Source organism: Nicotiana tomentosiformis, chromosome 5 (assembly GCF_000390325.3).
Source record: "Nicotiana tomentosiformis chromosome 5, ASM39032v3, whole genome shotgun sequence".
NCBI classification, from domain to species: Eukaryota; Viridiplantae; Streptophyta; class Magnoliopsida; order Solanales; family Solanaceae; genus Nicotiana; species Nicotiana tomentosiformis.
In genome coordinates, this window is record NC_090816.1 from 56,200,247 (window position 1) to 56,272,335 (window position 72,089).

A 72,089-nucleotide genomic window follows, 5' to 3' on the forward strand; every position below is an offset into this window, starting at 1 on the left:
GGCCGCATAATTTGGATTGCGGCCGCGGAACTTGGAAGTGTGGACCACACAAAAACTGTGCGGTCAGCACTTTGGGAGATCCGATGTGGTACTATATAAACACGGGTTTCATCTCATTTTTCATTTGTGGACCTAGAGAGCTCGGTTTGTGGCGATTATTCGTGGATATTTCAAGGAATTGATTGGGGTTAGTGATTCTAACTCAGATTTGGTTAAATTACATGAATATATCCTTGATTTCATCATTTAATTAGTGATTTGGGTTAAAAATTTGGGGAAAATGGGGAAAACTTCTTAGGCCGAATTTTTGGGACATGAGCGAGATTTTGGTATTGAATTTGAGTAATTTTGGTATAGTTGGACTCGTGGTTGAATGGGTGTTCGGATTTTGTACCTTTCATCGGATTGTGAGACGTGCACCCGGGGTGACCTTTTGGGTCAATTTTTCAATTCTTTGTAAAGATCGTAATTTCATTGTTTAAATTAGTTTCCTATAGTTATATTTATAGTATGAAATTGTTTTGGCTAGATTCAAACCATTTGAAGTTGGAAAATCGAGGGAAAGGACTTCTAGTTATTGATTTAGCGTGGTTTTAGGTAAGTGACTTGTCAAACCTTGTGTGGGAAAAATTCACCATAGGATTTGGTATTGTTGTGGTAATTGTGATATGTGAAAGCCGTGTACGCAAGGTAACGAGTGCGTACACGGGCTAAATGTGAAATTTCCAGTTTTTAGCTATGTAGCTTCCTTTCTTGCTTTAATTGAGTTACTTTAACATATTGTAGTCACTGTACTTAGTCTAATTTCACATGCCTACTTGTCTTATCTCTCATTTTCAACTTGTCCTACATGTTTAGTTGAATTACTTATTTTTCTTTAACTTTGTATCCATTATTTTACTATGGAATTCTTTACTTGAAATTTGCTATCCTTGGAATATCTTGTTGTTTAGTTTGGTATTGAGTTGCAAAGGCGGTAGTTTCTATTGAGGCAAAGTGTAAGTTGTGAAATATCATTTATTGAGTTACTCTCCGGTTGTTATTGTTGAGACTTTGTGTACATTTCGGTTGAGCTGTGGGCTCCCTATTGTGAAATTTTGTTATTGTTGGATTTTTCTGGCAAGTGTGATATGGGTCACTTGAGGTTTGCACGAGGTCTCTGCCGTGTTGTTGTTACTATTGATGCACATGTGGTGGTATAAGGTCTGGGTGTTAAAACGCATATGGTGAAATAAGGTGGGCTTGATACGCGTGGCTAGTAGTGTAACTACTAGAAGCCATGCAGTGTGATAAGGTGGGCTAAAACGCGAGGTGCTATTTCGGAAAAATAATTTTCAAAACTAAATGTAAAGGCTCCCACAGTGGTATAAGGAAAAGACTGTGAGTTACTTTTATAATTTGGGATGACGAGGTGGTACCTCGGCAGTGGCCCTTGTTGATATTTCTTTAATTGATGTATTTTCTTTGGTTGTTTGTTTCTTTAACGTGTAAATCCTTGTTTCCTTCCATGTTGTATTAACTGTCTTGGTTTTGTGTTGTTAACTTTCCGTAACTTCCTTATTTGTTTCATTTCCTTTGTTATTATCATTATATCGCTATATCTTTCTTCTTCTTTCTTATTATCTCCAGTAGGGACTTGACCTGACCTCATCACTACTCTACCCAGGTTAGGCTTGACACTTACTAGGTACCATTGTGATGTACTCATACTACGCTTCTGCACATGCTTTTGTCCAGATCTCGGTACATCTTACCAGCCCCGACACTCGTGCATTGAGTTGCATTTGGAGACTTAAAGGTACACCTACCCGCTTCCGCAGGCCTCAGAGTCCCCTTCTATCATGTTCTTCTTTTTTTCATATCACCTTTATAGACAGTGATGTATATGATTGTTCAGTACTGTACTTAGAGCTTGTAATTTTTATCTCACCAGGTTTTGGGGAGGTGTACATATTGAGTATACAAATTTTATTTATGAAATTGTTGGAGTTTTGAAATTCTAAGCTTTTATTTAATGTTTCTGCACGTTGTTAGGCTTACCTAGTCTTAGAGACTAGGTGAAATCATGACATCCTACGGAGGGAATTTGGGGTCGTGACAAGTTGGTATCAGAGCTCTAGGTTCATAGGTATTATGAGCCACAAGCAGGTCTTGTAGATTCTCGCGGATCAGTACAGAGACGTCTGTACTTATCTTCAGGAGGCTATGGAACTGTTACAAAAAGCTTCACTTTTTTTATTCTTTATCTTGCGAAATTGTTGACTTCGGGATTCTAAACTTCTGTCTTTCTATTCTCTCATAGATGGTGAGGACACGCACAGCCGGATCGGATGACCAGACACCCCTGCCCCCTGGTAGAGGTGCGAAAGGTTGGGGCTTGGGTAGAGGCCGAGGACGTCCACGTGGTGCGGCCAGAGCACCTGCACGAAATGCTACAGAGAAGCCACCAGTTGCTCCAGTTGGAGAGCAGGCACCCGAGATGCCTGTTATTGCTCCAGCACTCCACGAGACCTTCATCTAGTTTCTGAGCATGTTCGGCACTTTAGCTCAGGCAGGGTTGATCCCACTTGCTCCTACCACGTCTCAAGCCAGGGGAGGAGTACAGACTCCCGCCGCCTGCACCCCAGAGCAGCGGGTCCAGGTTGACCAGGACCTAGAGGTCATACCAATGAATCCGATCACCCCAGTTCAACCTGAGGTTAGGGCCGCAACTACTGAGGGGGAACAACTCAGGCTCGAGAGGTACAAGAAGTACCACCCTCCTATTTTTCAGTGGCTTGGTTTCAAAGGATGCCCAGGGTTTTCTTGAGGAGTGCCACTGTATCCTCCGTACTATGGGTATTGTGGAGTCTAGTGGGGTTGATTTCACTACATTCCAACTCAAGGGAGTGCCTTATCGGTGATAGCGAGCATATGAGTTATGTAGTCTGGCCGAGGCAGCTTCACTCACATGGACTCAATTCTTGAATATGTTCTTGCGGGAGTTTTTTCCCTAGAGTCTCAGAGATGCATGGCGCACAGAGTTTGAGCAGTTGCGCCAAGGTTCAATGACCGTGTCAGAGTATGCGGTTCGGTTCAATGATTTGGCTAGGCATGCACCAGCCTTGGTTGCTACTATTAGAGAGCAAATATGTCAATTTATCGAGGGGCTAAACCCCGGTATCAGATTTAGCATGGCCCTAGAGTTGGAGATGGACACCGCATACCAGCAGGTAGTGGGGATCGCTAGGAGATTGGGAGGTATATGGACCCGAGAGAGAGAGGAGAGGGAGGCCAAGAGGCCTCGAGATTCTGGCACATATAGTGGTATCCGTGCCCTAGTTGCAGCTCGTCATGGGAGGAGCTATGCGAGTCGCCCTGTTCATTTAGTACTTCCAGCCTCCAGCGGTGTTTTGGCCACTCCTAGGCCTCAGGCTCCCTATTATGCGCCAACATTGTCAGTCCAGCTGATCAGGCCAGAGCTAGCCACGACAGCCATATCCTCTGAGAACTTGGTTTAAGTGTGGTGACACTCGTCATATGGTGAGGGATTTACCAGACTCAGGAGGGGTACACCTCCACCGTCTACTCAGTCTTCACATATTCCACCGGGTCCTCAGGCTTCTTAGTCTATGATCGTCGCACCAGGACGACATTTGCACGTCCAGCTAGAGGTAGAGGTCGGGCAGGTAGGGGTTGCCCTAGAGAGGGAGGCCAGGCCAGATATTATGCTCTTCCTGCTAGCACGGAGGCAGTTTCATCCGACTCAGTCATCATAGGTATTGTTCCGGTCTATCATAGAGATGCATCAGTATTATTTGATCGAGGCTCCACTTATTCCAATGGGTTATTATACTTTGCTCTATACTTGGGTATATCCCTTGATTCCTTGAGTTATCGTATCTATATGTCCACACCTGTGGGAGATTCCCTTATTATTGACATTATGTATAGGTCGCGTTTGGTTATTCTTAGTTTCTCTGAGACCAGAGTCAACTTATTATTGCTCAGTATGGTAGATTTTGATGTTATCTTGGGCATGAACTGGTTGTCGCCCTATCATGCTATTCTTGATTGTTACGCCAAGACAATGACGTTGGCCAGGCCAGGTCTGCCACAGTTAGAGTGGAGGGGTACTTTAGATTATGTTCCTAGCAGGGTTGTCTCATTTCTAAAGGCTCAGTAGATGGTTGAGAAGGGTGTGATGCGTATCTAACATATGTGAGAGATGTAAGTGCTGATACTCCTACCGTCGAGTCAGTGTTGATACTCCTACCGTCGAGTCAACTCAGACTTGAGAGGTACAAGAAGTACCACCCACTTACCTTCAGCGGATTAGCTACAGATGGTGCTCAAGATTTTCTATAGGAGTGTCATCGTATTCTCCGTACTATGGGCGTAGTGGAGACGAGTGGGGTTTCTTTTACCACTTTCCAGCTTAGAGGAACAGCCTATCAGTGGTGGCGTGCTTATGAGTTGAGTAGTCCGGACGAGGCAGCCTCACTCATATGGACTCAGTTCTCGAATATATTTTTGAGAGAGTATGTCCCTCAGAGCCTCAGGGATGCATGGCGCACGGAGGTTGAGCAGTTGCGCCAGGGTTCTATGACTGTGTCAGAGTATGCAGTTCATTTCAGTGATTTGGCCAGACATGCACCGGCCTTGGTTGCTACAGTTCGGGAGAGGGTTCATCGCTTTATTGAAGGACTCCACCCCAGCATCAGGATCAGTGTGGATAGGGAGTTGGAGATGGATATCTCTTACCGGCAGGTTGTGACTATTGCAGGAGATTGGAGGGCATGCTTGCCCGGGATAGAGAGGAGAGAGAGGCCAAGAGGTCTGGAGAGACTGGTTCTTATTATAGTGCCCGTGCCCCAGCAGTTCGCCATGGTATGGGTTATGTGAGTCGCCCCGTACATTCAGCTCTTCCAGCCGCCAGTGGTGTTCCAGCCCTTTATAGGTCCCAGGACCCTAATTGTGCACCACAAGTATCTAGTGCCTCCTACTCGGGGTGCTTTTAGCGGCCAACCCAGCAGACCTGGCCCGATCCAGTCACAATAGTCACGCTCTCTGAGAGCTTGGTTTGAGTGTGGCGACACTCGCCATATGGTGAGGAATTGCCCCAGATTTAGGAGGGGTGCACCTCCACAGACTTCTCAGCCACCACATGCTCCATCGGGTCCTCAAGCTATGATTCCAGCACCAGCTACCGCCCCACCTCCCCCGCCAGCTCGAGGTCGAGGTCGGGGAGGTCGCCCTAGAGGGGGAGGCCAGGCCAGATATTATGCTTTTCCAGCTCGTACAGAGGTAGTTGCTTCCAACTCTGTCATTACTAGTATTGACTCAAGCTCTACATATTCCTATGTGTCCTCTTATTTTGCCCCGTATTGGGTATATCTCGGTATTTTTTGAGTTCCCCTGTTAATGTGTCTACTTATGTGGGAGATTCTCTTGTTGTGGACCGTGTGTATTGGTCGTGTTTGATTGCTCTTAGTAGTTTTGAGACCTGAGCCGATTTATTATTATTCATCATGGTAGACTTTGATGTTATCTTGGACTTGGACTCGTTGTCGCCCCATTACGCTATTCTTGGGTGACATGCTAAGACCGTGACGCTGGCTATGCTAGGTTTACCATGATTTCAGTGGAGAGGTACCTTAGAGTATACTCCTAGCAGAGTTATTTCATTTCTTAAAGCTCAACGAATGGTTGAGAAGGGGTGTGACGCGTATCTAGCTTATGTGAGATATGTCAGTATTGATACCCCTACAGTTGAGTCAGTCCTAGTAGTGAGGGACTTTCTAGATGTGTTTCCAGTAGATCTTCCGAGAATGCCAACGGACAAAGATATTGATTTTGGCATTGATTTGTTGCCGGTCACTCAGCCCATCTCTATTCCTCCGTATCGTATGGCTCCTCCTGCATTGAAGGAGTTGAAGGAACAGTTACAAGAATTGCTTGATAAGGGTTTCATTCGGCCCAGTGTGTCACCTTGGGGTGCTCCTGTCTTATTTGTGAAGAAGAAGGATGGTTTTATATGGATGTGTATTGATTACCGCCAGTTGAACAAAGTTACAATGAAGAACAGGTATCCATTGCCTTGTATTGATGATTTATTTTATCAGCAACAGGGTGCCAGCGTATTTTCCAAGATTGAATTACATTCCGGCTATCATCAGTTGAAGATTTGGGAGCCAGATATCCCGAAGACTGCTTTCAGGACTCGGTATGGTGACTACGAGTTCCTTGTGATGTAATTTGTGCTGACCAATGCCCCAACAACTTTTATGCACTTGATGCACAGTGTGTTCCGGCCTTATCTTGACTTATTCTTCGTTGTGTTTATTGACGACATTCTGGTGTACTCCCGGACTCGGGAGGATCATGAGCAGCACCTGATGACTGTGCTTTAGACCTTGAGAGAAAAGAAGTTATATGCAAAATTTTCATGTAGTATTGAGTGATGGGATCCAGGTGGATCCGAAGAAGGTGGAAGCAGTGCAGAGTTGGCCTAGACTGTCATCAACTACGAAGATCCGGAGTTTTCTTGGTGTGGGGGGCTATTACCGTTGTTTTTAGAGGGATTCTCATCTATTGCAACACCTATGACCAGGCTGACCCAGAAGGGTGCTCCGTTCAGGTGGATAGAGGGGTGTGAGGAGAGCTTTCACAAGCTCAAGACATCTTTGACTACAGCCCCAGTATTGGTATTTCCTACAGGTTCGGGGTCTTATACTGTATGTTATGAAGCATCGCGGATTGGTCTCGGTGCGGTGTTGATGCAGGACGGTAGGGCGATTCAGCACGACGCGATTCAGCCTACGCGTCCAAACAGCTGAAGGTGCATGAAAAGAACTATCATGTCCACGACCTTGAGTTAGCAGCTATTGTTCATGCCTTGAAGATTTGGCGGCACTATTTGTATGGTGTCCCTTGTGAGATTTACACCGATCACCGGAGTTTGCAGCATCTGTTCAACCAGAAGGATCTTAATTTGCATCAGAGGGGGTGGTTAGAGTTTCTTAAGGATTATAATATCACCATTTTGTACCCTGCGGGGAAGGCCAATGTGGTGACTGATGATTTAAGTCATCGGGAAAAGAGTTTGGGGAGTTTAGCATATCTACCAATAGTAGAGAGGCCATTGGCGTTGGATGTTCAGGCCTTAGCCAGCTAGTTTGTAAGACTGGATATTTTTGAGTCGAGTCGAGTGATGGCTTGTATGGTGTCTCGGTCTTCTCTTTATGATTGTATCAGGGAGCGTCAGTATCATGACTCCCATCTACTTGTCCCTAAGGACACGGTTCAGCACGGTGATGCTAAGGAGGTCACTATTGGAGATGATGGCGCATTGAGAATGCATGGCAGGCTATGTGTGCCCAATGTAGATGGGTTGCGGGAGTTGTTTCTCCACGAGGCTCGCAGCTCGTGGTATTCCATTTATCCGGATGCTGCGAAGATGTATCAAGAATTGAGGTAGCATTACTGGTGGAGGAGAATGAAGAAGGATATAGTGGAGTATGTGGCTCGGTGCCTAAATTGCCAGCAGGTGAATTATTAGCATTAGCGACCGGGTGGGTTGCTTCAGAAGTTACAGATTCCGGAGTGGAAATGGGAGCGGATCACTATGGATTTCGTTGTTGGACTCCCACAGACTCAACGGAGGTTTGATGCGGTCTGGGTGATTGTGGATAAGTTGACCAAGTCAGCTCACTTCATTCCTGTGATGACTACATATTCCTCCGAGCAGTTGGCTCGAATTTATATCCGTGAGATCGTCAAGCTTCATGGTGTACCGGTATCTTTTATCTCTGACCGGGGTACGCAGTTTACATCACGGTTCTGGAGAGCCGTACAACATGAGTTGGGTACTAGAGTGGAGCTGAGCACATCATTTCACCCTCAGATGGACGGACAGTCCGAGCGCACTATTCAGATATTAGAGGATATACTCCATGCGTGTGTGATAGAGTTTGGAGGGTCATGAGACCAGTTCTTGCAACTTGCAGAATTTTGCCTACAACAACAGCTATCAGTCGAGCATCCAGATGGAACCATATGAGGCTCTGTATGGTAGGCGGTGTCGGTCCCCAATCGGTTGGTTCAAGCCGGGCGAGGCTAGATTATTGGGTACAGAGTTGGTCTAGGATGCCCTGGATAAGGTGAAGGTGATTCAGGATCGACTTCGCACATCCTAGTCTAGACACAAGAGTTATGCGGACCGGAAGGTTTGCGATGTAGCATAAATGGTTGGAGAGCAGGTCTTGCTTCGGGTATCGCCTATGAAGGGCGTTATGAGGTTCGGAAAGAAGGGCAAGCTGAGCCCAACATACACAATCCTTTTGAGGTGTTGCGGCGTATTGGGGAGGTTGCTTATGAGGTTTCCTTACATCCTAACCTTGCAGGGGTTCATCCGATATTCCACTTTTCTATGCTCCGGAAGTATCACGGTGATCTGGCTCATGTATTGGATTTCAGCTCCGTCTAATTGGACAAGGATCTATCTTATGCTGAGGAGCCAATTGCTATTTTGGACATGCGGGTCAGAAAGCTAAGGTCAAAGAACATTGCTTCAGTAAAGTTTCAGTGGAGGGGTCAGTCGGTCGAGGAGCCAACTTGGGAGATCGAGCAGGATATGCGCAGCCGTTATTCTCATCTTTTCACAGCTTCAGGTATGTCTCTATACTCGATCGAGGATGAACGATTATTTTAAGAGGGGGAGGATGTGAAGACTCGGCCGGTCATTTTGAGAGTTATAGCCCTGATCCCCTATTAACTGCTTCCCCCATACCTATTTCTGCTAATGTGACTTGCCAGGAGGTTTCGTTTTTGTTTTTGGAGTGTTTTGGGACACTTAGTCCCTAAACAGAGGTTTAAGCCTTAGGTTTTGGACTGTAGTCTGAACTATGTGAAGACAACTCTGGAATGGAGTTCTGCCGGTTCTGTTAGCTCCGTTAGATGATTTTGGACTTAGGGGCGTGTACGGATTGTGTTTTGGAGGTCAGTAAATCATTTAGGCTTGAAATGGCAAAAGTCGAAGTTTTTGAGATTTTGACCGGTAGTGGAATTTTTTATATCGGGGTCGAATTCCAATTCTTGAAGTTGGAATATGTCCGTAGGGTTGAATACGACTTGTGCGCAAAATTTGGGGTCAATCGGACGTGGTTTGGTTGGTTTCGGCAACGGTTGTCGAATTTGGAAGTTTCAAGTTCTTTAAGTTTGAATTAGAGGATGATTTGTGATTTTAGCGTTGTTTGATGTGGTTTGAGGGCTCGGCTATGTTCGTATGGTGTTTTAGGATTTGTTAGTATGTTTGGTTGGGGTCCCGAGGGCCTCTGGTGTGTTTTAGCTGCTTAACGGAAGAAATATTGGACTTAGGAAATTACTGAAGCCTTCAAGCATCTAGTGTTTTTGCACCTGCGGTCTCCGACCGCAGATGCGGGGCTGCACGACGCATGATTAAGCACAGAAGCGGTTGTGGAAGGAATGGTCAGAGGTCACAAGTGCAAGGTGAATTCCGCATCTGCGATACCTGCAGATGAGCTGGAGAGATCGCAGGAGCGGTGGGGGACCGCAGAAGCAGACATAGTTCCGCAGGTGCGACCTTCTGACTGTAGAAGAGGGCATTGAGTTTTAAGTGAAATCCGCACCTACGATGGAAATTCCGCAGGTGCGGGACTGTAGATGCGGTTGAAGGCTCGCATAAGCGAGATCTCTGGTAGAAAAAGGGCAAGTGCGAGGGTTTGATTTCATTCTTCATTTTTGGACTTGAGAGCTCGGAATTTGGCAATTGTTCGAGGGATTTTTAGAGGAAGCTTTGGGATAATAATTCCTAACTCGTTTTTGGTTGTACTCCACTAATCCATAGTTGTTTTCTCCATTTAATTTCGGATTTGGGCTTGAAATTTTGGGGAAAAGTTGAGAAAAATTCTTAAGATGAATTTTGGGATTTTGATTGAGATTTTGGTATAGGATTTGAGTAAATTTTGTATGAGTGAACTCGTGAGTGAATGGGTATTCATATTTTTTGACTTTTACCCAATTCCGAGACGTGGGCCCGTGGAGGCATTTTAGAGCGATTTTCTAATTTCTTGCTTTAGCTTTGATTTCATTAGCTAGAATAGTTCATTTTAGTTATATTTATGTTATGTAATTGATTTCGGCTAGATTTGGGCCATTCGTAGTCGGATATTCGTGGAAAAGGCATTGTCACCGATTGATTGAGCTTTGTTCGAGGTAAGTGGCTTGCCTAATCTTATGTGGGGGAAATCCCCTTAGGATTTGGTATCGTCGTGATATATGAGCGCTGTGTACGTGAGGTAACGAGTACGTACAAGGGCTATTTGTTGAAAATCCCGCTTTATTTTACTGAGTAGTAGCATGTTTTTCCTTTAATTTGAGTTATTCCAGTTAAATGAGTATTTGTCTGTTTTCATTCTTAATTGAGCTATTCCAACATGCATAGTTATCCTGATTAGCCTGATATCGCATGTCTACGTGCTTTAACTGCCTATTTAAACCCTGTGAAGCATGCCTAGTTGATTTTCCTGTTTTTCCTTGTTCTTTATCAGTCTTAACTGTAGAATTCTTGAGGTTAACTATGGTATTTATCGGTTGAGCTGTGTGTTTACTTTTGAGACTGCGAGGCAGTTCCTCGGGAGTTCTCCCTGCATATTTACTTTTGAGACTACGAGGCGGTTCCTTGGGGGTTCTCCTTGCATATTTACTTTTGAGACTACGAGGCGGTTCCTCGGGAGTTCTCCCTGCACATTTACTTTTGAGACTACGAGGCGGTTCTTCAGGAGTTCTCCTTGTATATTTACTTTTGAGACTACGAGGCGGTACCTCGGGAGTTCTTTCTGCATATTTATTTTGGGACTACGAGACGGTATCTAAGGAGTCCCATGTTGTTTATTCCTGTGTGTTGCATTGTTATATCGCTGTGTTTTCTTTTTGTTAAATTCCAGTCTCTTATTATACTGTTATATTTTCCTGCTTTATTTATTATATATCAGTGGGGCTGACCTGACCTCGTCACTACTCTACTGAGGTTAGGCTTGGCACTTACTCGGTACCGTTGTGGTGTACTCATGCTACTCTTCTGCACATGTTTTTGTGTGCAGATCCAAGTGCTTCTTATCAGCCCCGCTACTAGCCGAGAGGGCTTGCTCTTGTACGAAGACTTCAAGGTATATCTGCTGTGTCCGTAGACCTCAGAGTCCCCCTCTATTCTCTCCTGTGTCATTTATCTTATGTACTTCTTTTGTTATACTCTGGTGTATAGAGATACTAGTTTCCTTCTGTAGCTTGTGACTTATGATATTTTGGTTTTTGGGAAGACTGTGTATTATAGAGTATTTAATTATCCACTGATGTTAGTTGCCAAGTTTTACTTTCGTTTTTGTTATATTCCGCAATTTGTTAGGTTTACATAGTCATAGAGACTAGGTGCTGTCACGATATTATACGGAGGGAGTTTGGTCATGACACCTACATTAGTAGAGATTTACATTAAGGGCAAGCATATGGTATCTTTTGCATGCATGTGACTTCTTTGTGAGAGTGAGCGACTTTCTTTGATATATGTGAGTCCTTAAAATATATTTGAGCATGAGATTCGAATCTGTGGATTTCTTTTACTCTCTTTGATTTTGTTGTGAGGTCACATGGTTTTACGAGGGATAGGTAACGTTATTAGGCTTCTCTACAATGTTGTGTGTTCAAGCCAAGAGTGCATTGTGACATTGAGTCGATTTTTGAGGCTAGAATTGAAATGATCATAAATTTATATCGTGGGTTAGAGGGAAGGAAGTGCCATTAGATAGGGCGTCGTTATGCAAATTCTTAGGAGTTGATTGCCCTAACCCAAGAAGGTTGCAAAAGTTTGTAAAGTGCCTAAGCTACACTGCAATTTGTCACATTCTATGTGGCATAGATTCTAATGCGAAATAGACGAGGGTGATACACATAATGAGATGATCCGATTTGACTTCAACATGTTTTTGGCGCCAAAAACTTGTTGCTGCCAAACGCTCATGCAAGTATACGCGGTCGTAATGTAATAAAGTGACTAAAAGTCAGATGTCGAACCATTAGAACTTGTTATCAACTATTAACTAGATTAAACTATCATAGTCATCTACACAAGGATTAAACCTAGAACTGTGTGAATCTAAACTTACTATAATAAAGAAAAATAAATAGTGAACTCTGAATAAAGGAAATGCAGATTTTTATGTTATCAATGCGATGAAAACAATCTAGGGTCATGGGCTATCTAATAATCCTATTATATTCTTCAAGTGAATTAACTAATAAATTTATCTAATTTATTGGTTGACAGGGTTAATATTGCTCATAAGAATCACTCGATCTCTTACTCGCCCATTCAAGCTAACCTAACGCCTATGTCTATAGAGCTAGAATCAACAAGAATGCATTCGTAATTCCCGAAAATAATCAAGTGAGGCAACCAGAATATGTCTATCCTAATCGCGAATCTATTCTCCGATGCCCGGATTCAAGAACTTACTCTACTCAATCTTATATGCAAGTTCCCACTTTCGAGTCCATTTATAAATTCATATATAGTACTCTATTGTTAGCTATGCAATAGAATAATTAAGTGCAATATTGAATAAATAAATTAATATGATGTAATCAAGCAACACAATCAACCGTCAAATTACAATAATCAAACACGACCCATAACCCCAGTATAATGAGGTTCTTAGCCACTCATGTTCATGACAATATCAAAATATTGTTTTCAAAAAATTAAAAGATGTGAATATTAGATGAAGGATGGAAGAAGCGATGAATTTCGTGCTCCCGAGTGTTCGGTACTTGTGTTTTCCTATCAAAGTGGCGTCTCCCCCTCAAAAATAGGTTTAAACTTGCTTTTATACTAGTTGGGGGCGTGTTGGGTCGAAACAACCTTTCCCGGACAAAGTAGGACAATTTCTCGTCACCCAGCGCCCAAGGTAGCATGAGGCGCTAGCTCTGGCGTTGGGAAAATTTTGCATTTGGAATTCGGGCCACATGTAGCGCCCCACACTATCCTAGGCGCTACACTATCCACTTTTCTCGTTTTGCTCTTTTTTGCTTCAAGTCGTTGCACTTTCATCCCACATCGCCTCCGAGTGACTCCTACACATAAACAATTCCACAAATTAGAATAAATCATTACATTCCACATCAAAATTCCACAAAATACGAGTAAAATGTGAGGCAATATGCATATAAATATACACACTTTAAGTCGAATTTCAACACTCCACACATAGACTCTTTCTCGCCCTCGAGCAATGAAACTATAACTACACCCCAACAACGTACATCTTAACTAGAGAAGAGCAATTCAATTTTTCAATCATACACTCTACCTTTGACTATGGTCGATAACGATAATAAAGCATGAACATACGAATTTAACATTCTTCCCGTTTTACACATGCCCAAGTATAAACATTTCAATCTAACTAATTCAAACAACCTACCCATAACCACCCTACCTCAAGATCCAACTTGTTACCACTAAGCACCCTTAACTCGCGCACTCACTCAACAAGAGAAATTAACAACATTACTGATCTGCCATGAGATCATGTGCCCTCACCAACAAACAAGAGAGTGAATATATTTATAGTCCACTAATCACGCGCAACTTTAGTCCTAGAGAGGATAAGCAATCGCTGCAAATATAATCCGATCTAAACGTCCAAAGTCGAATCCCATAGAGAACTAAGGTTTAGCTACAACTGTTTACTATCACTAGGAAGATAAGTTTGAACAATTCCTAAGTTATAAATATAAATATTCTTATTTTAAACTAATTAACTAATAAATTAAAGGAGTAATTAACAACTAAAGATACTAAGGGTTGGAGGCAAGATTAAGGAGGTCTAAAGTTATGATTTCCCTAATTGTCGGAATCCTTCCTGCCACGTCTCCTATAAATTTGCCTAAGTGTTCTTTACTGGTCGTGAGTACTTTGGGTGTCGTAGTTCTCTCTCGAGAAACTACCATAATTTACTAGATGTATTATCTCGAACTACACTAGCTGGCACTAATTCACCACTTACTACGATCGCACCAAGGTTTCGTTATCTCTAATACCACTTTTAAACCTTTCGTATTGATCTCTCACATACGTTAGGAGTGATGTTTTTCAACTACTACCTAAATGCGTACTCTCTCTCAAGAAATACACACTTAATAGACACAGTCATTTGATGGCCATTCAATCAACAACATAAACATGTAGTTGAACCAGTAGAGAAATACAATGGCTTAATTATATAAAAACATAATAAGAATTTATCCTACAAATGGTTCCATCAGACCCCTAGATAACAAATTCGCTATTCATAAGAGTATGCAAACTACAATACTAGAATTCATAACCAATAATGGAAAAAACTAGTAGAAGAAGTCTCCACCTTGCTCCTAGCGTGTTCTCTCCCTCCAAAGTAGTGTCTCCCCTTCAAAAGCACGTTTTAGGATGCATTTATAGCAACTATGGTTTGTATGGGGCGAACTTTCCTTCTTCTATTTCGGATTGGAGAACTTGGTTTCTTTTGCTCTGATCCCGGTCTAGAGAAGTGAACCTCGCTTCGGTGTTCGGGACTTTTCCGGTTTATTCTGCTCTGGTCCTGGTCTGGCAAAGTAAACCTTGCTTCGCAGTCTGGGACTTTTCTCTTCAGCTCCTTTTTCACCAATTTTTCTCCTATTTGATCCTTTTTCGCATAAGATTTTTTCCTACATATAAGAAAAAAGAAATGAGCATATTTCTACTTCAAAAGCAGTGTAAACTCCCGCAACTCACACAACAAATAATACATAAATACACTCAAAACATGCACTTTTCATCCTTTATCACCACCCCACAGTTGAACTCTTGCTCATCCTCGAGCAACTTAAAATTAAGCGCATAAGCAAGAAATATCTTTCAAAACATACTGAAGCATCACATCACTGACAATGATTAATATCAACACTTAGAACTCGGCATATGCACTCTTCATACATTTTCTTAAGTTTTAAACTCATGCCAAGATCATTTAAAATATTTATATGGCTCTTTCTAATATTCTCGCCTCAAAACATGACTCTAATGCATTCCACACTATGACTCACGCTTTGTGCCAACTCAAAAATCAAGGTCTCTACCAATCCTTTGCAAATCATGTGCCCTCACCAACAAACCACAGATAAAATAGTCCACACGCTCAAATATAAGTTCAAGTATAGTCTAAGGACTCAAATATATAAAGAATTCACTCACTCTCACAAAGAAACTCTTATGCCACCAAAGCTCGTACCATAGGCTTGCAAGTAGGGTAAGTCTCTACTAATTTAAGTTCGCAACGTCTAGGATCAAGTAGGACTTTATAGGTTGTAATGCAGGCTAAGTGACGGGTAGGATATATTTGACAAAATAGTGACTAAGCCTCCTAAGCACTTTTATACACTACACTTCACTTTTAAGCACCTTCTTGTCATGACCACTTCACTATCTTGCTATGAAACCATACACATTTTGTCCCTTCTTCATTAAGCACATCAACATATATATACTTATTAGCCAAGACAGAAATATGGGAGGTGCTGTTCATTTTTTCTCTTTTTTTTATTCTTCTCCTTTTTTTTTCTTTTTCACACTCTCCTTAGTTTGGTATTTCTGGCTAGTACTGTTTTTTTGTTTATACACAAGTGTACCTTGTCGGCCTTTCTGTGGTTCCACTCAAAAGCTACCAAATCTCTTTCTTTACTCTTCTAGCTACTTAAGTGCTTTCTGAGGTAAAGGTTTAACAAGATTTGATTAATAACAAAGGGGGTTCATCTTGTATTGTGGTTGCCAAATAAAAGGTCTATAGGCTCAAAAGGGGTGACTATGGATAATATCAGTACTGGTAGCTAAATAGGCTAAATGGTCAATCAAAGAAAGCCTATATCAGTTCCCAAACTTACAAGACATAATTATGTCACTTTGACTCACTCACAGGGCAAGTTCTAGACTAACAAGGGATGGCACATAGTACAAACTGAATCACACCTCACACAACGCACATGACTCACTTAGGACAGCTCAGACACGACTCTCAATTTAACGTAACTAGCACAGTCATCATAAAATTTAAGCACACGAAAATTAATCACAAGAGTCAAAAGATGAGCCTCGGTGTCAAAAGAACGCCACACATATTTTCAAGACATGTAATTACAAAGACCATAAATAAAGTACTTAATTCAAATGCTCTAGATCTAAGCCCTGATATAAAACAAATCAAAAGCAAAAATACTAAAGTTCTCCCCATTCCATTATCAGTTCAAAAGAAAGAAAAAAAAGATTTTTTTTTGTATTTCTTTTTTTGGCTTTAAACTCTCAAGAAAATTGTCTAGGAAGTCCATCGTCGAGAAAAGTCCAAAACATTTTGGAAATTCTACCTGCAAAAAATAATTACTACTCGGTTCAAAGAGTCATCCCTTGGAAAACAACTGTGGCCATAAGAAAAACCAAGATGACTATTTCTACCTAATTATTTTTTATTTTTTATGTTTTTTCAACACATATAAAGTAACACAACTTAAATATCCCAAACAGTCTCTTCACTCCACACTTAAAATTATGCATTGTCCCCAATGCATACCCATAAATATAAGAGGGTAAAAACAAACTCCCCGGTAGGCCAAAGGTCATGGGTTACTCAGACTTCTCCCATACTTGGTTCTTTATGCGGGCACCCCACACTTACTTCTAACCATCTCACTTTCTTTTGCTTTCTTCCAATAACATTACTTCTCATGCTCCTAGAGAACAAAAAAACAACACTTAAAGAATAATACAATAATAAAAAATAAATAATAAATAAAAGAAAGCAGTGAAGTTGGGTTGTCTCCTAACAAGCACTGGATTTAACGTCGCGGCATGACGCGAATCACTTTTTGCCTCCACCTCGATCTTATGAATTGAGTCCCAACTTTTGCTTCTGCTCTATGATCATGCTCTTGGGGCAATACAAATTGTTGCGAGCCAAAAATTTAAATGATTCTTTATGCACTTTTTGGCTTTCAACCGAGGAGTGTCACTTTGCCTAGACGGCCTTGAAAATTTCAAAATACATGGCTCATCTACCTCTTCTCTTGACTCTTTTTATGCTCTTACGGATCAATTCTCATTTCACCATCCGAACACAAGGTAGAGAAGTGATTGGAATGAGCTCTAACATGCTCAAATACCTGAACTTCAAGATTTTCGACATCCTCAACACCAATCACACGAGAGTCAACTAAATTTGTATCCCCAATGTCCTTGGTTGACTCTAATATTACTTCTTCAACATCGACATCCTCAAATTCTAGCCGGTTAGAGTGTTGGTGTTCTACTTTGGACCCCTCCATTGGCACCTCGATTTCCATCTCTAATGCACACTGCTCCTGGCTACTATCCATAATATTAACATGTTGAGAATTAAAATCTTTAACTAGTTGACTCACTTGAGCCTCCAAGTTGCGAATAGTTGCATCTTGCCTTTGTATCCACAGTTGTGTCTCATCATTTGTTTTCACAAGGCACCTTAGCATATCTTTGATCTCTTTCAGGTCTTCATCCCCTGGTTCTTTGTTCATGTTAACCTCACACAAAAAAATTGAACCATCATAGTGAGGGATTGGGGGAGGATAAGAAATATAAACACAACTATGAAAGTAACCATCTTGACCTCCACACATATCACATACATTCCACAGATAAGATTGAGTTTGTGCACATAACTGAGTCTCAGAAATATTTTGATAATTTTGACATGGGTGGTTTCCTCCACAATATGCATAAGGATGATTAAAAGTAGAATTATCAACATCAAAACTATCATAGTTCCAAGATGCCATGTCTCAAAAATCAAAAAATAAAAACAATATAAAATAAAAATTCAAACTTGACACCGCGCAATATTTACAGCTACAGCTACACTGTTATTTCCCCAGTAACGGTGCCAAAATTTGATCATCCCAACTCTATTTCTAAAGAGGATAAGCGGCCGCTGCAAATATAATCCGGTCTAAACGCCCGAAGTCGAATCCCACAGAGAACTAAGTTTTAGCTACAACTGTTCACTATCACTAGGAAGACAAGTTTGAACAATTCCTAAGTTATAAATATAAATAATATTATTTTGAACTAATTAACTAACAAATTAAAGAGTAATTAACAAATAAAGATACTAAGGGTTGTAGACATGATTAAGGAGGTCTAGAGTTATGATTTCCCCAATTGTCGGAATCCTTCCTACCACATCTCTTATAAATTCACCTAAATATTCTCTACCGATCATGAGTACTTTGGGTGTCGTAGTTCTATCTCAAGCAACTACCACAATTTACTAGATGTATTCTCTCAAACTACACTAGCTTGTACTAATTCACCGCTTACTACGATCGCACCAAGGTTTCGTTATCTCTAATCCCGCTTTTAAACCTTCTGTATTGATCTCTCACATATGTTATGAGTGATGTTGTTCAACAACTACCTAAATGTGTACTCTCTCTCTCTATCTCTCTCTCAAGCAATACACACTAAATAGGCGCAGTTAATTTATAGCCATTCAATCAACATCAATAAACAAGTAGTTGAACCAGTAGAGAAATCCAACGGCTTAATTATATATTAACATAACAAGAATTTATCCTACAAATGGTTCCATCAAAACCCTATATAACAAATTAGCTATTCATAAGAGTATGCAAACTACATACTAGAATTCATAACCAATAATGGAAATAGGAAGAAAAAAGTGAAAAACTTAGAAGAATTCTCTGCCTTTCTCATAGCGCGTTCTTGCCTCCCGAAAGTCTTCTCTCCCTCCAAAGTAGTGTCTCCCTTTCAAAAGCACATTCTAAGATGTATTTATAGCGACTAGAGTTTGTATGGGGCGAATTTTCCTTCTTCTATTTTGTATTGGAAAAGTTGGTTTCTTATGATTCGGTCCCGGTCTAGCGAAGAGAACCTCGCTTCACTGTCCGAGACTTTTCTGGTTTCTTCTACTCTGGTCCCGGTCTAGCGTAGTGAACCTCGCTTCACTGTCCGGAATATTTCTCTTCAGCTCTTTTTTCTCCTATTTGATCCTTTTTCGCATAAATTTGTTCCTACATATAAGAAACATGTAATGAGCATATTTTTATTTCAAAAGCGGTGTAAACTCTCGCAATTCACACAAGAAATAATATATAAACACACTCAAAACATATATTTTTCATCCTTTATCATCCACACATTCAAGTATAACTTTGAACATAAATTAAGGATATCACACAATTGAACAAAATGTGCTCACTCTCATAATGAAATTCATGTGCATCCCATGGTCGTACCATAAGCTTGCCCGTAGTGTATATCTCTACTAATTTAAGCTAGCCAAATCTAGGATCAATTAAGACTTTATGGGTTGTAATGTAGGCTAAAGGACGGGTAGGATACTTTTAGGAATGGTTATTACCTCTCCAAAGCAGTTTAATACACTACACTCAAGAATCGAGTACATATTCTTCTCAATCAATTCACTCACCACAAACCATACACAATATAGCCCTTTCTTCAATTAAGCACTTCTATGCTCCCACTATCACGAATTAGTAAGATTAGGAGGTGTGTTTGTTTTTGTTGGCTATCAACATTATTTGTATGTTTTTGCATTTTTCTTTTCTCTTTTTTTCTTTTTCTTTTTTTTTCTTCTTTTCTACACATACTCCATACATTAAGGTTCATTGATTAGTGGCCTTTTTCACAACTTTAGTGCACCTTATGGGCCCTTCCATGGTTCTACTCGAAAGCTACTTCCCAATCTCTAACCTTACTTCTTTTAGCGACTAAGTGCCTTCAGAGGTAGAGGTTGAACAAGCTTAAATTAAGAACAAAATAGGGATACAACTTGTAATGTGGGTGCCAAGGAAAAGGTCTATAGGCTCAATGGGCTTGCAACAAGAAAATTTTATTTGTAAGTGACAAGCACATCTATGATCAAGCAAAGAACTGCCTATGTCATCTCCTAGAATAGCACAACTTAATGATTTCGTTTCGATTAACACACGGGGCAAGTTCTAGACTACACCAGATAGTACAGAATAACACAAATCATTACACACAAATTGCACATGACTCAATCAAGACAGTTATGTTCTACTCTCAAGTCAAGAAAGCACATACATCTGAGAATTTTTAAGCAATATTGCACTAAGTGACTTACAAGTCAATCAACTAAGAACATGCGTCACAAAGTAGTCTATTTATATTACTTAGGCATCACATTTTAAATCAAATATAACAGGAAGACAGAGGGCACGCCATAGCCTAATGTGCCAACACTAAACATGTCAACATGTATCTTAGAGCAACTATGATTTCATCCTATCCTACTCTTAAAAAGTTAAAAGAAAAATACCCGGTTTATGCTACTCCATTGAAAACGAACTGGCGCCCAAATAAAAACCAAGGGATACTACCTAACTATCAAAAAACAACATAAAATCTTTTTTGCCATTTTAATCGGACTTTAGTCCCTCAAGAAAGTTGTCCATGAGATCCATCGTCGGAAAAAGTCCGAGAGTTTTCTGATTTTTATTTTTTTTTTGTATTTTTGTTTTTTCCAATAATTGTCTATTACTACTAAACTAAAAGAAAAATAATGACAATGTTTATAGAATTACACTACCCAAAAAATAATTCTTCCACCCCACACTTATATCATGCACAGTCCTCGATGCGTGGATCAAAAAGAAAAATGTTAAAACAAAGGTGAGAAATACTCCCCGATACACTCTAGGGCCTAGCTAGAAACATGATCCTCAATATTAAGGGTCGGGACGACCCCACACTTAAGCTCAAACATGCTCCTCGACTTCAACTTCGGGCACTCATACATCCCCTAATCTGCAAAACAAAAACAACAAAACACAACAAAAAATAAAACAATAAAAAACAAATAAAATACATGTTGGGTTGCCTCCCAACAAGCGCCTTATTTATAGTCGTGGCACAATTCTACTACTCTGCTCAGGCTGGGCACTTTCGCTATCTCCTCTTTCCTCTCTGACCCTTTTTTCTTTTACCTTTAGAAATTCAGCTCGCAACACACTTCTTCTAACTCGATTTTCTTTTCCATGCTACTAGGCTCCATATTAAGACCTTGCTCTATCAACTTCAATTCTAGCATAGAGATCATGCACAAAACCTCATAATTCCTAGGAAGGTTAAGTGCCTTGTACACATTAAATGTGATTTCTTCATCATGCACTCTTATCTTTAGCTTGACCTCCCTCACATCAATAAGTGCCCCTCCAGTAGCCATGAATGGTTGCCCCAAAATAATTGGAACCTCCTCATCAGCCAGGTAGCCAAGAATAATGAAATCTGCGAGAAAGATAAACTTCACTATTCGCACCAGCACATCTTTAATAATTCCTTCAGGCACTACTAATGACCGATCTACTAGTTGTAGAGTTATAGTAGTAGGCCTGGGGACTCCAAGATTGAGCTGCTTGAACATTGATAGTGGCAGCAAATTAATGCTCGCTCCCAGATCGCACAAGGCTCTACCAACCTCGTGTTTTCCAATCTCCAAGACAATATTAAAACAACCTGGATCCTTCAACTTAGGTGGGAGCTTACTTTGTACTCTAGCACTGCACTCTTCAGTAAGTGCAACCGTTTAAAACTGTGTCAACCTTCTTTTATTGGCCACAATGTCTCTCAGGTACTTGGCATATTTAGGAACTTCTTGCAACACTTCTACTAAAGGTATATTCATTACACACCTGGCTCAAGATATCTAAGAACGTTTTGTACTTGGAATCATCTTTCAATTTTTGCAACCTTTCTGGTAAGGGCGGCGGTGGCCTTACCTCTATCTCTTGCATGTGTTCCTCACCTTTATTTTCAGCTCCTACCTCAGGTTGAAATGCCAATAGTTCGAAAACTTCTTTAGGCACACGCATTTTAGGTGGCACATCATCCAATGCTCTACCACTTCGTAGATTAATTGCTTGCACCTGTTCAATGGGATTTTTGCCAGCATCACTTGGGAGTGATCCAGTAGGTCGAGTATTTTATTGTGCAGCTAACTGCCCAATCTGCCTTTCTTATTTGCAAAAATTAGTCCTTAGTTGCTGGTTGTCTGTTCGAAGTTGCTGGTTGTCAATTAACAACTTTTTCAACATAATAGTGGTGCTTTCTTCTACCAGTTGTGGTGGGCTTTGGGGATGATTATAGTTTCCTTAGGGTCTGTATTTATTTTGAGTGGCCTGGTTTCCACCTCATAAAATATTCAGGTGATTCCTCCAGTTGGGATTATAGGTGTTCCCATATTATGCATTCTGGTTCATTGGACCTCTACTCCGTTGACCCACATAATAAATAGATTCCGGATTTACCGGACATTGATCACTCGTGTGACCTTATCCACAAATTTCACAACATATGTCCATCCTTTGAACCTGATGCATCTAATGCCTTTGACCCATTGCCAACTTAGCCACGTGGTTGGTTAGATTATAAATTTTTGCTCGCATGGCTGGCATGTCATCCCATTCAAATGCACGTGCTTCTTTCTATTTTATCATCCTTCTTTGTTCACCCTCACCTTGCCAGTTATGATCGTTTGCAGTGAAATCGTTGAGTAGATTCTAGATCTTACTATATGGCTTTTGCATGTAACTTCCTACATAAGCTGAGTCTAGAATCAATTTGGAGGTCTCATCCAACCCATCCACAAAAGTATGTCCCAATACCTCACCAGTCTAATAATGATGTGGGCAGTCTTTGAGTAGTTTCTTGTATCTTTCCCAATGTTGACGAAGAGTATCGCCATCTCGTTGTTAAAACCCAAAAATCTGGTTCCTCGATGACCTTGTCTTCTTTGTCGGAAAAAACATGATCAAGAATTTTCGTACTAGATCATCCCAAGTATGAATTGAGTTTGCAGGCTCTTTGTTTAACCATTATTTAGCTTCCCCCGTCAGTGAAAAGGGAAATAATGTTAGTCTTACGTAGTCCTTGGAAACATTTGGATAATTATAAGTGTCCGTAAAATTTTACCTAAACCTCGGGGTTTCTTGGTGTCGAAGTAGACTTATGTGTTGATGAGACTTTTTGGGTTGAACAGTGTGTTGGGGTGTTGAAGAAAATTTTTGGAAGTACAGGGCATTTCTGCGGTCCACTCTATGGTCGTAGAACTTATATGTGGACCGCAGATCTGTCGCAGACTGAGGTAGAAATCCAGGCAAATTTTCGGACCATTATGCAGTCCATTATGGTAGGAGATGTAGATCTCCCATTGGGTGGTTCGAGATTGTGAAAGTAGAATTTATAGGACCGGACCTCGTGCATCAGGCTTTGGAGAATGTTAAGATTGTTACAAAATGATTGAAAACTGCTCAGAGTGGTCAAAAGTCCTATTTGGATGTGCGTCAAAGGGATTTGGAGTTCAAAGAAGATGATTAGGTATTTTTGAAGGTTTCCCCTATGAAGGGTGTAATGCGGTTTGGTAAGAAAGGAAAATCGAGTCTGAGGTATGTCGGACCGTACAGAATCATTCAGAGGATTGGTCTGGTGGCTTACAGGCCATAACTACCTCCAGAGATATATTTAGTGCACCCGGTGTTCCATGTATCTATGTTGAAGAAGGTGGTTGGAGATCCGTCGCTTATTGTTCCGCTTGAGACTATTGAGGTTAAGGAAGAATTGACTTATGAAGAAATTCCAGTTGCCATTCTTGATAGGCAAGTTAGAAAGGTGAGGAACAAAGAGATCGCCTCCGTGAAAGTACTATAGCGGAACCAGTAGGTTGAAGAGGCCACCTGGGAGGCCGAGGAAGAAATGAAGAAGAAATACCCTCATTTGTTTGAATAGTCATGTATTTATAAAGTTGTGTCCTATGAAAGTGTTAAAAGTTTACCTTTTATGAATTATGTATCATTTCTACAGTTGATGTTAAGGGTGTTCCTTTTTGTGATATACTTCTTGTGAGGCCACGGTTGACGTTGTTTTCATGTTATATTACGCCATTGGTTCATGTACATATTGTTAGGATAGGTTTCTGGGATTCTCTGACAGGTTGATAGGCCCAGTTACAGGGGAAACTCTGGCAAATATTTTGGAAATTTGGGGAGTTAGTCCAAAATTAAAACTGTTGGTGTGTGTTATGGAACTTGAGTCACATTGGGTACTAATGGTGAATTTTGACCCTCATTCGAGGATGAATGATCTTAATCAGGAGAGGATGAAAGGCCCCGTAAAATTTTACCAAAAACTCGAGGTTTCGTGGTGCCGAAGTAGACTTATGTGTTGACGAGTGTAGGGATTCTTTACGGCAAGCTTGCTTGCCGCAATTTGGACATTTTGTGTTGAACAGTGCATATGGGTGTGGAAGAAATGTTTTGGAAGTGCAGGGTGTTTCTGCGGTTCACACTGCGGTTGTAGAATTGATCTGCCACAGACTGAGGCAGAAATCTGGGAAGATTTCCGGACCATTATGCGGCCGCATAATTATTTTGCGGGCCTCATAACCCATTGTAGACCCAGCTAAAAAATGTCCAGAGGGAGGTTCTGCGATACATTATGTGACCGCAGAATAGGTCTGCGGACCGTAGACCGATCGCAGAATGAGGTAGAAGTGCCCCATTATGGAGGACCATTATACGGCCCATTTTGCGGACCGCAGAAGCATTATGCGATCGCAGATCTATGTCTGGGCTTCATTTTTTCTAATTTAATAAGCCGACCCCATGTCGGGGGTCATTTTTGAGGGTTTATCAGATATTTTAGAGTGAAGAGAGAGCTACCCTAGAGAGAGAAAGGGGAGGATTCAAGGATTTCACTACAACTTGGATCAAGCCTTGGAATTTCATCAAGAGGAACTTGCTATAGTTTCTAAAAGGTAAAAATTTCTTCCCCCTATTCTCCAATTTCGAATTTGGGTAGAAGGTGGGTAAAGGGGGAGTATGATTCTTGGGTGTAACAGTATTAATTATACATGCATGTACCAATAAGGTTTGTGGGAAGATTGTTGAGCTCAAATGGATAAAGATTGGGTTATGGAGTGAAGGAAATCTTGTGAAAGAACCTTGTAATAAAATTTGCATATCTAGAGTTTGATAAAATGCTCAAATGAGCTGAAACCATGATTATCTTCCTAATTTGTCTTTAATTTTGCAATATCTCTAAATAGATCAAAGTTGCTAGGATTTCGGAACTATGTAGTGAATTAAGGAAAGCGCAAATCGAACTATGAAGTCTAAACTCTTCTTCTAGTATCTGAATTCCCAAATCCTTTTAAAATTCTATGATGTGTAGTCAAACTTGAAACGCTATTGATGTGAGGTATTCAAACTAGTAAAATTGATTCCCGATTGGCATAACGTGTTAGAATCCTCATGTGTTAAAGATTATCTATTATTGACTTAATTATGTTATACCCCCTTTTGGGAGGAGATCTTATATGAAATCAATGTGATTAAAAACTTATTTCTAATATGATGAGACCATAAGAACTTACAGTTGCTAAGGCCAAAGGTGCCAAATGGTTGATTTAAAAAGGGAACTATCTTGTACAAACTATTATCGTTTTCGGAATTCGAAGTGTGGTATTGTGTATACACCTCCACCCGCATACATTGGGGTGATGCGTCGGGGCCGCTTTTTGTAGAGTTGTGGTATTGTGAATAGACCTCCACCCGCATACATCGGGGTGAGGCGGCATGGCCGCTTTGTGTAATGTTTGTGGCATGGTGGATGCACCTCTACCCGCATACATTGGGGTGAGGCGGCAAGTTTGCTTTGTGTAGAGTTTCTGGTACAGTCATTGTACCTCGACCCGCATACGTTGGGGTGAGGCGGCAAGGCCACTTTGTATAAATATTATTAAAAGCTCTTAATAAATTTGATATGTCTTTAACGACCAACTAAGCCTTTTATTGTTACCATGATTCATCATATCCATGTTGTAATTCCAAGTCCCTGCATATGTTTGGTTTTCATACTAGTACTATTCGACATGTACTAATGTCCCTTTTGCCGGGGTGCGCTGGATCTTTAATAGATGCAGGTGGTTCCATAGCAAGTGGTATTGATCAGTGATAGCAACAAACCATCTCCTCAGCTGACTTGGTAAGCCCCACTTCATTCCGGGGTCCCGTATCTCTTGTTCCTTATACATAGTGTTTTTCAGGTATGTCGGTGTAACACCTCGGAAAATGTCGAAGTACTTAAATGTAAATCCCCGTAAAATTTTGCAAAGGAAAATAAAAATAATGTTTCATGGTGCCGAATTGGTTTTACGTGCTGAATAATAGCTCAGACTTTTTGGGTTGAACAATGCACCGAAAAGTAAAGGAAAAGTTTTGGCAGAAAAAATGTAATTCTACGGTCTATTATGCGACCGCAGAATTATTCTGCGGGCCGCATAATGGCCGCAGAAGTGAGCAAGAAACGAGCCATTCTAGTAGTAGCTATGTAGTCGACTATGCGACCGCATAACTATTATGCGGTGCATTATGCAATTGCATAACAGTTATGCGGACTGCATAGTGACCGCATACACAGACATATTTTTGATCAGTTTTGTCAGCAATTATGCGACCATTATGCGGTCGCATATGCGACCGCAGACCCGTTCCGGAGCTCCATTTTTGGGTTTTTAAAACTCGACCCTATTTCGTTAAATACACTCTTTGGGTCATTTTTGAACTATAATCTGACATTTTAGAGTGAGAGAGAGTGCCCTAGAGTGAGAAGGTGTTCTTCAATTATTGTTCCTCAATTCTTGCTCAAGTTTTGGAAGATTAAGAAGGGAAGCTCACTAGGTCTTCATCCTAGAGGTAAGATTCTACACCCTAAACCCTAATTTTGAAATTTTCTGAAAATGCATAATTAGCAAGATAATTTTTGGGCATGAGAGTTGTTTATTTTATAGTAGGAAGATTTTTGAAACCTTAATGCACACATAGTGTTTGATAAAATGCTCAAATGAGCTAGAACCATAATCATCTTCCAAATTTTGGATCAATTTGTTATATTTCTAAAATAGATTGAAGTTGCTAAGAATTCTTTAACGTTTTAGAGTTTAAGGAAGCTCAATTGAGGTGTGTTGGCTAAACTCTTCTCTTAGAATTGAATCACGCGATATTCATGAAAAATATGTAAGTCCCGAGTGGTTTATTATAAAATTGGCTATTCCGAGTAAGAATGGGTTGAACGATATATATATTCGACAAGTATCTCAAATTCTTTATTCATGTTATGTTATCAATTGAGGATGTGTCAAAACATAGGTTGTGCATTAATAATGTTTCGACTTCAAGTCAAGTTCAAACGAATGCTATTATGCCAAATTTTGTGAAATATCTCTATGTGCCTTAGACTCTAAATTGCTAACATGTGTACTACACACCTTGATTTGAATTGTATTTGTTGTTGATGATGATGATGATATTTGAAATTGAAAAGGTGAGCAGGAAATACTGAATATGGCCAACATGCCAAGATTGATATTATAATTATGGCCATTAGTGCGAATGAAATGAAAAGATGTGAAAGTAATATGAAATGCGATGATTGATATAAAAAGGTTGATGTCTCAAATAAGACAACCTAGCCGGTCGGGTCGTGATCGGACACCAGTCCGTACACATGGTGGTGATTGTGGTGGAAATTATAATTGAAATTATGATTGTGGTCGATGTCCCAAATGGATAGCCTAGCCGATCGGGTCGCGATCGGACTTCGTGTTAAAGACAATGGTATTGATATTGAGAGTAATTGTGGTTGATGTATCTAATGAGATAGCCTAGCCAATCGGGTCGTGATCGGACTCCGTGCTAAGAGTACGGTGGTACTGGTTTTGTGAATAATGATATTGTGAATAATGGTATTGTGGACAATGGTATATCGATACTAAAAATCTCCCAAAGTGAGATATGGAAATTAATTTGAACATTGTCTTGATCCTAAATTGAGTTTTGATGTTGATTAAGTCTTTCATTAATATTATAATAATCTTATTTGTATTATTTGTCATTCTATTGAGAGGGTGTTTAGTTATACATACTAGTGCTATTCGACAGTACTAACATCTCCTTTGCCGGGGGCGCTGCATCTTTAAATGGATGCAGGTGGTTCCATAGGAGGAGATATTGATCAGTGATAGCAGTACACCTTCCTCCCAGCTGACTTGGTGAGCCCCACTTCATTCCGGGGTCATGTATCTTTTGTTCTTTGTGTATTCTGTTTGAGGTATAACCGGGGCCTTGTTGCCGGCATTATCATTGTACTCTTCTTTATCTATAGAGGCTCTGTAGACATAGTGTGGGTTATGTATTGGTGCCGGGGTATGTCGGTTAAGCGTCGGTCGCACTCCCTGAGGTCGGGGCATGACAAACTTGGTATCAGAGCCTATGGTTTTAAAGTGTCCTAAGAGGTCTCGGAGCTTTGTCCAGTAGAGTCCTTCTTATCTGTGTGTTGTCGACCACATCTATGATTAGGAGGCTACTTGGGCATTTAGGAATAATACCCTTTCTTTATGTTCTCGATCGTGCGATAAAGCTGATTGTAAGATTGTTCCTCCTTTAACTCGTGCTTTGCTCTAACTTTCAATACATGGTGCCTAGGAAGAATGTATGAACTGGCCAAGGAGCCAATGTCACCCCCGGAGTGGTAGTTGATTCTATATTTTATGATGCGGGTGAGTGATGTGCCGTAGAATTTCGGCACATTTGATACCAATTACATAGAATTTAGTTCATCTTTGAATGCATTTTTAGTTAATTCTTATGAAGTTTTGGTGTTTTACAGTACATGAGGCTTGAGGACCCAAAAACATGGAAAAGAAGTCAAAAAGCCACAAAAGGGCAGAAATGATGCAAGTATGCGGTCGCATAAAGCATACGCGGACCGCATACCCATCGCAGACTGAAGCAGATTGTTGGTTAACTGAAGAGAAAAAGATGCGACCCATTATGCGGTCGCATAACTATTATGCGGACCACATAAGGATCGCATAACTGAAATCAAGAAAGCTAAGAAGCACTTATGCGGAGGAATATGTGGTCGCATAATGTATATGTGGACCGCATAATTGGAATGCGGTCAAGAGCTGGGTTGGATACATGAGATTATGCGATAATTTCGAATAATATATGGACCGCATACGTGATCTGTGACCACTATGCGGACGCATAAATTATCTGCAGGGTTACTTTTGTCCAATTTTTGCTCCGACTTTTAGGACACTACAAATAGATTTATTAGGGTTTTTGTGGGGCAGCTAAGTCAGAAAAAGACATTACTTTTAGAGCATTGAATGCACCATTGTTCTGGAGATTTTTGAAGGAAGAATCTTGCATCTTTGTAAGCTTTATGACTCTATTTATCGCTTTGTTCTTAGATTTCAGTATGAGTAGCTAGTTTTAATTACTAAGGCTGTGGACCCTAGATGGGTGTAATGTTAATGGGTGTTTACCATTGAATATATACATAATGGTTGGTTGATATTTATTCAGTTCTTATGCTTCATCTGATGTTAGTGGTTGCAAACATTAACTAATTCCATTTCACTCTATCTTCACTTGGAAAAGTGGGCTAGAGTTTGGTAGAATTGAATACCAAAAGCTCAAGGCTTTAACCCTTGTTTAATGGAATCGCCTAGGAATAAGTGGGTTCTATTTGGCATAAATTGGTTATTTTCAATCGCAATTCTTTTACATTTGGGAAAATCTTGAAGAGTAGATATTACTAAACTATTGGGAAATAGTGGGTAGTCACTTAGAAACCATTTGCATATCAAAGGACTTTCCATTAGAAATATATCATATTAACACCGATAGCATTACATTACATCAATGGGGACACAACCTTGGTTTCCTTAATCAAATTAATTACAAACTCACAATTTTCTACTTGTCTTCATTTCACTCAATTGCAACATTCTTTTTAATTAACGGAATAGAATTACAAATTAAGTCAAGTTTCACACTACACAAGTAACCTTTTCACACCTATTCCCTGTGGGATTCGACCCCAATCTAGTTGGGTTATTATATTTGACATCGACCGATTTACACTAATTATTAAGGTGTAATTTGAGCGTATCAAATTTTGGTGCCGTTGCCGGGGAATACGATTTTGAAATTACGATTTTGTGTGTGCGTTACTTCATGTTTTATTCCATCACACTTTGCTTGCTTTGTTTGGTGTGCTAGATAAACATGGCAGAGTATGATGAAGAAGAAAATCCTTTTGCGGATATAGATGAGTACATCGAGGACACAAATGCCATTGTCCCTCCGCGAGTTGACACTGCTACCTTCAAAGTGGAACATGGTTTGATCCTAATGCTTAAAGCAGAGTGATTTTTTAGGCATTCTACCGATGATGATCCAACACAACATCTTAGAAACTTCTTGGGTGTGTGTGCGATGCACAAACAGAACAACGTGTCAGATGATGCCCTAAGGCTGAGGGTATTCAAATACTCACTAGTTGGAGAGGAAAGGAAATGGATCCAAAATCTACCACCTCACTCCATTCATTCTTGGCATGAACTAGTTCGTGCTTTCCTAGCCAAATGGTTCCCATAAAGCAAGAAATCCGAGCTCAGGGATAAAATTTTCTTTTTCAAGCAACTACCAGGAGAACACCTACATGAGGCATGGGATCGCTTCAAGCTATACCTAGTGAGGTCGCCTAATCATGGTTTTCCGGACAAAATCTTGTTAGAAACATTTTACATGGGTTTGGATCCGTTGAACCAATCCATAGCAAAGAATGCTGCGGATGGATCTTTTATGGATAAAACATACACAAGGATCACACAAATTCTCGACAAGATGGCAGAACACAATCAAGCTTGGCACTCAAAAGATACCACGGGTGGAATTGCATACTGTACTCCCTCTTTGACCAACATTATTAAGAAGAATCAAGAGAGAGATCAAGTAATTACCGGTCTTGCCACAAACATTAATGTGTTAACCAAGATGTTCGCTGAAAACCAAACTAAAAAGGTAAATGTTGTGGAAGATGTGCAACCCTGGTCAACCGAAGATTGTGAGGAGGCGAATTATGTCCATAATTCTCAAGGTGGTTATCGCCAACAAAATCAACGGAGGCCTAACCCGCAAGGGAAAGGCCATCAATAGTGGCGCTATGATCAAGGTGGATCAAGTCAAGGTAATTGGAGCAATAACAACAACAACTATGCAAACCGGAGTTCAAACCCCTATGTTCCACCAAAGGGGCAATACTCTAACACCTCACATTATAAGGAAGGTTCTTCAAGTGAGTCCAAGTAGGAGAGCATGCTTGAAAGAATGTTGTAAAATCAAGAAAGAGGCGACACTACAATGAACAACATGTCTGAACTTGTGGGGTCACACACCGCATCCATACAAAAGCTAGAAAGGCAAATGAGAGATTTGTCAAGAGAGCATAATCCAAAGCCGAAGGGCACACTCCCAAGTGACACAATTGCAAACCCTAAAGGAAATGGGAGTGGTCCAACTTCTCACTGCATGGAAATCACCACGCGAAGCGGGAAGGTACTTCAAGGATAAAACAAACAAATTATTGGAGTAGATGATCTTGAGCAAGATATTGAAGCACAAGTTGAAGTGATGATTGTTATTGAAGTTGAAAATCTCCCAAAAGGAGTAAAAGTCCAACAAAAAAATCATGAAAAGGTAAAGATGAAAGAGGCACCAAAAGCTCTAGCACAAATTCCTAGACCTTCCCCCATGTTCCCTCAAAGACTTGCTAGGAGGGTTGATGATAGCAAATTCGAGAAATTTTATGACATTCTGAAGCAATTGTCGGTGAACATACCATTTGTGGAAGCCTTTCAAGAGATGTTGGGTTTTGCTAAATACTTAAAGGAATTGATAACCAAGAAAAGAACCACCAAGAATGAATTAGTTAATGTTACTCACCGGGTTAGCATTATTGCAACAACCACCGTTGAAAAGAAAGAAGACCCGGGAGCATTCACCATTCCATGCACTATTTGCTTGCGAGATTTTGCAACGGCTCTTTGTGACAATGGGGCTAGCATTAACTTGATGCCTCTTGACATTTACAAGCAAGCGGGGTTAAGCATGCCAAGACCTACAAGCATGAGATTGCAAATGGCTGATCGTTCAATCAAAAGACCAGTGAGAATTATTGATGATGTCTTAGTAAAAGTGGGAAAGTTCCTCCTTCCGGCCGATTTTGTGATCCTTGACTGTGCCGTTGACAAAGAAATCCCTATCATCTTGGGGAGGCCATTCCTTGCTACCGGAAGAGCACTTATGGATTTGGAATGAAATGAAATCAAGTTCCGAGTTAATGATGAAGTGGTCACCTTCCAAGCAAGTAAGGGTGTGAAGTTGCCACATGCATATGAAGGCATCTCAGTCATTGATGTTGTTGATGAGTTAGAGGACGCAAGTGAAATGAAGATGGAAGAAGAATGCCTAGATGAGGCTTTGGCGGCGATATTGGTAAATTTCGATGGTGAAAATATGGAGGGGTACATGGAATCGATGAATGCATTAGAAGGATGTGGGTCTTACACTTATGCACCAAAGAAGCTTTCTCTTGACTTAGAGAATAGAGCCACCCCCCCCCCAACAAAGCCTTCAATTATTGAGCCGCCACAACTTGAACTCAAGCCACTTCTACCACACTTAAGGTATAAATTTCTTGGCTCTAATGATACTTTACCGGTAATAGTTTCTTCCTTGTTGAATGAGGTGCAGGTAGATCATTTATTGAATTTCCTACGGGAACATCAACAAGACATTGGGGGACAATAGCGGACATCCGAGGGATTCTCGTCGGAATCTGTGAGCACAAAATACAATTGGAGCAAGGAAGCAAACCTAGTGTGGAGCACCAAAGAAGATTAAACTCGTCCATGCAGGAGGTGGTGAAGAAGGAAATCATCATGTGGTTAGACGCCGGGGTAGTCTATCCCATTGCCCATAGTTCTTGGCTGAGCCCGGTGCAATGTGTGCCAAAGAAAGGAGGCATGACCGTTATCCAAAATGAGAAAAATGAGATCATCCCAACAAGGACTGTGACCGGATGGAGAGTTTGCATGGACTACCGGAAGCTCAACAGTTCCACTTGCAAAGACCATTTCCCTATGCCTTTTAAATGCTTGATCGGCTAGCGAGAATGTCATTTTATTGCTTTTTTGATGGATACTCCGGCTATAACCAAATCAACATTGCATTGGAAGATCAGGAGAAGACAACATTCACATGCCCATATGGGACTTTTGCTTTTAGCCGGATGCCATTTGGGATATGCAACGCTCCGACTACCTTCCAACGGTGCATGATGTCAATTTTCTCGGACATGGTGGAAGATTTCCTAGAAGTGTTTATGGATGACTTCTCTGTAGTGGTGAATCCTTTGAGCATTGTCTTGACAACCTTAGACAAGTGCTCAAAAGATGTGAAGAAACAAACCTTGTACTAAATTGGGAAAAGTGTCACTTCATGATGGATGAGGGCATTGTTTTGGGCCACAAAATTTCCAAACAAGGCATAGAGGTAGACCGCGCAAAGATTGAAATCATTTCTAAGCTTCCTCCACCCATTTCAGTAAAGGGTGTTCGAAGTTTTTTGGGACACGCCGGCTTCTATAGGCATTTTATTAAGGACTTCTAAAAAATTGCAAACCCCATGTGCAAGCTCCTTGAAAAAGATGCTACGTTCGTATTTGATGAAAAGTGTCTCAAAGCATTTGAGGAGTTGAAAGAAAAGCTCACCACAACACCTATTATTGTCACACCGGATTGGTCTCTTCCATTTGAACTCATGTGTGACGCCAGTACTGTAGCCATTGGGGCGGTGCTTGGTCAACGGCATATCAAAATCCTTCATCCTGTCTACTATGAAAGCATGACTCTCAGTGGTGCTTAGATGAATTATACTGTGACCGAGCAAGAATTTCTTGCCATTGTCTATGCTTTTGAAAAATTTCAGATGAATTATACTGTGACCGAGCAAGAATTTCTTGCCATTGTCTATGCTTTTGAAAAATTTCGGGCATATTTGTTAGGATCCAAGGTGATAGTCTACACTGATCATGCTGTTCTTCGCTATCTTATGGAGAAGAAGGATGCCAAGCCCAGATTGATTCGATGGGTCCTTTTGTTGCAAGAGTTTGACTTTGAAGTCAAGGATCGAAGAGGGACAGAAAACCAAGCTGCGGATCACTTATCTAGGCTTGAAGAAGCAGGGAGGCCAAAAGAGGACTTTGACATCAATGATGCCTTTCCAGATGAGCACATATTGGCATTGTCTGACACATTTGCCCCTTGGTATGCCGATATTGCTAACTATCTGGTTAGCGACCTTGTCCCTGATGGATTGGAAACATATCAAAAGAAAAAGTTCTTGTGGGAGTGTAGGCAATACTATTGGGAAGAGCCCTTCTTGTTTCGTATTTGTGCCGGGAAGATGAAGTAATGCCAATTCTCAAAGCATTCCATGACTCCCCGGTTGGGGGTCATCATGGAGGAAATCGGACAGCCGCGAAAGTGCTTAAATGTGGCTATTATTGGCGATCTATCTACCATGACGCGAATCAAATGGTCAAGGCTTGTGATCAATGTCAAAGGCAAGGATCAATCTCTAAAAGGCATGAGATGCCTATGAAGTTTGTAATGGAGGTCGAGATCTTTGATGTGTGGGGGATTGATTTCATGGGTCCCTTTGTGAGTTCTTATGGCATGAAATATATCTTGGTGGGAGTGGACTATGTCTCCAAGTGGGTTGAGGCAATCGCCTTACCCAACAATGAGGCAAGGAGTGTGACCGCATTCTAAAGGAAGAACACTTTCACGCGGTTTGGTACTCCCCGAGCCATCCTTAGTGATTGTGGTTCTCATTTCTGCAACAAGGCTTTTACCGGGCTGCTCGAAAAGTGTGGCATAAAGCACAAGATGGCCACGCCTTATCATCCTCAGTCGAGTGGTCAAGTTGAAGTTTCCAACAGGGAGATTAAAAACATCCTAACAAAAATTGTCAATGCAAACAGGACCGACTGGTCAAGGAAGCTAGAGGATGCATTGTGGGCATATCACACTGCATTTAAGACTCCCATTGGCACCTCATCGTATCGGTTAATCTTTCGTAAGTCGTGTAATTTGACCGTGGAGCTTGAACACAAAGCCATGTAGGCTCTGAAAAGGTTAAATCTTGGCTGGGCTGAAGCTGCTAATTTGAGAGTGACACAACTCAACAAAATGGAAGAATTCCGTCTCCATGCCTATGAGAGTGCAACCATGTATAAAGAACGAATGAAGTTTGTTCATGACAAGAAGATCTTGAAACGGGAATTCAAATCTGGTGACTTGGTCTTGCTCTTCAACTCGAGACTTAAGTTATTTCCGGGCAAACTCAAATCCAAATAGTGTGGCCCATTCAAAATTGTGAATGTGTCCCCTTACGGTGCTATTGAATTAGAGTCGGAAGACGAACTTCACACTTTCAAAGTAAATGGACAACGGGTTAAGCATTACCTGGGCACAACAGGAGACAAGCACTTTATAGAGCAAATTGCTCTCAAGGATAGTCCGACCCCCACTACTGAGTAGCCCAAAAGGGGACCAACATCGTCGTGCCGCGACATTAAATCAAGCGCTTCTTGGTAGGCAACCCATGTGTGGTAAAATTGTTTTATAATTTTTTTTAGTTGTCAGTGATTGAACATGTTGACGTGTGTATTAGAGTGCAGGTAGCCCAATTTACCATGAAACAGAGTGCAAAGAGTAAAGCAAAAAAATGGTGGATTAGGGGCTTTCGGCAACTATGCAGTCGCATAATGACTTTGCGAACCGCATAGTTACTGCAAACACGGTCAGAGAATTTGGGGAACTTGGGTCTGAAAACTGTGGTAATAGTTCAAGTTACGTGGTCCGCATAGACGTTATGCGATCACAGAATGCATCGCAGAATGGAGGTAAAATAACTCATCTCTAAACTCATCGCATAACACATATGCGACCGCATAATGTGTTATGCGACCACTTGCCCACCACAAAACGTCCAGGTATAAATCCCTAATACTTCACATACTGTGAACCCCACTCGCACACGAACACTTAACAACTCTCACAAAATCAAAAAACACAAAAACAAAAGAAATGAAAGAAAAGCCAAAAACATTTTAATCACGCACACAGATCACATATGAAGGATAGGAATTAAGGAATTTACCTTGCTCATAACTCAGATTTCACCTTCGTCTTGCTCTAATATCTGGTATGTGACTCTTTCACTTTTGTTTTCATTTTTATTTTTATTTATCTTCTTTTTCTTGTGGATTCATTGCATAATGTCCATCATTTGAACTCCATATCTCGTTTTTGTTCTCAAACATGTGCGGTGGGTACCTGAGTGGGCGATTGGTGGTTAAATTTTTGCCTGCGAGTGTAGGGAATTGTGTAGGTGGGAGGCTTGACCATTGTTGACCGAAGAAGATGATCTTTGCGGCACGCATAATTTGGTTGCGATCCGCAAAGTCGTGGTAAACAAGACTTTAGAAGACCTAGTGATTTGAACTTATGCGACCACTTAAGAGGTCGCAAAGATGTTTTGCGGACCGCATAGCTACCGCAAATACAATCAGTTAAACTACCTTTCGTGTGTGCAAATCTGCGATCCCTTTACGATCGCAAAACTTATTTTGCAGTGGTTGTTGCGATCGCATAATCCCTTAAGATTGCGGTCTGCATAGTAGATATGCGTCTGCATAACCCATCGCATAACTTGTTTATCTATGTTATTTTTCCCCCACATTCTTTTTTTTGGCTATGCCCACCACTCACACACTATTTTATTGCACGAATGGCACCAAGGAAATCTATTACAACACGATCACCAGCTACTCATGGGAAGAAAAGTGCTGCTCCGAACCAACAAGCACAACAGTATAAGCATCAACGGCCAGAAACCACCCGCAACACTGCTGAGCACTCCTCCCAGTCTGAAGAAGAGGGGGCACAGACAGACATCCTGCCATCAGTTGACCTACAAGCTGAAGTAAGACGGAAGAGCGGGGAAGATTTGAGGTTTGGGGTCCCATGATCATGGAACCTATACAAAGAGGGGATAAAAAAGAGAAACATTCTCGAGGAGAAGCAGTTAAGCCTGAATGGTATGAAAGAGAACTACCCTAACATAATTGAAAACATTCAGAAGAGGAAATGGGGATTCTTCATGGATGCCCTAGATGACTACAATGAAACAATTGTGAGGGAATTCTATGCTGCCTCAAGAAATGCTAAGCAAAGGCGAAATAGGATATTTTTGGACTCCGCTCTAGTTCGAGTTCTCTGTGACGCAGGCACAATCAATGATCTATTCTTTGAGGACTCGTCATCAGGTACAACTGAATATGATGCAAAAGTAACCAACAAAGATAACGAGCGTGCTTTGATAGCATCTGTCATAGGAAAGGGAAACCCCCTCCTGGATTGACCCGCGCCACAAGATTTACAAACGGGATTTCACCCAGGAAGCCTGATATTGGCTCAGCTTTGTCTGCTCCCGTATGATTCCTACTAGGAATGAGACAGACATCAACATTGAAAAGGCCCTCATAATTGCATGCATCATGTCAGACATCAAGATTGATGTGGGACATATTATCTTCAACGAGCTGGGAATCAGGGCAAACCAAAATCAAACCTCTATTCCTTTCCCATGTTTGATCACGGCTCTTTGCAAAGCTGTAAGCGTTCCACCTGCCCCAAAACATGATCGTATAGAGAAGGCTCTCCAGTGCATTGACATTACTCAGCTAAGTGATGCAGTAGGCAAGGAAACGGATATCCAGCTCGAGACCTCATTCCCTCATGCATCCGACTCACCAGCACCTGTTCTCTCATCAATGCCTGACACTCTTGTTGCCCCTGCTGCTCCCGCTGATTCCTCAGCCATTCCTCAGCCTCAGCCAAGCAGTGCACAACCACTTTTTCCCTTGCCAGCTATCACAAAGCTGGGTCTACTAGCTCAGCATGCCAGCGCCAAGGTAGACCGGCTGACAAAGGAACTACCAAACCTTATCAAGCAAGCATTGGGTCCCACTCAAACATCAATCAGCGAGACGAGGTTGGAGATATGCCACAGCTTAGGACATATGTTGCTAAGCTGAAAACGGAGTTGCACAAGCTGCAGAACATAGAGTTCGATTTGACTTCTCTCCTTCTGGAGGGCAGTGAGCAGGGCACAAGCACCTCCATTCCGGGCCTAAATTTGGACTTCTCCAACCTCATGACAGACCCAGAGGCACAGGGTGTGGAAACTTCAAAAACTCCAGCTGTCATTGTCCACATTGACACTCCTTCAGAGGAGGATTCCGGAGAGTCAGAAGGAGAATCAGATGATGGAGCAACTGAAGATGAGGAAACCGATGAGGAAGCATTAGCAAAGGAAACTAAAGGTCAGCGGGACTATAGTGATGAACGAAGTCTTTTCCTGATCCTCCGGGTTCATTTGTATTTGATTGTACCCGGAGTAGGCATCGAGAAAACTAAGGATCTCATGGCCGGCCATGGCATCGATCATACGATCGATATTCGGCAGAGGAAAAGAGTCTTTAGGACATGCTTTGTTTAAATCTTTATAATCTACGCACATCCTAAGTTTATTCTCCTATTTAGGGACTACGACTACGTTTGCTAACCATTCGGGATATTTTACCTCCCGAATGGATCCTATTTGAGAAGTTTGATTACCTCATCCTTGATGAATGCATGTTTTACCTCGGACTGGGGTCTTCTCTTTTGTTTTACCGGGCAGAACTTTGGGTTCAAGCTCAGTCGATGTGTAGCGATTTTCGATGGGATCCCTGTCATATCTAAATAGGACCAAGCAAAATAATTCATATTATTGATAAGAAATTTTATGAGTTTATTGAACCAAATGTTATAAAGACCAAATAAAGTAGTAATCCAATTCAACATTTAAAGATGTTGCTTCTATTAAGAGTTTTCCAAGTTGATGCACCCCTCCTACTCCCCACTGTCTCATATCTTCTACAATCCTCTCAGTAGATACTTAACTAATGTTGTTCACTTCATTAGATCACTGAATTTGGATTTTAGTGTTGATTAATATGTTTTGTAAGAATCTAAGAGTACTAATAAAAAGTGGCAGGCCTTCGAAAACCCATTGAGCATTTCTATACTTTTTAACCCATTAATCTGTAGTGTTGATGTGAGGAGTGTAAAGGGCATTTTCCTAAATATCCATGTTTATTTGGATGTGCACGACCATATTCTATTTGCAACTTTGGTCTCGAAGTGTTTACTCTCAAAATTGGATAGCAATTAAACTTATAACGTGGATTTAAGGATATGTGATTTCACTTAATATCAATTGATAAATTTAAAGATTAAAGACAGAATTGAACTATAAGGCAAATCAAACCAGTGTTTGAATAAGACTCAGCTTTGAGTTGGAATACCCTCGAACTGGTTGATACAAGGACAATAAAATACAATAAGCTGAAGAACAAGAGTGTGAGCGAGAAAGAAAATTATATTATTTTTTTCTCAGTTGTGCCTAAAAATAGTTAGAATCCCCCTTTATATAGTAGAGAAATTCTATATATGGTACAATTCTAATTACAGAAGGAAATTCCATGATTAACTAAACAACCGTTCTTGATTCGATCTGTTCCGAGATTTCCGCCATGATCTTCGACCGGTCATGGATATCTCGCTTTTCCGTTATTACGCTATCTTCGGTATTGCTCTATGCCTATCTCGTTTGGTCTCGATTGATGTCGGCCTCGATCTTGGCAGGTGCCTCGAATCTCGATCTCGGTTCCTTGTCTTCGTGCCTCGATCCGATCCACTTCGGAGTCATCCTTCGATGCAAATTCCCGGTCTAGGTCAAACAGTAAAATTGGATAGACCCGATTTTAACCATATACACGAAGAAAAGTACTCATACTTAGTCTCTAGACTGTTTTGGTAGGTCATCTTTTATTTGAATACTAATAAATCTCACCGCGCTTCGCGCAGTTATAAAAGAACCTTATTAGATATACGGAACAATCCTTATACTAATATCATAATATAGATATATGTTAAAGATTATTTTTAGTTTTCAAAATAAATCAAATTGAAGCCTCGAAAGAACATTATTTTAGCCTATGTCTTACATTTTGCTATTTTATTAATGGTTCAATTACTGTAGTTAATTTTTAGTACTTCATACTATCATGAGATAGATGCGCTTGCAAGCGAGAGCTATACTAATTAGGGTGTTTTATCCACTACTTTGGTCTGCATTTAATAATTAGTCATAATTTGAAATTTTTTACAAACTTAGTGAATTTTTTCGCAAATTAATTTTCCATGCTTCGCGCAAATTGAATTTACGTTATGTACCTAACTTTTACCTTTCGTTAGAGAGTCTAATTAATTTCAATGTTTATAATATTCTCCTTTTTTAAGAACTAAAAAGAATGTATAGAAAAACAGCAACAACAAAGAAGAATGAGGGCTCAAAAGGCAAAATTGAATGTATCGGCCCCAAGTCCACGAAACCAAATTGCATGAATTGTGTAATTTGCTTTTGTTTTTCCTTTTCCTTTCTTTTACCTTTTTCTATTTTGTTTATTTTTTATTTAATTTTTCCTTTCCCACTTCCTTGTTTGCTTCCGGGAAAATTGTCTAATGTTTTTTTTCTTCTCTAATTTCCCATAAACAAAAGTAGATAAACAAAGAGACTCAAAACTAACAAAGGTAGAAAATCAAAAAGACACAAGGCATTACGGAGATGAATCTTTAAAATAACATAAACCGGTAAAGTTGTTGTCATGTGACCAGGAGGTTTACGGGTTCGAACCGTAGAAACAGTCTCTTGCACAAATGTAGGGCAAAGTTGCGTACAATAGACTCTTGTGGTCTGGCGCTTCCCCGTACCTCACGCATAATAGTAACTTAGTGTACCGCGTTGCACTTTTAAACTACAAAATAAGGAAAAATATATAAAAATGAGAAGGAAAAAAGGATAAATGACATTCTGCCCTGTGACTTTAAGTAGCCAAGTCCTTGATGACATTGGCAAACTTGAGATCAAGAAGTGTCAAATGATTATATATTATATATCTATCTATCTATGTCAATACCTATCTATATCTATATTTATATCTATCTATCTATATTATATTAAAAGTATGAAACCCCTAAGCGAAATGTCGTTCGCTTTTTTTACCCTTTAAAAGTAGGTATCACATTGGATAAAATTGTAAATTAATTCACTTTCTTAATATTAAGGACTTTGAAATTAACTAAAATTTTAGCTATTAAATACTTCCTTATTAAACTAGGTAAAAAGTCATAATATTTAGTACTTTAAAATTAATGATAATTTTTTACATAAATTATTTTCTTGTTTAAATTATTAATATTTTAAATCTTATTTCTACTTATTTTGTTAACGAGGAATAAAGTGGTAGAAGTTCTAGAATTGCACCGAGAATAAGCAATTGTGTCGCACAAACTATTTTAGTTACTCAAAGTAGACAAGAAAAAGTTAAGAAAGAAAAAAGAAATTTGCAGAAAGTTATTTCATCTCTTTAATTTCATATTATTACGTCCAATATTTCATATTACATATTTGTTCATCGATTCATTTTTAAAAATAACGTTGAACATGGAATATGTTTTCTTGATATATTTAATTTCTAAAATAAGGTCAAAAGTTCTTTGATTTTCCTTTTTGTTGTGCATAAAAACCGTGTATGTCTATTCCAATTTTTTAATTACATGTAAGAAAAGCTTTCCACCTTAACCCCATATCCTTTTCTATTCTATTTATCATCTATCTAAAAACGAAATAAAGGATATAATATTATTCTAATATTTTTGTTGGAAACAAGTCGTATAGTATTCTTATACATTAAACAAACAGATCAATTTGCATTTTGTTTGCGAGGAATAAAAAGACATTTTATGTCAGTTACCTGACCATGTTTATATCTTACCTGACCATGTTTGTGTCTTTTAGAATAAATTTAAAAATATATAGTTTTTCAGAATTATTTTTTTTAGATAAACTCTTAAATCTTTAAGGATTATATTTTCTTGTTAAAACTAAAAAGAAGCATAATTATTTGTGAAATTGAAATAATAAAATTATGGAACTGAAATGAATATTAAGTTGAATATATTTATTGAGATGATTGAAAACTTCCTTTCTTGGGTAATTAGCTAATTAAATAGAACCAAAAATCGTCATTTTTAAAAACTTATACTCCCTCCGTTTCAAATTAGATGAGGTACTTTTCTTTTTAGTCTGTTCTAAAATAAATGGCACACTTCTATATTTGAAAATAATTCAACTTTAAACTCTTTATTTTACCAATTTTACTCTTAATGAGAAACTTTTATAACCATACAAATCTTACGGCCCCATAAAACTTTTACCCCTTAAGCTTTTAAGATTACAAGTTTCAAAAAAAAAAAAATTTCTTAAACTCCGTGTCAAGTCAAACTATCTCATCTAAATTGAAACGGAGGGAGTAATCTTTATTTATCTTCTATTTTATAGCTCACACATAATTTTCAATATAAAATATATGTAATTATTTTAAACTTTTATATTCATTGAGACGGGATACACGCGCAACGCGCATATCCTATAACTAGTATTATGATAAAAGCATGAATATTTTGCGTTAAATATTGATGCACTGTGAGGCTTGTGTTATGCTCTGTTAATGGCAGCTATTTTGGAGAAATTTTGAACGTAACTAACCTTTTCATTCAAACTTTATATTATAATCTCCATTCAGCTCAGTATTCAGTCAATTTAGTAGCTATTCAGTTCAGTACCTATTCAGTTCAGTATCTCAGCAGTTCAGTAATTATATATTCATTCAGTTTAGTATGCATGTGATCAAGACGGTTCAGCATTCACATGTTTCCATCAGTCCCATTTGAGATCCCGAGTTAGTCGTAGTAACAATTAGGACAATCATTCGAGGACGAATGATCCCAATGGGGGGATAATGTAACACTAAGGTAAATTCAGATGAGTTGTGGATGCGTTAAATGAGTATTAACGTGACCCTTTAGACATGTGAAGTCCAATCGGGATGAGTATGGGTGGAATTAGTTATTTTAGAATTAAGACCGAGAGTGAGGTGCATAAAATTTAATAGAATCAACTAAGTTTATGGGAGGGACATCATACAGCCTCAGACAGTGCAAGGCAATGAAAATTCATAGCCTTAGACAGTACAAGGCCATGAAAACTCACAGCCTTAGACAGTGCAAGGCACTGTCCATGGCATTAACCTTACACCCCTGACAGTGCAAGGCACTGTCTAGGGCATTAACCTAGCGCCCCTGACAGTGCAAGGCCATGTAGTTTTGGCTCCTCCAATGGCGCCTTGCACAGTTATTCTGGTGCCTATAATGATGCCCCGTGCCGACGATGTTTATACGAGCTACTTTTATTTACTCCTTAAGTTTTGGAACGGGTTCACCTATTTAAAAGTCCTACCTCGTCCCCCACACCCTAAACACGAAACCTTACTGTAAAAAGGGACGTTCTCAAGATCCTAACTTCCCCAAGGTCCCTCCATCATCCAAGGTAAGTTCTAAGGATGATTCTAAGTTCATTTCAATTCTCCAACACCTTATTAACATGGGTAAATCTTTCAAATTATTAGATATTCGATCGAGACACCATTGTTGAGAAAAGAAACCCTAGAACACTAATTCAAGAGGATGGAACTTCAAAAAGGTAATGTTTCTACTCCCTAGTCATTTATAACTATGAATTGATGAGTTTTTGGGAGAATAGTAGGTGGGTTTGATAAAGGGAATCAAATGAAGTATTCTAGGGTTTGGGGTTGTTGACTTAAGATTGTTATAATTATTTGTGTGATGAGAAATAGTGTTAGTTACATCTATTTGAGATTGTAGAATCATCTAGAAGTAGTAGAATGAGAATTGGGTGAAGAAAACCATTAATGAGGGCTATGAGGCTTTACGCACAAAGGGTGCTTGATAGAATACCTATGCTACCAAAATATGAGCATTATTGCTAATATTGGTTCCTCTTGATATATATTGCCATAGATTATCGTTAAAAGAGGTGACAAATATTGTGATACACTTAAAAGGCCAGAGTCAAGGTATGTGAGGCTAACTCTCTATGTTTGAGAATGTTAATAATTCTCCATACGCTACGTTTCTTTTATGATGTTACTAATCGCCTAAAAAATATAGTTAAGTCTAGTTCCTTGAATATTTGCAAAACTTCTATTCTCTAGCTCTGTCACTCGTTCATGGCTTTCATTTTAAATGTTGTGAGCTCAGTGCGTAATCAATATAGACTTGAGTTTGATACCTACGAGTCTCAGTCTAGATTACTCAGCATGTCGTAAACAGTTGAAGTTTCAATTTTTAATAGGCAGTTGATGAATACATGTCTCAGTCTAGTCCTATTCAATATTCCAGTATCATGTAACTCAAACTGATTCACTATTTCAGTATCATATATTGCAGTATGATTCTCAGTTCTCGATTTTAAATCCTTGAATGATGAACACGTGTATTTGGGCCTGAGGCCGCAGTTTATGTTTATGCATCTTTGGGCCTGAGGCTGCAGTTTATGCTTTAATATTTGGTCCTGAGGCTGCAGTTATGTATATGTATACTTGGGCCCGAGGTCACAGCTTGTGCACATATATATTGGGCCTGATGCCGCAGTTTAATATTCTGATAAACAGGCCCATTAACAATATAAGAACCAGTACAAGTGATAGACATGAGAAGAGTCAAGTGTTCCATAATCTTTTCCATTACTAAAGGATATTCATTTATGATTTTCAAAATATTACAAGTTTATAGATATGATGAAAAACATGTTTGCCCAAATACCAACAATTACTAGTTTAATTACCAATACCAAACACCACCCACAACTTGTTTACGGAGCCTCTAAATACAACAGAAGAGTAGTATGGAAGTACCGACGACAAGGCCCTGGCTATTCCTCAAAACATAAAGTATAACGTCAAATGACATGAAGCCTGGAACATAGTGGGGCTCACCAAAATTTGCTGAATAGAGAGTGACTGCTAACGAGGATCAAAACTGCCCGCTGATGAACCACCTGCATCCATTAAAGATACAGTGCCCCCAGAAAAAGGGACGTTAGTACATATTAAATAGTACTAGTATGTAAAGCTAAATTTTCCCTTTCAAAGTAGAATGCCAATGTAATAAATGGAAAATCCTAGAAATAGCAAGTCAAAATCAACAATATCCAAATGCCCAGTTAAACATAACAATTTTCAAAATACGAAAGTAATATATATTTTTGGTTGGGAGATCATTAGCACCGATATACCACCCTGTTTTAAGCACGGAGTCCAATCACGCGCGATCGACTAGGCCGTCTCCCCACATTAGGTTTGACATGTAATGTGAAAAAAGGTGTTACCAAGAGTAGTACCACCATGTGCGTAACATGGTGTCCGATCTCCAACCGATCGGCTAGGCCGCCTTCCCACATATGCCATGTGGTTTGACTTTCCAATTCACAACTAATATCAATCTCATCCCAATTAAGGGAAATAATCATAATCACCTTAATATTTTAATCTAATCCCAAATAAAGGGAATAATCATAATCCACCCCAATACCGGTATATGTAGTTTCGGGTGTGGGCCTTATAACTCACCCTTCCTCGGTTTGCTAATGATACTCCCAAAAAAAATTTTGTTTTGCACACAAAGGAAATAAAAGAACAAATAAATTTTATATTCACCTCATAACCTTTCACCCTATATATATAGCTTCGTTAGTACTTTCAACCATGCACAACATCATTGTTTCCTTGGCTCTCTTGGCCATACTTGTGATTCATCATCCATGGAACGTTGGCCGTATTTCATATTCTACATTTTCATTTCTTTACTTTCATGGATCATCATCATAAATATCAACAAATAGAATATTCCGGAAATTAAAACTTTAGGTTTTTTAGTAACGAAGACTTTAAACACAATGAATCCATCAATGTGGTGAGAAGGGCATTTCAGGAGGTTATATCCTAAGATACATGAAGGTTACTACCAATAGCAATGACATGATTAATCATTTTAATTACATCATTGGTTCGAAAGGTTCTAATGGGTAATATGATGCTCCGTGGAGAAAGAAAAATAACTTCTACCCACCCAGGGATGTGGAACATTAAGGATAGTAAACTCTCCGCACATGACAATGACATAGTCAATGATTCTAGAAACGAAGTGTGTAAAGATAACGGAACCTAGGGAGACAATATAAAATAATCATGGAAGGTTTAAATATTTTCATAATTAGTTTGTCATGGATTTTATTACTTGAAAAGTGCCCAGATGCTAATGAAAGATAGGAAAATATGAGAAGCAGGCGTGATGCTATGATAAGCCCCAAAGGTGCATTTGGTCTTGACGGATAACCTATTAAGGACCCTTTATGAAAAAGGAAGTATTGCAACATAATATGAAGGGATGCGATATCTCATGTTTATCCAACAAATGTCAGGAAACTAGCACAATGAATTCACTAACTATGTAACACAATTAATACATGTTTAGAGGTGTAAAGATAAAATGAACATTTGTTATGAGCTGGACATGTTTCTACTATATTAACTCCCAAACTGCAATACAAGGCTATGTCACGGGCAACTACGATACTAGGAAGAAAGTGAGCTACTTACTGTGGAATATCCTAAGTGGACACGAAAGTTATACTAAGATGGGCGACACAAGATCTTCCTACGACGGAGGTGTGAGGATCTCAAATTTCAGAGACTTAATGCAAACAAGTGACCATTTCGATTGACATGGACACATATGATAGGTGTTGAGATATGCTCGTATGTTACTAAATAGTGAAGGGGGATTATGATAATGTTCACAAAGGGAGTAAAGTGATTCCTCAAATCTTATGAGCCACATACACAGGAGAGGGAGAGGGAGAGAGAGGCTCAAGAAAGATCTCAACACTAGGTTGTCTTACATTAGATTTGATACCACATAGTTAAACATTATGATTTTGCATGCATAACCACAGGTGAGCAGATGTTGTCCTTTTGAATCAAAAGGTTCAATAAGAAATTCATCAGGTATAGTACTTTGTTGAGATTTTGGGGAAATTCATCATTAACCCAGGGCTCTGATTCAATTCAAAGAAATCATTATAGAACTCAATTCCTCAAGAGGTTGTAAGTAATACAATGGAGATAAAGAGGCTTCACAAATAATGTGTCTCGTTCAAAAAGTGGTTACATGCTATGTTTTGTGATTCAGATTCCTTTTAAGACCGTGTTCATGCAGGCTCTCAATATAGACGTACATATATAACAAGGAAAGTTATGTGGTGTTCAAAATGATGTACTAAGGAGTGACTTACTTGGTAACTTTAGATTGACGGGCTAGTACCTTAGATGATGCCTAACTCCACATCTGTAACATACATTAGTACCATAGTGACATACCCTCGAATGACATCTCCTACACTTCACGCAACGAGGATGAGGTCCACTAAACTGACTCGCCCCACCGACATGATATTTACCCTTTTTGGATACATCATAATCATCCACCTTATCCTTCCTCTTAACCTTATATTTTATATTCACCTCTTAACCTTTCACCCTATATATATAGCTTCGTTAGTACTTTCAACCATGCACAACATCTTTATTTCCTTGGATCTCTTGGCCATACTTATGATTCTTCATCCATGGCACGTTAGCCATATTTCATATTCCACATTTTTATTTCTTTACTTTAATGGATCATCATCATAAATGTCAACAACTAGAATATTCCGGAAATCACAATTTTAGGTTTATTAGTAACAAAAACTTTAAACATAATGGATTCCTTTCCAAGAAATGGAGTAAGATGATTGGCAATCAAATCACAAGTTAAAATCATAAACAAGTAACACATCATATATTCTTGCAATACTTTTTCCCAAAAGGGCAATACACAATTTTAACGCATGAAGATATAAGAGCTCAAAACACATTGGAAATACTTACAAAGCATAACATTAGTTAAAACAACCATATTTGGGAATGAATTGGGTACATAAGCTTTTAGGCAAAACTATTTTCGAAGTCAGTTTGGAATAGTTGAATCAAGGCCTATTTCATACCCTTTCTCACATCATTTCATTTCTTCGGCACCATTGACCACAAGTATAACTTTCATTCTTGGCACGTTGGCCACACTTTATATCTCCAACCCACTTCTTTCACTTTCAAGCATCCTAATAGATTATCAACAACAAGGTATTTCTACTCAAGACATTAAATACACATTTGAGCAACTATTATTCTATGATGGGCTAGAATGAATATAACGATAGAGTTCCTACCAAATAAGTTCGATCATGGAATAATGCTTTCTCTTTGACATGTTTGAACTTACAAATCTCGATAGACTTACTAAAAACAGGAACAACGAGGTTTGATATTGGACTGGAATTATTCAAAAATCCATCAATGTACTAAGAAGGGCATTTCAGGAGGTTATATCCTAAGATACATGAAGGTTACTACCAATAGCAATGACATGATTAATCATTGTAATGACATCATTGGTTCGAAAGGTTCTAATGGGTAATATGATGCTCCGTGGAGAAAGAAAAATAACTTCTACCCACCCAGGGATGTGGAACATTAAGGATAGTAAACTCTCCGCACATGACAATGACATAGTCAATGCTTCTAGAAGCTGAGTGTGTAAAGATAACGGAACATAGGGAGACACTATAAAATAATCATAGAAGTTTGCAGATATTCATAATGAGTTACTCGTGGATTTTATGACTTGAAAACTACCCATTTGATAATGAAAGATAGGAAAACATGAGAAGTAGACGTGATGCTATGATAACCCCCAAAGGTGCATTTAGTCTTGACGGAGAGCCTATTAAGGACCCTTTATGAAAAAGGAAGTGTTGCAGCAACATATGGAAGGATGCGATCTCTCATGGTTATCAAAACATGTTAGGAAACTAGCACAATGAATTCACTAACTAAGGAACAGAGTTAATACATATTTAGAGGTGTAAAGAGAAAATGAACATTTGTTATGAGCTGGACATGTTTCTACTATATTAACTCCCAAACTGCAATACAAGGCCATGTCATGGGAAACTATGATACTAGGAACAAAGTGAGCTACAAACTGCGGAATTTCCTAAGTGGACACGAAAGTTATACTAAGATTGGCGACACAAGATCTTCTTATGAGGGAGGTGTGAGGATCTCAAATTTCCGAGAGACATCATGCAAACAAGTGACCATTCCGATTGACATGTACACATATGATAGGTGGTAAGATATGGTCTTATGTTACTAAATAGTGAAGGGGGTTTATGATAATGTTCACAAAGGGACTAAAGTGATTCCTCAAATCCTATGAGCCACATACATAGGAGGGGGAGAGAGAGGCGCAAGAAACATATCAACACTAGGCTATCTTACATAAGATTGGATACCATGTAGGTAAACATTGTGATGGTGCACGCATAAGCACAAGTGAGAAGATGTTGTCCATTTGAATCAGAAGGTTCTATAAAAAAATCATCAGGTATAGTACTTTGTTGAGAATTTGGGGAACCAAGTGGGAAATATTAACCTACGGTTGTGACTCAATTCAAAGAAATTATTACATAACTCAATTACTCAAGAGGTTGTAAGTAAGATAATGGTGATAAAGAGGCTTCACAAATAACGCGTCTCATTCAAAGAGTGGTTACATGCAATGTTTTATGATTCTGATTCTTGTTAAGACCGTGTTCATGCAGGCTCTCAATATAGACGTACATGTATAACAAGGGAAAGTATGTGGTGCTAAGAATGGTGTACGAAGCAGTGATATACTTGGTAACTTTAGATTGCAGTACTAGTGCCTTAACTAACACCCCTAACTCCACATCTATAACATACATTGGTACCATAGTGACATACCCCCAAATGACATCTCCTACACTTCACCCAACGAGGATGAGGTCCACTAAACTGACTCGCCCCACCGACATGATATTTACCCTTTTTGAATACATCATAAGCATCCCCCTTATCCTTCTTCCAAGCCTTCATGGCTGAAGCAACAATCTCCATACCGGCTTGTTGTGCAGGCATTTGGAATTGTCCTAATCTACCACCCCTAACACGCTGATGATCAAACTCACAACACGACACCAAATGTTCCCACCCGCATATCAAGCAAACCGTGCTAGGTGTACCCAACCTATGACATTTATTCTTCTTCTTCCCCCTCTATCCATAACCATTGCATATTTCAAGAGAATCCAACATCTCTCCAAGTGGCGCTTCATACAAATCAAACAATTTGGTTCATTTGTACCAACAACCCTTAATCGTTTATTAGGTGCTCTCACCACATGATTTGGTGGTGCAGTGACATTGATAGGAACAAGTAAACTTCCCCTAGAAACAAGTTCTTCCAATCCCTCCATGGCCCGACACATTCTCCCAACGAACTCTTGTGTAATCTCCCCCAAATTCAGTGGCGGGGTCATCCCTTCATTGCTGCTTTGAACTCGTGGCACTTCAAATCAAGACTTTAGGTACACAAATAAGCAACTGGAGTTTTAGACGCATGGAGTAGTCTTTCCAAGTTAAGCATAATGGAATTTCATTTGAAACACGACTCAAGCCATAATATTTTAATGCACATATCATTCTTGAACACATTCCCGAAGGATAACATAATGTGATAAGAACATTTGGAATGCATTTTGAATACATAATTCTCGACACTGGCTTACTCAGGACAATCAAATTTATTGGGAATAACTCATAACATGGGAATAAGGAACTTGAGCCAACGATACTTGAAACTTACGGGAACGTCATAGAATTCAATTCTAAGAGAGTAGTTTAGCCAACATACCTTGTTTGTGTTTTCCTTAAGTTACTACAACATCCCAACACTTGTAGAAATAACAATATATAAGAAAGCAAAAATCGGATAATAATTAGAAGGATTCACTTGGTGTAACTCTCTTAGGAATGTTGTCAAACACCTAGTATGCAAAATAGACTATAAAGATCTACAATGGTAATCCCTTCCTCCCTCAACCAATTTCAACAAGAAACTAACCAAAATGATTCATTAATCCCACATACTACAACCTATTGTCACATGCATGGCCTATTTCCAACCCCCACAATATACTTGATCTCATAAACTCTTGCATGAAAGCTTAGGAGTAGGACTAACCCGGATAGATGATAATCTAGTGATTGGATTCTTCGATTCTTGAAGATTGGTGCAAGAATAGGTGATTAGAATGCTATGTTTCCTCCTTCTCTCTCTAAAATACTCTTACCGTTCTCTAAAATCATCAGAAATTTGCTTCAAAATGAGCTCCTAAGGCTATTTATGAAAATGGGGTCGGGTTATAAAAATAGGAAAATGACCCTCTAAACTCAAGTCTGCGGTCACAGAATGGACCGCATAACAGATATGCAAAATGGGCCGCGACAACGATGCCAAGAACTGGGCTGGTCTGCGATAGGTCTGCGGTCCGCAAACCACTTATGCGGCCGTAGAGTAGACCGCAAAACCTCCCAACAAAATTCTTCATGCCAAATATGCGATGGAAAATGCGGACCACAAAATGGATATGCAATTGTAGAATAGGCTGCAAAACGACCTTCAAAATTCAACCATTTTTCTTCTCAACTCTATGACAGTTATGTTCCCTGCGGAGAGGTTTTGTGGTCGCGAAACTGATCGCAGAATCGCCTTCTTCTGCCATAAATTTCCATCAACCCCTCAGTGCATTTCTATAATCCTCAAACACATAAGCCTACCTCGGCACCACGAAACCTTAAATTTCTTGGCGAAATTTTACGAGGCCTTCCATCCTCCCCCAGTTACGATCATTCGTCCTCGAATGAGGTGTAGAGTCGCCCAGAACACTCAACATAATTATTTCTCCTATCACACATCCTAAGCCCCCAATTTTACTAACTCCCAAATTTTTCAGAACTTTCGGCAGAGTCTACCCTTTTGAACCACAATCATTTGGCTCTACAAACAAGTGAGAATATTTCCTTTCCACAACACTTTCGGTCTTCGAGTTGATCTCCTCGACTCACTGACATAGCCATAGCACCTGGCGGAGGCAATCTCAACTTCCGGACTTATCTAGAAAAGATGACAACTAGGGACCTCTCATAATCCAATTACCTATTAACTTCACCTTCCATAGCTTCCACCATAATGATATACAAACGACTCCCAACTACCCTTTAGGGCATAGACATATGAAATACCGAGTGCATGGAGAACAACGATTAGGGATGCATCATACTCATAGCTCGGCCTATTTCCCTCAAGATTCCATAAGGCCCAATGTAAACTACACCTATCTTACCTTTATTAACAATTCACATAGTATCTTCACGGAGAAAGTCGGGAGAATAACCCGTTCACTCTCTGCAACTTTAAATCTCTACGTCAAACACCCAAATTAAACCTATGGCGACCTTCAACCACTATTCTATGATGGGCTAGAATGAATATGATGATAGAGTTCCTACCCAATATGTTCGATCATGGAATAATGCTTCTTCTTTGAAATGTTTGAACCTATAATTCTCGATAGATTTACGACAAACAGGAACAACGAAGTTTGAGATTGGACTGTAATTATTCAAGAATCCATCAATGTACTAAGAAGGGAATTTCATGAGGTTATATCCTAAGAGACATGAAGGTTACTACCAATAGCGATGACATGGTTAATTATTGTAATGACTTCATTAGTTAGAAAGGTTCTAATGGGTAATATTATGCTTCGGGGGAGAAAGAAAAATAACTCCTATTCACCCAGGGATGTGGAACATTAAGGATAGTAAACTCTATGCACATGACAATGACATAGTCAATGATTCTGGAAGCCGAGTGTGTAAAGATAACGGAATGCAGGGAGACACTATAAAATAATCATGGAAGGTTTGCAGATGTTCATAAAGAGTTCGTTATGGATTTTATGACTTGAAAACTACCCATATGATAATGAAAGATGGGAAAACATGATAAGTATACGTGATACTATCATAACACCCAAAGGTGCATTTGGTCTTGATGGACAGCCTATTAAGGACCCTTTATGAAAAAGGAAGTGTTGCAGAAACATATGGAAGGATGAGATCAATCATGGTTATCCAACAAATGTAAGGAAACTAGCATAATGAATTCACTAACTAAGGAACACAATTAATAAATGTTTAGAGGTGTAAAGAGAAAATGAACATTTGTTCTGAACTGGTCATATTTCTATTATATTAACTCCCATACTACAATACAAGACAACGTCATGGGCAACTACGATACTAGGAACAAAGTGAGCTACTTACTACAGAATGTACCAAGTGGACACGAAAGTTATACTAGGATGGGCGACACAAGATCTTCCTAAGATGGAGGTGTGAAGATCTCAAATTTCAGAGAGACTTCATGCAAACAAGTGACCATTTTGATTGACATGTACACATATGATAGATGCTAAGATATGCTCTTATGTTACTAAATAGTGAATAGGGTTTATGATAATGTTCACAAAGGGAGTAAAGTGGTTCCTCAAATCCTATGAGCCACATACACAGGAGAGGGAGAGAGAGGCTCAAGAAAGATCTCAACACTATGATGTCTTACATTAGATTTGATACCACGTAGGTAAACATTGTGATGGTGCAGGCATAACCACAAGTGAGCAGATGTTGTTCTTTTGAAGCAGAAATTTCTGTAAGAAATTCATCAGGTATAGTACTTTGTTGAAAACTTGGGGAAGCAAGTGGAAAGTATTAACCTAGGGTTGTGACTAAATTCAAAGAAATCATTATAGCACGCAATTCCTTAAGAGGTTTTAAGTAAGATAATGTAGATAAACAGGCTTCTCAAATAATACAACTCGTTCAAAGAGTGGTCACATGCAATGTTTTGTGATTCAGATTCTTGTTAAGACCGTGTTCATGTAGGCTCTCAATATAGACGTACATATATAACAAGGAAAAATATGTGGTATTCAGAATGATGTACTAAGGAGTGACTTACTTGGTAGCTTTAGATTGATGGGGTAGAGCCTTAACGGATGCCCCATAAGTCCATATCTGTAACATACATTGGTACCATAGTGACATACCCCATAATGACACCTCCTACACTTCACGCAATGAGGATGAGGTCAACTAAACTGACTCGCTCCACCGACATGATATTTACCCTTTTTGCATATATCATAAGCATTCCCCTTATCCTTCCTCTAATCCTTCAGGGTAGGAGTAACAATCTCCGTACCGGCTTGCTGTGCAGGCCTTTGGAATTGCCAAAATCTACCACCCCTAACACACTGATAATCATACTCATAACATGACGCCAAATGTTCCTGCCTGCATATCAGCCAAACATGGCTGGGTGTACCCCATCCTAGGACATTTGATCTTCCTGTGTCCCCTCTTTCCACAACCATAGCATATTTCAAAAGGCATCCAACATATCCCCAAGTGGCGCTTATTAGAAATCAAACAATCTGGCTTATTGGTACTAACAACCCCCTTTCGTTTCTTAGGTGGTCTCACCACATGATCCGGTGGTGTGGTGACATTGACAGGAACAAGGAAACTTCCCCTAGCAACATGTTCTTCCAATCCCTCCATAGCTCGACACATTCTCCCAACGAACTCTTGTCCAATATCACCTAAATTCAATGGCGGGGTAATTCCCTCATTGCTGGAAAATGAGACATGACAAGGAAATTAGCTCCCTATCTTGAGCTCTATCGCACGATCTGGAGTATCAAAGAAGGGTGAAATTCCTACATGTCCAAGTAGCCTCCTCATTATAGATATGGTCGACAACACACCGATAATAAGGACTCTACTAGACACGGCTCCGAGACAGCCTATAACACTTTAATACCACAGGCTCTGTTACCAAGTTTGTCATGCTCCGACCTCGGGGAGCATGACCAGAGCTCAACCATGATACCCCGATTAAGCAAGCCTATTAGACACATTCTACCCAACCTAGCCCGTGGTCAGGGCAGCAACATTTGAGGAAGAGCATCTTAGACTTGCAAGGTTCAAGAAATCTGACCCTCATACATTTAGTGGTTTGGCTTCAAAGAGTGCACAGGTTTTTTTGGAGGAGTGCCATCGCATTCTCCGCACTATGGGTATTGTTGAGATGAATGGGATTGCTTTTACTACATTCCAGCTTAAGGGAGCGGCTTATTAGTGGTGGCGGGCGAATCAGTTGGGAAGCCCGGCCGAGTTAGCTTCACTTACATGGGTTCAGTTTTCAGAGATGTTCTTGAGAGAGTTCGTACCTCAGTCCTTTCGAGATGCATGGCGTGCGGAGTTTGAGTAGTTGTGTCAGGGCACTATGTTAGTGTCTGAGTATGCCGTTAGATTTAGTGATTTGGCCATACATACACTTGCTTTGGTCGCTATAGTTAGACAGCATATTTGTAGATTCATTGAGGGACGTAGGCATGATATTCGGTTCAGCAAGGCTCGGGAGTTGGAGTCAGATGTTTTGTTTTTGCAGGTGGTAGGGATCGCTCGCCGTGTAGAAGGCATGTGGGATCAGTACAGAGAGTACAGGCGGGGCCATGAGAGAGAGTACATACGAGATCAGGAGAGATATGATAGGGAGGCTTCGCACGGTGTTTATGGTGCTCATGGGTCTTAGAGTACCCATACCGCACAGTTCCTACAGCCATGTCAGCAGAGAGGTTTCTTCGAGTGTGGAGATACCAGCCACAGGGTAAGAGATTGTCCTAGACTCAGGACAGCTGTGTCACAACGGAGTATTCAGGCGAGTAGAGGGTGCCCAAGAGGGGAAGGCCTGGCCCGTTGATTTGTTTCATATAGTAGGCTTTAGGCCATTGTGACAGATGATGCCATACAAGTATACTTTTGATTTGTTATAGAGGGGCACCATTCATATTTATTTCAGTTCTGATTATCGGGTTGAGTCCCTTATTTGTTACTCCACCTGTGGGTGAGTTCATTACTTAGTATTTTGTGTATGTGTTTGCCCCTGTTGAGTGAATCTATGAGCGGTAACCCATGTCTATCATGTTGTCTATTATGACAGGTTTGATGTGATTCCTGAGTAAATTCGTTACGATTTGTGACTTGATATTCTACCGGGGTAAGAGTTCAGTAAGTGTTGTGATTTTATTAGCAGAAATGAGTTAGTGGAAGATTTCAATTTGTATGATGTGTATTCGGTTTGTCATTCAGAGTTGAGGGTGAGACCCTTGCGATTCCATATGATTTGATATGTTTGAGCCGGGCTGCGTGTCGTGGTGAAAGTTATATCAGGATGCGATTATTGTGATTTGTTCATATACTTTGATTTTTTTTCCTATTTAAATTGATTTGTAGTATGGTACTGTTAGAGAGTTGTGCCTTTCAGACTTGTTTGATATTTCTCTTATGTGTTTCTCTTTAAATATTCAGTCATTTTCGTTCTGTGCTTCTTGAGTTTTAGCTTGCGGGGTGTGTGTCCGGTGGTGTTAGTTGTGACTTATTGATTCGGGTGTGTAATGAAGGGGTCTTCATGTTTCTTGCATCGTTGTCAGTGTTGTGGAGGTTTGAATCAGGTTCCTATCGGATATGAGGCTAACTGTCGGTGCTGGTTTTGATTACGGGCAGCTATTGTGATTAGAAATGTTATTATGGGTCGTGTGGCATGTCATGTTGAGTGGTCGTACCTTATGGGTATAGGCATGAGTTGTTACAGCTGGTTGAGACTGATACCAGTTATGGATTTAGAATCTGGTCTTTTGAAGAAAAATGGAAGGTGAGAATTTTTACTCTAAGGCTTATCGGTATTGGTACAAAGGATAAATTATAGTTGAGATGGTGTCGTCAGGCTTATGTGGATTGGGGTGACATGGGGTCACACGCGGGTATATGTTTGATATGTGTATTCAGTGATATGAAGACTTCGAGGCACTTCTTGGCACGTTCAAGGATGAACATTTGTTTAAGAGGGGAAGGATGTAACGACCCGTCTAGTCATTTTGAGAATTTAAGTCCCGTTAGGCAGCATAAGGCTCTGAGCAGCTTCGTATTATGTGTATTGACTTGCGTGTGTGGTTGTATTCAGTTACCGGATGATTCAGAGTGATTTGGGACACTAGGTCCCTAAAATGGAAGCTTAAGTCTTACGATTTTGACCGTAGTTGTAACTGTCTAAAGACGACTCCGGAATGGAGTTTCGTTGGTTCTGTTAGCTTAATTGGGTGATTTTGGACTTAGGAGCGTGGCCAGACTGTGAATTTGAGGTCTGTAGCTGATTTAGGCTTGAAATAGCGAAAGTCATTTTTTTGGAGATTTTTACCGGAAGTGAACTTTTTGATATCGGGGTTGTAATGCGATTATGAGAGTTGAAACCGCTCCGTTATGTTATTTGGGACTTGCCTGCCAAATTTGACGTCATTCCGGGTTGGTTTGATTGGTTTCGGCACGAGTTTTAGAATTTGGAAGTTTTGGAAGTTCATAAGTTCGATTCGTGGTGCGATTTGTATTTTTGGCATTGTTTTATATGATTTGAGACCTCGAGCGAGTGCGTGTTAGGTTATGGAAATTGTTAGTATGTTTGGACGGGGTCCCGGGGGCCTCAAGTGTGTTTCGGATGGGCTACGGGTCATTTCCTTATATTTTTTTAACTGCTGATTCTGGTGTCTGATGTCCTTCTTCGCGATCGCGAAGCTCCTTTCGCGTTCGCGTAGTCTCTCTGCTGACCGCCTCAATTTCCTTCTTCTCTTTTGTGTAGTATGCCTTGCGATCGCGTAGCTCTGCACATTTCCTTCATCGTGTTCGAGTCCTCCATTCCGCGTTCACGTAGTAGAAACCAGGCCCTGGGTACTAGAGGTCGTTACTCTTTGCGTTTGCGTGTTTCCCTACGCGTTCACGTAGGTTTCCGTCTCTTCTTCTCCGCGTTCGCGAGCGTGTCTTCGCATTCGCGAAGCACTTCCTGGCAGCCCTAATTTGTCTTTTTCGCAAACGCGTCCCTTTCTCCGCGCTCGCAATGCACAAACACCTGGGCAGAATAAATAGTACTCTATTCCGAGGGTTTTGCCATTTTCACCATTTTGGAGTTCTCGAGCTCGGTTTTGAGCGATTCCTTGTGGGTTTTTCAAGCAAATCGATTGGGTAAATGTTTGTCACCTAGAATTTATTATATTCCATGATTTTATATTTATTTTTATCATTTAATTTATGTTTTGAGTTAGGAAAAATGGTGATTTTTGAAGAAAATTTTCAAAATGAAAATTCATGATTTGAGGGATGAATTGGCATAAGAAATTGATAATTTTTGTATGGTTGAACTCGTATCCGAATGGGTATTCGAATTTTGTAAAATTTTTCAAATTCTGATGTGCTGACCCGGGGGTCGACTTTTGGACCGATTTTTTGTTTTTCATAAAGATTGAAGCTTTTTGATCCGGAATAGTTTCTTATAAGTTTCATTTGTGGTTTGAAGTTATTTTGGATTAGATTTGAGCCGTCCGGAGGTCATTTCACCCGAGAAGTTCATTTTTGAGTATTATTGTCATTGTTGTTGTTGTACTTGTTGTGGTGATGCACGAGGTTTCTGCCATGCAGTTGTTGTTATGGGGTTGCACGAGGTTTCTGTCGTACTATTGTTACTATTGATATTTGCACATGTGGCATGACAAGGCGAGATATATATATATATATATATATATATATATATATATATATATATATATATATATATATATATATATATATATATATATATATATGTGTGTGTGCATATGTGGCGGGACAAGGTGGGAACATTATTATGCACGTGTGGCTAGACAAGGCGGGCATTTACTTTACTATTGCACGCGTGGCGAGACAAGGTGGGCTGTGTCAGGGATGGAATTAGGATGATTTGTGGTGGCCTGGGGCATTCTTGTTGTTGATATTTGTGTAGTGGTACACTTACCTGTGTGAGATTTATCTTGTGAATGTTGAGAGAAATATATTCTACGTGTTGTCCGTTCTTTTTCATTATGCTTATTTGCTGGTATGGACTATGTTAGGACACTTGCACAAGCATACACGTAGTTAAGCACTCTTATCGGATAAGAGGTGTTCTTGATATTGTTGAGCATATACGCTCACCCTTGTTTACTTGCCTCCTATGTGAGAATGGCTCCATTGGCACGTGAGTCGTCAGTGCGGTTATGAGGTGTTATGAGGACACATGATGCCAAGTGTTAGGGTTCTGGTATTGAAACACTTAAGTTGTGATTTGTCTGAGGTTCGGTACCTCGTGGAGTTTGTTGTTGAAAACCTTATGTAAAAGCAGTTGTAGTTGCTGAGTTATTACTTGTCCATGCTGTATTTGTGATTCCAGATTTAGGTTGTGTTCCATTCACTCTTCTGTGTCATTTTTTTTTGGGTATTCCGCTGATACTTGTTGTTTCCTTTCTTATTCCAATTTCTGTATTGTGAGCCATATTGCATAGTCTTTATGTAGATACCATATTTCTGTTGTTCCTATACTTAAACTTGTTCAGTTTATTAGACCAGTGAGTTTCTTGATTGTTCCTCGTCACTACTCCACCGAGGTTAGTCTTGATACTTACTGGGCACCGCTGTGGTGTGCTCAATCTACACTTCTGCACATTTTTGTGTAGATTCAGTTATTTGTTCGATAGTAGTTGTGCGGGTCGTTGCTGTGGTGACTCAAGGTAAACCTGCTGCTGCATTCGCAGGCTTCAGAGTCACCTTCAATTTTTCATTATGCACTGTTTATTCTTATTTCTGGACAGTTGTATTTAGAAGTTTTCTATGAAACACTCTGTAGAACTTATGACTTGTACTACCGGTTTTGGGAATTGCAAATTTTAAGAGATTTCTATTTCAAATTGTTGGATGTTATTTAGATAATGTTGTTGTTTCAATTAGTGTTAGGCTTACCTAGTCCCTAAGACTATGTGCCATCACGATACACAAACGGAGGGGAATTTGGGTCGTGACGATCTTATTTGAGACATCAACCATTTTCATGATTTTGTCTACAATACCACCATGTTCTTACACGGAGTCCGATCTCGGCCCGATCGTCTAGGCCATATCATTTGTGACATCACCCATATTCAATCTGTCATCTCAATTCATATTTCTTTCCCATACTTTCAGTAGAATGGCACGAGTGGCCCCAATTATAAAGTTATTCTCGGTGCTTGGCCGTATTTCATAATTCAAGTTCTTTTCCACATTCCAACATTTTTATTATCAACAACAATAAGGCTTCCCATTCAAGACGTTAAATTCACATATGAACAATTTGGGAGTCTTAGGCGCATAGAGGCTTTTCATGCAATTTGGCATAACAACCTTTATTTCAATCTTGACATGAAGTCTTAACATTGCTAGCACATATTCCACATTTGGAACGCATCCTCAAATAACAAGATAACATTATGAAGCATTTAGAATAAATATTGAACTTACATCCTTCAACACAAACACATTAGAAATCGCCAATTCTATAATAATCAAGGGTTTACTCCAAATACATGAACATCGTGGGGTTCGATTCTAAGAAGAAGGGAGTTTAGCCAACATACCTCAATTGAGCCTCGTAAAACTCTTAGATGTTCCGGAATATTAGCAACTTCAATCTATTTTAGCAATATAGAAAAATTGAACCCAAAATTAGGAAAGCGATCATAATTCTAGCTCACTTGAGCATTCTATCAAACACCATGTGTGCATAAATGTTTTAAGGTCCTTTCTGTGAAAGACTCCACCAACCCACACCCCATTGTTTTCTATCTTTAACTCACAACCTCCCCACATACCATAGGAACACATGCATACAAGGTAAGAACTCCCATCCCCATGAATTACCTTACTAATGGCCCATTATAGTTACATTGTGAAATTAAGAGTTTGGGTGATAGGACCTTACTTCTTAGGAAGAAGACACAGGTGCCTCTCTTGATAATCTTGAAGGTTTTAAGTGAGAATTAAAAAAGAATTTGATGAAGATCACTTCTCCCTCTAGGACCCTCTCTCTCACTCTAAAAATGTCAAAAAATATGATCAAAATGGTCCATGGGATGTGTTTTAACGAAATAGGGTCGGGTTTAAAAACCCCAAAATTGAAGCTCCAGAACAAGTTCTGCGGTCTCATATGCGACCGCATAGAGGTTATTCGGTCTGCGAAATGACCGCGAAAATGGGGGCCAGAACTAGAAAGGAACTGATCAGGTCTGCGGTCACTATGCAGCCCACAGACCTGTTCTGTGGTCGCATAATGTACCACAGAACGGTTCTGCGTCGCATAGTGTACCGCAGAACCTCCCTCCGAAAAATCCCAAGGTGGGATATGCGACAAGAATGCGGCTCGCGAAACGGTTATGCGGTTGCATAATGGCTGCGAAATTGACATCAAAAATGCCCCAGAAACCTTCCCCACTCTGCGACCAGTCTGCGGTCCTCCCCCATTTAAAATCATTCGTCCTCGAATGAGGGTCAAGGTGTCACGCCCCAAACCTAGGAGCGAGACAAGCACCCGGTGCCTCACCTAACCTGGCGTACCAAATTGCGACTAAGGGACTCTGAATATATAATGTCATACTTTGGCCATGGGGCCACCTCGCAAGACAATTTGCGAAGCAAAATATAAAACTGAATGGAAACTAGCGCTAACTAAACATCAATATAAAACTAGGATGAAAAGGCCGTCATAGCTACTACAGCTGACAAACCACCAAATTATACATACCAGGCCTACAAACCCAACATACTGCACTAACCAACAGGATATGTCTACAAGCCTCTACTGATAGATATATTGTGGTCGGAACAGGGCCCCGACCTACCCATATTATATATCTAAATACGTACATAGGATGCACACAAAAACTTAGACCCGATAACTCCGAAGGATGTGGAGCTTACCGATTAGGCTAAACTCTGGAAACACCTACTGAGGAGGTCTACTCGTCTGTCTATCTGAACCTGCATGCATGAAATGCAGCGTCCCCGGAAAAGGGACGTCAGTACGAAATAATATACCGAGTATATAAGGCGATAACATAACTGAAAGTTGAAACTGAACTGATAATATAATAACTGAAAATAATTGGGAGTCAAAGATGATCTGGAGATATACTTACCCGTTGATACCGACTCAACTCCTTCAATATAGTAAGTAAAATAATTGTACGGCCTTATAAGGCTCGGTATATATAACTGCTCTGTCATAGTAGGCTCGCTCATAGGTGCTCGGCCATACTAGGCTATGTATCTCGACCATGCTGGGCTCGCTCATAGGCGCTCGGCCACAGTAGGCTCGGTATATAACTTTCCATCTGATCAGAGGTTGCCCAATAGGGGCCTGCCCATCGATTATAGCTCGATGGTAATGAAAATACTGTAATACTGTATATATAGGCTTGCTGCTCTCTTGACTGGAAGAAGACAATACTAAAATTGAATATAGAGTCTCGATAAGGAATAATATTGTAACTTATGAGACTAGAATAGTGTGAATAAATTCATGAATATGAACTTCTCTTTTTGTCTCATTACTAACACATGTAGCTACGAGATCATGCCAAAATGAAGGAAGGCTTAGCCTTAACATACCTTATCACAATCTTTCCAATCACCAAGTTGAACTCACCTCTTCGCACCTTAATCTACAAGAATGATAATAATACTATTGTTAAGTTACGAAAGTTACAACTATCGCCCAACGAACGACAAACTTATTTTGTATTAAAACGGGCAGCATCTCCCCTATAATCCTTACTTCCTCCAAATTCAAGATAACACCAAAAATACAAGAACAGAACAATGACAACATATATACATCATTTTCCAGCCCTATATACACCATCAAATACTACAAAACAGCCCAACACACCCTAATCTCTTCATACACAAAACGACCACCGTAGTAGTGTCAAACGACCCCGAAAATGTTATGACGAACGACCAGCCAACCACCCTACATTTATATGTTGTTTCTACACCCCCTTACTCCTCCAAAACTCCACAAAACAGTAGTAAAACACGCAGCTCAACAGCAACACAAAACAGTCCACAAAACAGTCCGCTACAAGTGAATAACTCGAACTCACGGCTTCCGATCACCGTCCCGTGAGTTCTCACAAGTATAGAACGACTTACCATGAATTTATAGAAGAAAAACTGGATGAAAGAGAGCAGTAAAATCACCTTATTTGTTGGATAACTCAGCTCCTATCTTGGTTCTTCAAACTCTAGGTTTTACCTCCAATTAGAACTTGAAAGGGAGAGAAAATCAATTAGGGTTTGTGGGAAATTTTTGGGAGGATTCTTTGTAGAGCTTATGTCTGGTTATTATGCTCTATTTTAAGTCTAATATATGAAGAAAATAGGCCTTTAAAAGTCTTCTTTGGACGACCCGAAATGGCCCATTTTTGGGCTTTCATTTAAGCAAGTAGGTGACACACCTACTTGTCACCTAGCAGCTTGCGCAGTATCGCAAAAATGCCCATATCTCACTACTCCGATGTCGTATTGACAAACGGTTTAATGCATTGGAAACTATACTCATAGATATTTAATTTTATGGGTGGAACACCCCATAACTCTAAGTATATTGGGAGAAAATTACAGTTAGATTTGACCCAAAGTTTCAGTAAAACTTATGAGTGTAACTTGTGATGACTTTCATCGACTTTTGTTCCACAACTCGCTTGACATTAAAACATAACACACGGATGTCATACGACTAATATAAATCATAAAATAATCTCCTTATCATGTTAATCACCCTAGTCTCACCCCAAAGGTACATGTTATAACATTCCCAACTTGTCGACTTTCGATGAAATATTGTTTTATTCAATTGCTTTAGCTTCTGAACTGTCCAACCCTCTTTGTACTTGTTGTTCATGATCTTCAATATTTGTAACCTCATAGGTAACATGATTAACTTACTTTATATACTTTTAAATATTATCTAATTTTTGGTCCTACATTAGTTTGCTTACGACGAATTTTTACGTACAAAAATATAGGGTGTAACACAAGGTTCACTATTAGCATCTTATACAACTTAGCCTTTTTTCCATACCCCACACCAGCAGCCCCAAATTTAACTAACTCTTTAAATTTTCAAAAATTTCGCTAGAGTTTCCTTTGTAACTAGGCCTATCAACCTATCAGTGAGCCCCAGAATCATATCCTAACAACATGTATAGAATCCAACGATGTAACATAACTCATAACAACACCAACTATGGCCTCATGTAAACAACATATAATCAAAAGGAACACCTTTACGTTAACTGAACAAATGATACAAAATTCATAGGCGACAAGTTCGTAAAAGGATTACACAGCTATTCAAATAAGTAAGGATACTTCTTCTTCATCTCTTCCTCGGCCTCCTAAGTGGCCTCTTCAACATGTTGGTTTTTCCATAACACTTTCACGGAGGCAATTTCTTTATTCCCCAACTTTCGGACTTTCCTATAAAGAATGGCAACTGAAATTTCTTCATATGATAATTCTTTAATAACCTCAATGGTCTCAACCGACACAATAGCTGACGGATCTCCAACTACCTTCTTCAACATAGACACATGGAATACCGGGTGCACTAATGATATATCGGGTGGTAGCTCAAGCTTGTACGCCACCTGACCGATCCTCTGGATGATTTTGTATGGCCCGACATACCTCGGACTCAATTTCCCCTTTTTCCCAAACCGCATAACACACTTCATGTGGGAAACCTTCAAGAATACCCAATCATCTTATTTGAACTCTAAGTCTCTGCGACGAACATTCGAATAGGATTTTTGATGACTCTGAGCAGTTTTCAACCGCTCCTTATTAATTTTAACTTTTTCCATAGCTTGATGCATGAGGTCTGGCCCTATCAACTCTGCTTCCGCAATTTTGAACCACCCAATGGGAGATCTACATCTCCTACCATATAATGCCTCAAATGGTCCCATCCGAATACTAGCATGAAAGCTGTTATTATAAGAAAACTCTATGAGTGGCAAATGATCATCCCAGCTAACCTTGAAGTCAAAAACACAAGCACGCAACATGTCTTCAAGCATCTGAATAGTCCGCTCTACTTGCCCGTCGGTCTGTGGATGGAAGGCTGTACTAAGATAAATTTCTTCCAAACATTTGTCGTGAACTGAGTCCCTCGATTGGAAATGATAGAAACTGGAGTGCCATGTAGCCTGACTATTTTCTTAATATACAACTGAGCATATTGTTCCGCAGTGTCGGTCCACGATCACCCTACTTTGGCATCACGGAATCCGGGTTTTTAGGAAAACTTTTATGGGGCCTTACAAATACTCCCAAAAACATTATTGTTTTGCACACATGGGAAACAAAAGTACAAATATATTTTATATTCACCTCTTAACCTTTCACCCTGTATATATAGCTTCGTTAGTACTTTCAACTATGCACAATATCATTATTTCATTGGCTCTCTTGGCCATACTTATGGTTCTTCATCCATGGAAAGTTGGCCATATTTCATATTCCACATTTTCATTTCTTTACTTTCGTGGATCATCATCATAAATATGTAAGGACCCGTAAAAATGTTAACCAAAAACTCTGGGTTTCGTGGTGCCCAGATAGATCCCTGCATTACAATAGTAAAACTTCTTCACTCTGCGGACCGCATAATCACTCTGCGGACCACATAATAGCCGCAGAGTGAAGCAGAGAGTTGGCCAATTTGAGGTCAGCTTTGCTGTCCATTATGCGATCGCATAATCACTATGCGGACCGCATATCGGTCACATAATCCCACTTGGGTTTTTGCGGAGGGAGTTTTGCAGTGCTTTATGCGACTGCAGAACAAGTATACGGACCGCATACTGGTCGCATACCTAGGTCAAAAGTTCAAGCCCCTGAGGGCCATTTCTGCGATCACTTTGCGGACCGCATAACCATTATGCGGTTGCATATGCGACCGCAGACCTGTGTCGGGCCACCCTTTTTCTTAATTTAAAACCCGACCCCCATTCCGTTAAAACACCCCTTTAGTCTATTTTGAAACTCATTTTTGATATTTCTAGAGTGATAGAGAGGGTTCTAGAGGGAGGGCCTAATTTTTCATCAAATTGATCTTCAACGATCACTCAAAGCTTTGAAAATATTCAAGTAGAGCGCTAAATTCTTCATCCTAATAGGTAAGGCTTCATTACCCCAGCTCTTAATTTCAAACATAGCTATAATGGGGTACTAGGATGATACTTCATGGGTACGAGGGTGGTTTATCTTGCATGCATGTGTGATAAAGAGTGTGGGGAAAAAGTGAACTAGAACTATGAACATTTTCCTAATTTTGGGTTCAATTTGTATATTGCTAAAATAGAGTGAGGTTGCTAAGGGTTCTGGATAATTGTAGAGTCTACGGAAGCACAATTGAGGTATGTATGGCTAACTCTCTTCTTCTTAGAATCGAACTTCTGGTGTCCGAATAATTGGTGTAAGTTCCGGCTTGATCATACCAGATTTGTTTGCCTTAGTGTGTTGGTTGAAAGATTCATATTCCCTAATTGTTTTAGATGTTTACCATGTCATCATGCTACTTGAGAACGTTATTATGATGGTACTTATCGACATGAATGATGATGTTATTTTAACGGATAAAAAGGGAAAAGACTTGAATTGTAAAATATTCCCAAGTACCAAGAACAACTTAATAAATGAGGTTGTTTGTGCCATGTAACGAAAGATGGGAAAGAAATGTGAATTGAGTGAACAATTGAAAGAGGTTATGTCTCAAGTGAGTTGGCTTAGCTGATCGGGCCGAGATCGGATGCCATGCTGTACACATGGTGGCATTTGTGTTGGAATTATTGACTTACATGGTGGATATGGATATGTCTCACTTGAGATGGCTTAGCTGGTCAGGACGAGACCAGACTCCATGAAAAAATACGGTGGCATTGTGAGTTGTGGCTTTGGCACTAAAGATTATTAATCTAAAAAGATGGAAAGATTGAATTGGAAACTATGTGATCCTTACTTGGTGTTTCTTTGAATTTCTATAAGTACTTATTGATTATTATGACTGCCTTCTCTTTTTTTCACTGTTCATTCTACTAAGATTGGTGTTTGACTTACATACTAGTACTATTCGACAGTACTAACGTCCCATTTGCCGGGGGCGCTACATCTTTGAATGGATATTGGTGGTTCCATCGAAGATAGTGCGACCGCAGATAGTGGTGCTCTCTTTCTCTCCTCACAGCAGTCTTGGTGAGCCCCATTTCTCCAGGAGTCATGTAGTCCTTCTTTTGTTTAAGTTTTCATATTTTGAGGTATAGTCGAGGCCTTGTTGCCGACATTGTCATGTTGCTCTTTTGTACCCTTAGAGGCTCCGTAGACGTTTATGTGGGTCATGTATGTATGTTGGGGTGGTCGTTGGATCGAGTTGTATTTTGGAAACTCAACTATGGCATAATGTATATAAGGATAAATGAACTAGCAACGTTTATATATTTATATAACTGATCTCTCCCCTGTTTTGTAAATGGTGATGCGATCCCTTTTTGGATTATGAATGAGTTGGGTAGGAAAGGTTTAATAGGCTTGCTCGACCGGGTTCACTCGGTTGAGCGCCGGTCGCGCTCCCGAGGTTTGGGCGTGAAAAAATATCAACAAATAAAATATTCCGGAAATCACAACTTTAGATTTATTAGTAACAAAGACTTTAAACACAATGGATATCTTCCCAAGAAATGGAGTAAGATGATTGGCAATCAAATCACAAGTTAAAATCATAAACGAGTAACACATCATTTATTCTTGCAATACTTTTCCCCAAAAGGGCAATACACAATTTTAACGCATGAAGATATAAGAGCTCAAAACACATTGGAAATACTTACAAAGAATAACATTAGTTAAAATAGCCACATTTGGGCATGACTTTGGTACATAAGCTTCTAGGCAAATCTATTGTCGGAGTCAGTTTGGAACAGTTGAATCAACGCTTATTTCATAAACTTTCTCACATCATTTCATTTCCTCGGCCCCATTAATCACCAGTATAACTTTCATTCTTGGCACGTTGGCCACACTTTATATCTCCAACCAACTTCTTTCACTTTCAAGCATCCTTATAGATTATCAACAACAAGGCATTTCAAATCAAGATTTTAGGTACACATATAAGAAATTGGAGTTTTAGACGCATGGAGTATTCTTTCCAAGTTAAGCATAATGGACTTTCATTTGAAACACAACACAAGCAATAACATTTTAATACACATATCATTGATGAACACATTCCTGAAGGATAATATAATGTGGTAGGAACATTCGGAACATATTTTGAATACATAATTCTCGACACTGGCTTACTCGGGACAATCAAATTTATCGGGAACAACTCAGAACATGGGAATAAGGAACTTGAGCCAACCATAGTTGAAACTTACATGAACATTATGGAATTCAATTCTAAGAGAGTAGTTTAGCCAACATACCTTTTTTAGCTTTCCTTGAGTTACTACAACGTCCTAACACTTCTAGCAATAACAATCTATAGGAAGATAGCGAAAATCGGATAATAACTAGAAGGATTCACATGGTGTAATTCTCTTAGGAATTTTGTCAAACACCTAATATGCAAAATAGACTATAAAGCTCTATAATGGTAATCCCTTCCTCCCTCAACCAATTTCAACAAGAAACTAATCAAAATATTTAATTAATCCCCACAACATACGTGAACTCATAACCTCTTGCATGAAAGCTTAGGAGTAGGACTAACCTGGATAGATGATAATCTAGTGATTGGATTCCTTGATTCTTGAAGATTGGTGCAAGAATGGGTGATTAGAATGCTAGGTTTTCTCTTTCTCTCTCTAAAATACTCTTACCTCTCTCTAAAATCACTACACATTTGCTTCAAAATAAGCCCCTAAAGCTATTTATCAAAATGGGGTCGGGTTATAAAAATTGGAAAATGGACCCTCCGAACTCAGGTTTGCGGTCGCAAAATGAACCGCATAACAAATATTCGGCCTGCAAAATGGGCCGTGAAAATGATGCCAAGAACTGGGCTGGTCTGGACCGGTCTGCGACAGGTTTTCGATCCATAAACCACTTATGCGACCATAGATTGAACAACAGAATTGCCCAATAAAATTCTTCATGCCAAATCTATGATGGAAAATGCGAACCGCAAAATGGATATGCAATCGAAGAATGGGCAGCACAACGACCTACAAAATTCAACAATTTTTCTACTCAACTTTGCGACGGGTATGCGGCTGATGGAGTGGTTCTGCGGTCGCGAAATGACCGCAAAATTGACTTCTTCTGCCAAAAATTTCCATCAACTCATCGGTGCATTCTTCAACCCAAAAAGTTCGTACAGTGGCGCGAAGAATTTCTAAAATCCTCAAACACATAAGCCTACATTGGTACCACGAAACCTTAAATCCCTTGGAAAACATTTATATGGCCTTACAATATATTGATTATAATATATAGTGATCAACGCTTGGATATGGATCTGTTTCTCTAGAGTCAGGTAATTACCATGTTACCTTGGGCCTTGTGTGCGAAAGCACTTGTGATTCTTTTGGTGCATGTTGGACACGTGGCTGTTGAAAAAGGGATCCTTAGCATGCATTAGTAGCTTAAACTCATGCATTGTCTCTTATATAAATTGATATTGGATCATGAGCATGCATTTGTACATATATTTTACCCATGCAGTTATTTGATATAATTTGTTTTGACATAAATCATGTCTTGGTGTGAGGATAGAGGTGTTGATATCTTAATTGATCTCCTTATCTGTTAAGCTCACCTAAATTCTGTATGAACTGTGTTTCTTGAGCTATCATATTCAATTTGATCATATCATGCTTATTTTCGTATATTATTAAAGCTTTATGTCACGAGCCAAAATTCCACCAAAGACCGTGATGGCGCCTAACCTGCTCGCTAGGAAAGCCTACACCCAACAACATCAATAAAGTCCAATTATTAAGCCATTAACTGATTTTCTTAAATGTTTAGCTAACCTAATTTAAATTATGATTGATTTAGTGTTGGCTTGCCTAGCGAGTGGGTTAGGCATCATCACGGCCTTTTGTGGCATTTTGGATCGTGACAAGTTGGTATCAAAGATCTAGGTTCTAAGGGTCACACAATCACAAGCAAAACTAGTAGAGTATCATGGATCGATACGAAGACGTCAATATCTATCTGCGAGAGGCTACATGGCTTTAGGAAACATTCCCTTCTTAGTTACTCATTATGTGTTGATTATTTTCTTAAGTCTAAATCTTTATCTTTTATTCTCTCAATGATAGTGAGAACGCGTGCATTGGAAATAATATCAGGTATTGGAGAGGCACCTTCACTGGCCGTAGCCAGGATAGGGAGAACCCAGGGTAGGGCTAAGCCTCTAGCTAGGGGCCTACAGTCACAGTTAGAGGTGGAGCATCCACCAGAGCCCGTGGCCATTAGAGGCGGTTGCGACGGAACCACCTATAGATCGGATGGAGAATCATATCAAGGCCGAGCATGCTGAGGCTATAGTGCCTGCCCAGCAACCAGAGGGTTTCATTGTTGCACCAGTATTTTAGGAGGCCATGGCTAAGATGGTCAGCTTTATAGATGCATTTACCCAGGATGGAGTGGTTCTAGTGGCCCAAGATATGTCTCAGGCTGGAGGGGGGATAAGACCCCCATCACTTGTACTCTGGAGTAGCTTATTACAGCAGTTGGACCGATAGATGAGCCTGCTATGTCTACTAAGGAACAAAAGAGGCTTGAGAGGTTCCAAAATTTACATCCTCCTCACTTTGATGGTGATGCTTTGGAGGATGCCTAGGATTTTCTTGATTGCCATCAGATGCTTCACAATTTAGGCTCGGTAGAGTCCAATGGAGTGGAATTCACTACTTCTTAGTTAAGGGGAGCCGCTAGGAGACAGTGGCTGACTTATGATATGGGTAGGCCAGCTGGTTCGTCTCCTCTTGCATGGACTCAGTTTCACATCCATTTCTTAAGAAGTACATCCCGCTCACAAGGAAGGATGAGTTAATAGGCTAGTTCGAGCATCTTGAGCAGGACTGTATGTCCCTGACTAAGTGTGAGGAATGATTCACAGAGTTTTCTCGTCATGCAGCTTTCTTGATCCGCACCAAGGCAGAAAAGGTGAAGCAGTTTACTAAAGGTTTGACATATGGCATAAGGATTACTATGGCTCGAGAGTCAAATATAGGGACTACTTTCCATCAGGCTGTAGAGATAGCTCGGAGGATCGAGCACATTCGCAACCAGGGAAAAGTGGCCATGATGAGGTACAAGAGGCCTCATTGTTCTGGTATTTTTGGTGGCACCTCATCTGGAGGTAGCAGCCAGTTTAATAGAGGCCATCATTGTAGGCTAGCTCATTCAACATAGCATGGAGCCCGTAGTGCATTGGCTTGATCATCTTTCAACTCTCAAGTCATGTAATCCTTTAGTGCTCTTCCGGGCAAACTTATACAGTACTCTGTCTATTTAAGGTTCGTCCATTGGATAGTCAAGTAATCACGGGCAGTATCAGTCTCTACAACCTCATTCAGTTATGGGTTGTTACGAGTGTGGAGGTTCGGCCATATGAGGAAGTATTACCCCAAACTTGGTAGAGACACAGCTTATCTGAGTTTCCAATCAGTGGTTCATGTGTCAGAGTTGCATCATCCTTTGCTTCAGGAGCTAGAGTGGAGGGCATGAAGTGAGGGGTCACCCTAAAGAGGAGGTTAGGTTGGTGGAGCTTCGACCAGCGGCGATCAGGCCCGTTGCTATGTGTTTCCAGGTACACCCGAGGCGGTGGCCTCATATACTATGTTCATAGGTATGGTTTCACTTTGTCATAGAGATGATTTTGTATTCTTTGTTGTGGAGTCTACTTATTCTTATGTGTCATCATATTTTTCTCCTTAAT

At 39.9% G+C, this 72,089-nt stretch overlaps 1 protein-coding gene and 1 non-coding gene across 2 annotated transcripts; one reads left to right on the top strand and one right to left on the bottom strand.

Annotated features, from left to right (window-relative positions):
* Window positions 1-30,615: 30,615 nt before the first annotated feature.
* LOC117278848 (small nucleolar RNA R71) lies at window positions 30,616-30,722 on the bottom strand. The gene has a single exon (XR_004509209.1). It is a non-coding gene; the product is annotated as a small nucleolar RNA R71 (small nucleolar RNA).
* A 4,236-nt stretch (window positions 30,723-34,958) lies between these two features.
* Window positions 34,959-35,612, top strand: LOC138892393 (uncharacterized). Its single transcript, XM_070176104.1, has 3 exons — window positions 34,959-35,148; window positions 35,230-35,364; window positions 35,482-35,612. Exons 1-3 carry the CDS (start codon window positions 34,959-34,961, stop codon window positions 35,610-35,612), a joined length of 456 nt encoding a protein of 151 aa, XP_070032205.1.
* The last annotated feature ends 36,477 nt before the right edge of the window (window positions 35,613-72,089 follow it).

Bases quoted from the DNA above. Each gene is read 5' to 3' on its own strand.
- LOC138892393 (XM_070176104.1), top strand. From the start codon at position 34,959: ATGGCCACGCCTTATCATCCTCAGTCGAGTGGTCAAGTTGAAGTTTCC. The intron at 35,149-35,229 runs GTAAGTCGTGTA...GCTGGGCTGAAG, and splicing joins ATCGTATCGGTTAATCTTTC to CTGCTAATTTGAGAGTGACA. The intron at 35,365-35,481 runs GTGACTTGGTCT...CTATTGAATTAG, and splicing joins GAAACGGGAATTCAAATCTG to AGTCGGAAGACGAACTTCAC.